The sequence below is a fragment of the Talpa occidentalis genome, unplaced genomic scaffold, assembly GCF_014898055.3.
Source record: "Talpa occidentalis isolate TD23 unplaced genomic scaffold, MPIMG_talOcc4v2.1 talOcc4.8, whole genome shotgun sequence".
Taxonomy (NCBI): domain Eukaryota; kingdom Metazoa; phylum Chordata; class Mammalia; order Eulipotyphla; family Talpidae; genus Talpa; species Talpa occidentalis.
In genome coordinates this window covers 83,789,554-83,861,642 of record NW_023605194.1, presented here as the reverse complement: position 1 = coordinate 83,861,642, position 72,089 = coordinate 83,789,554, and the positions used below count along the sequence as shown (strand labels likewise).

The 72,089-nt window shown below is 38.4% G+C and overlaps 1 protein-coding gene across 5 annotated transcripts; it reads left to right on the top strand.

Moving 5' to 3' along the window:
* Nucleotides 1–55,133: 55,133 nt before the first annotated feature.
* On the top strand, nt 55,134–67,269 carry RGS1 (regulator of G protein signaling 1). Of its 5 annotated transcripts, none has more exons than XM_037496254.2 (8): nt 55,134–55,177; nt 60,626–60,751; nt 61,805–61,842; nt 63,227–63,514; nt 63,880–63,960; nt 64,370–64,431; nt 65,678–65,841; nt 66,521–67,269. In XM_037496254.2, the coding sequence occupies exons 4-8, from the start codon at nt 63,417–63,419 to the stop codon at nt 66,704–66,706; spliced, it is 591 nt and encodes a 196-aa protein (XP_037352151.1). In that variant the 5' UTR covers nt 55,134–55,177; nt 60,626–60,751; nt 61,805–61,842; nt 63,227–63,416; the 3' UTR covers nt 66,707–67,269. The 5 variants fall into 5 exon arrangements, with proteins under 5 accessions (XP_037352151.1, XP_037352150.1, XP_037352152.1 ...); XM_037496253.2 differs by having other exon boundaries at nt 55,134–55,196; XM_037496255.2 differs by lacking the exon at nt 60,626–60,751.
* The last annotated feature ends 4,820 nt before the right edge of the window (nt 67,270–72,089 follow it).

Sequence of the window (72,089 nt, the reverse complement as noted above, 5' to 3'; positions counted from 1 at the left end):
TTAATTTGAGTCAGTTTCATTATGTTCTAGGGTTAGGGGCAGACCACCTGAATTCTCTTAATCCGGTCAGTAATTAGTTGTGTGAACTTCTCCCCATGCTTTAGCTCCTGATTTGTGAAATGGAGGTAAACTTAGAAGATTATTGTGAAGATCAAACTAATGAATTGACAGTAAAATTGCTGTATTCACTGAAAAGTATGATTGACATATAAATATAATATATATTTATAAATATGATATAAATATGATTGACACTCTATTTTAATAGAGTGTAAATAAATATGATTGACACTCTATTTTCATCATAATATTCCACTTATGTTTCCATGAAAAATTATACTTGCTTTTTCTCTTTTTTTTTTTTGCATAGAAGAACAGGGGTGTAGGCCAGAGGTGTGGGGGGTGAGAGGATTCACCAGAGACAGAATGGGGTGCAAAACAGGGAGATCTACTGAAATACATTGCTGAGGAAAGCAACAGATGAGACGGGAGAGGTCTGCTATGCCATGTGGGTCAGCTCCCTGGCCGAGGCTCGATCTCTGGCCATAGCAGTGACAGCGCTAAGACGTAACCCCAAATCCACCAGGGAGGTCCTGTACTTGCTTTTTCTGATTACAATTTGTCCTACTCTTGAGCCTAGCTGATACAGCTATCTAATAGGTGATGCAATTTTAAGACCATGGTTGAAAGTCTATGTAATTTTCAAATCATAGAAATATTTTCAAGTGTGGAATATAAATATAAATTTACTTATGTTTTAAAATAATAAAAAATAAAAAAATACTTTTAAATGGTTAGTTATAGGGAAAGAGAGAAATGGAATCTATCTATCTATAATATGTTGTTTATAGTCCCTATGAAACCCTGTATATGCCTTATGCAATCAAAAATATATTTCAAAACAAAAAGCTGGACAGTTAAAAAAAATAAAATAACTGAAACAAAACACAAGATATTTTTCAAAGATACATATTACTTATTGCTCAGTACTGAAAGTTTGTTCCCCTCCCCCACGCCCCATCCCCCCGCCCCCCCCACTCCAAATTCTTATTTTGAAGTTCTAACACACAGTGGAATGGTGTTTGCAGTGAAGTTTTGGGAGGTAATTAGATCATGAGTGTGGCACCCTCCTGAGAAGAGACATGTGAAGACACAAGAAGGTACCATCCACCAGCCAGGGAGGGGCTCTGTAGGGTAAAGAGAATGTCAGGCTTCTCTGCCCTTCCACCATCAGGATAGATGATGGATCCTTGTCCTGAATGCATGCCTGATGGCGGGCACCTGGAACAGGGTGTGGGCATAGGTTGATGGGATTCAGCTGAACTAGGACTGTGCTTTTAAGGGCGGCGTCACAGGGGGACGCCAGCAGCACCAGCAGCAGCAGTAGAAGCCGAAGAAGCCGAAGCAGAAGCCGAGAAGCAGCAGAACGAACGCTAGAGAGCCCAGATAGAGTGAAGACTTGCTGGGGGCTGGGAGGCTGGCAGGCCTCCCAGCCCCCCCAGCCAACACCCCTGCCTGCCATATGCCTGGTGAACCCCAAATAAAAAACCTGCAAAACTACTGAGGACTCTGACTCCTCCTTTACCCAGTCTGCATGGGATCAGAAAACCTGCATTGTGTCCAGTCCTGCCTCTACAGGCTCCCACGAGATGCTGAGTCTGCTCACCCCATCTTGAACTTACTGGGGGAAAGGATGCCCTGAATGAACTCCACAAATACGTGTTTTATGGACTCCACCCGTGCTCCAGACCAAAGAGATCCAAGACACCAAGGATTTCAAATCCCATAATGTCATCACCAAAGGGAGGATTTCTGGGAACTGAGGCTGGAGTTAAGCAGCCAGGCCTGGTAGATAACCGGACACGTGGGCCTTAGTGGGCTCTTGGCTTTTCGCCAGTTCTCGGAGTGCCATTGGGGTTTCAGCTCAGTGGAATTGGTAGGACACATTCACCGGTTTATCTCCCTCTCTTTCTCCCTAAGCTATTCATTTCTTCATTTCCCCTTTTGCAAATAAACCCTTTATTAACCTTTTTGTGTTTGCCTGCAGTTGAGTCCCTTTAAGCACACAGGTGAGGGCCCACAGTCAGGCAGCCCATTTCATATGAGGGTTGCCCTACTACAAACTTGCTACCCTCCAGGATGTGAGAAATGACATTGGTTAAGTCATCCAGACTATGGTATTTGTCATAGCAGCCTGAGCTAAGACATGTACATTTATTTCTTTTCTAAAATGCATGTTATATTAGAACAATTAACCCTTCTGGTTACCAGAAAAGAAGTGGAAAGAGGTGTGAGTAAACAGGGACATGGGAGACAATGACATGATGAAGGGTAGATTGGACTTTTAGTTGTGAATTTAATATTATATATATATATATATACACACACACATATATGTATATATATATGACTCTCACCACAAACACCTGAAACTTTCACAATTTCAAAATGCAATGTAACATCAATAATCAATAATTAAATAGAATATATATTATATAAATACCTGTCCACTATATAATTCCATAAGAGGTAACAAACTATCAACAGTAGCAATGACCACCTCTGGGACCTGCTCCTGGTCTCTGAACATCATTTCCCTCCTTGTGAAATGGGATGATTCTCAGTGGAAATCTTGTGCTGTAAAGCAAGAAAGTGATCAACAATATAGAGGTCATGGCAAAGAGACACAGGAAACAATTAGAGTGACTTTCATGTCTAATTTGAGGAACTGTGAACATCAATAGAAATGACTGGAAAATCCTGAAATAGATCTTATGCGTAGATAAAATTGTGCATTCGTAATACACAAAATAAAAATAGCACACATTCACTGGCCACCTTTTGTAGTTACTAGAAATTTTTTCAAGATTTTTTCATTTCAGAGAGTAGATAAAATAGAAATGATAATCAAAACATGAGCTACTATTATAAAACCAAAATAATCAAATAAAGCTGAAGAACTGAGAAATAAATAAAATATAGAAAAATAAAATGTTACTCATCCACTGTGGGACTCCAAAATTATCAACGTCACAACATAATTTTTGACCATTACTTCTATTCAACTAAACTAAAGCACTTTTGGCTAAACTGCTATTAACTGGTTTGTTTTCTGTTGATGATATAATCATTATTTTAAAGGTTATTGTTTTTTGAGTAGGTCAGTTTGAAGGTTATTAGTTTTTAAGTACATAAAAAAATGTCACTGATTACATCTTGTTGGGTTGAATTTAAGAAACAAAATGTTATTTCTTTTACTTTGTTTTACAAAATGTTATTTCTAATCAATAGGAAAACAGTGGTCCCTAAAATGTTTCTGTTTGCAATAACAAACTCTAGAAATGGATTGATTAGTTTATACACCTGCTATGAACTCTCTCTCTCTCTCTCCACCTTCATCCTCCTCTCTAAACTTCACACCCACCAGTAGAATAACTGAGATTCATCTGATTTCTATCCCATTAAAGAAGGGACTCATTAAGTATATTCCAAAGTAACTAAGGCTGGATAGGTGAAGCTAGAGATAGCACTTTACTGCAAGAATCTTGGAGTAATGTTGTCACATGTGGTGTATTGCTTTAAAACACCTCAATATTATGGTGTTATATATAATTCACTTTATAAATATATGTACATATCAATTGATAATGTTCAGATCCAAATAATTTATAGTATTAATTTGGTTAGTCGATGTATATAGTCTCTAGTCTTTAGGATCCATGAAGATCAAAATATTACAGAATTCTTTGTTTTTCTCTTAAACTTTCTTCTTTGAAATTGACTGTAAATATCCATGTTTGTAACATAGCTTCTGCAATATGAGACAGTTTTACTTCTCTTCTCCATAATAAATTGCCTTATAAGTCTACTATCTTCTCATGAACACATGAAAATTATTTGGGTGGGCAAAAACACCATGATTATTTTAAATAATTTATATTCAAATTCTATTATTAATTTTGTTTAACACACCATACTTAGGGGTGCTTTAGGAGAAAATAATTATTTAGAAAAATGTATAATGGAATATTATTTGCACATACATGTCAACCAACAATTTTCAGTGGGATTTCTACTTTGTTTTTGAGAACTCTAGATAGTTGTGTATATATAAAATGAAAAAATATATACCTAAATGTTTACAGTGATTATGTCTAAAGAGTGGGATTATAGAAATGCTTTCTATTTTACCAATTTCTATGCCTTTTGATTTTTTATAATAAACATGTGCTAGAATTAAATGAGATAAAGTATAAATATTCTTTTTAATGAACTTAAAGTATTTACATGTATATGTAGACTTAATCATATGTACTTTATATATACTTTAATATGTATAGTCTTATAATAATAAAGTATAAATATCCCTTTTAATAACAGAATGGCATTGTTGGTTTTATAAGTTTTGTCATCTGTATTAATCAACTTCTTTCATTCTATGGAAAAGAATTTTAATTCTGTGCTAGGCCATGTGTTTTTCAAAGATTTGTTCCCTGACGATAGAGAACTTTTGGAAAATTAACCATCAACTTCTATGGATTTGGATTTGGAAAAAAAAAATCCTTTTCTTAACTCTACTCAAGAGTTAAATTATTTTTTAATGGCCATAATACTGAATTGTGGTGTTAATGAAGCTTGTAGAAAGTCACAGGAGACCGGCCCCCACCCCACGCCCCAAAAAGAATATATTGCATACATTACCGTCATAGTTAAAAATAATCAGAGAGTTGTCAATGGTGAGAAACTTAAAAAAAAAAAAAATCCCCAAAAAATCAGTCAGCCTTTCTTGGAGCATAAGTGAACCAAACCTGCTTTCTACCCTGAGGGATTGGTGTAGAAAGAGGAAGAAGATTAGAGTAAGAAAATTAGATAGATTAGAGTAAGAAGAAATTACCTAATTACTTCTTACTGACTGTGTGAGGGCTGGTATGATGAAATAAAATCCCTAGGTGTTCTGGCCTCAGAGCAAATTGATTTCCATTCTGCAAATTTCCCATAGATCTACATTGTATAGCAACATAAAGGTTAAAAAACACAAGGGCTGGATGACACTTCTTGAGGCACACAGAGATTTCCTAAGAGAGGCCTCTCATTGGAGCCTGGGAGAAGGGCAAGAAAAATCTATCTGCTGCTTCTCAGGCTCTGAATGGCTGGAAGCAATTGGTGCCAAAATCTGGCAATGAGACAGAAGGGGGAGAGTTATGGGAAGGGTCACAAAAGTGAGAATGTGAAAAGATACCAAAAAGTTCTGTGAGCAACTTAAAAAGCAAACAGTCAAGCTTTGAAACAAAAGGATAACTCCCAGGGTGCAGAAAGTACTTGGCTATAAAGCATAAAAAGAATTTTAAGATCTCGACAGAACTCAGATCCAAGTTCTACTGGAGGGAAAGTTTTAACCCTACCTTCAAAACATTTGAAGCCAATATGATCTAAATCTTAATAAAGCTGTACCCAACAGAGACAGTCATAATTAATCAAACAGGACAGAAAGACTCAGTCATCCATATTAGAGCCTTGACAGAAAAAAAGAGGCTTGACCTTTTTTTTTTATATAATAAATGATATTTACTTCACCAACTGTACTATTATTTTACTCATAATCCCCATCATAAAATCAAGAACTATGAAACTTCCAAAGTGAGAAAAAGTGTTTTATGTTGAAGAGAATAGTCAATAGAAACAAACCCATAAATGATAGAGATGTTGGAATTATCACAGGGAATTTAAAATACGACAATAAACATTATAAGGCATTCAACACATGAAAACAAGTAATGAATTACAGCAAAAAGATGGAAATTATTTTTAAGAGAACCCAATGTATCTATTCAAAGAATGCAAAAACTAAATAAAAGGGATATATGTATTCCTATGTTCACTGCAGCACCATTTACAACAGACAAGTAAGGGAAATACCCAGCAACACACAAGTGGATAAAGAAGATATGGTACATATGCACAGTGGAATATTACTCAGCTGTAAAAAAATAACAAAATGTTGCCATTTGTGACAACATGGATGGAATTGAAGGGGATCCTGCTAAGCAAAATTTAAAAATTATTCAATTATGAACTAATAAGAAAAATGGACATAGAAGATAAGAAGTATTATGCTTTCATACAGGTCAATAAAAATTATCTAACTGAAGCACAAAAAAGGAAAAAAAGAGACAATATCTAAGATCTATGTGGCAACCTCACCTCAGATTTTCTTTTTTTTTTTTAACTGTTTTCTTTTTTTAAGATTTATTTATTTATTTATACAAGCATTGGGTATAGTCAGAAGTGCGGGAGGGCAAGAGAATTCACTAGAGCCGGAGCAGGGAGCAGAGCAGGCAGAAGGACCAAAGTACACTGCTGAGGGGACCAGCGGGTGGCAGGAGAGGTCTGCGTGCCATGTGGGACCCTCCTCTGGTGGCTGGGGAGCAGCTGGGGATCGAACCGGCGCTGCAGAGGCTGCGGGCAGCTTCGCAACCCAGCGCTCAACCGCTGCGCCACCGGGGAGGCCCTCAGGTTTTCTTAATATACAAATAATTGGAGTTTCAAAATGAGAGAGGAGAGAGAATTGAATAAAAGAAAAAGAAAAAGCTCAAGACAAGATAATGGCAAACTTTTTGAAAAAAAATTGACGAACTATATTGACCCCCAAACTAAAATCTTAGCTAATCCTAAACAGAACAAATTTAAAAAACTGACACCTAGTCATGTCTTTTTCAAATTGTTGAAAACCAATGATGAAGCACATTGTATCTTTAGAACACACAGAGAGAGTTCTACTTCATAGTGGAGAAACCTGCACTGGTCTTGTTCCCCACGAACAGCAATCATAAACTCAGAACAGACATTTTTACAAACAATCAGAAGGCAATTAAAAGTCGGCAAAAATCCAGAGAGGATTCTATACTTGAGAAAATGGAAACACACGGAGTGATACAGGCTCTTGAGCTTTCCTACAGAGGCAGAAAATAACACATTTTCCTAGGCAACACTGAAATTCCATCACACAGATGCTTGCTTCTCCTACCAGTTGAAAACATAACAGCTACTCATCCATATGGACCTAACTCCCTTGCAATATTTTAAGATGCTATGTTCAATTTAGAATAATAGTTGCCCATACCTGTAACTGAAGTCAACACTCAATACAGACATGGGTCGCTTAAGTATGGAGACACATTCTGAGAAATGTGTCATTAGGCAATTTCATCATTGTGTACATGCCATAGAGTGTCATTACACAGACCTAGAAGCACAGCCTACTAAACACCTAAGTTATCTGATATAACTATGGGGACCACCGTAGATGTGATTGGTCATGGAAATGTTAGCAACACAGAACTATAAACCTGTAGACAGAGTACCCAAAGAAGGAAGGAGACAGGATTTGTTACAAAACTATAAAAAAATCCTTTGTTCTAAGCTTATAAGGGGGGATGTGACCATTAAGGCAGGCATACAAGCAGAGGAGCTCCTACTTCTGTTAAGAAATGCCACTTGAATGTCAGACCATTGTCTAACCATTAGGGGGACCCATCAGTATGAGACTGTTCAGACATTCAAGTGCTGAAGTCAATACTTAGACCAAACAGGAAGCTTTCACTTGAGAGTGATGAATCAAGCTTGTCATTATTTTAATATCAATAGCAATTAAAGTTTAACACATGAATTATATCTGTATCCTCCCATGCATTGCTACCTAACTAGTTCACTTAAACCTCCATTTCCCCAATGGATTATAAATTCCTTACAAACTAAGGTCATGTTTCAATACTTTCCAAAGAAGTATGACATGGAAACATAAAACAGAGAATGATGCAAGATGGAATATAATCAGCTGCCATAAATAAAATGGGAGCAGGAGGTCTATTCAAAGTCTGGAGAGTAGAATGATTGAGAAAGTTCTGAGGCACAGTTCCATTCCTCTATCATTTAAAGAACACACCCAATAACCTCCTATGGATATTGCAAAGACAAAATGAAATAATATCAATAAATAAAAAAAGAATTAAACACTGGGACATAAAAATTCTCCAGGTGAGGCGAAATCTACAGAATTAAGAAAATTCAATCCCAATTCAGACATAAAGAGTCTCTGCTTCTGGTCCTATAATTAATAGTGTGAGACTTTTTAAAGTATTACATAGACAGCTATTAAATATTTATTGCCTTATCTGCTTTAGCAGGAAACATATGGAGACAGGCAACAAAACATAAAAATACATAGCAGTCTACGTGCTGACGAATACCAACGAGAAATACAGGGCAGGAAAAGTAGATAGCAAGCATGGGTATGGGACCTGTAATTTTATTTATTTTTATTTTATTTTATATGTTTATTACATCATTCTTCATTTTGTCCAAGGTATGCTTTTTCATCTCGGTTATAGCCCCCACAAAATCCCCACCTCCAATTCACCTGGATACCGTCCCCCTAAGTCCCTTGTGCTCTTCCCACCCCCGTTTTGATCATACTCCCTTCTCCCCCGTGCTGAAGAGTGCCTCTGGTTTACAGTTGCATGTTGATTTTGATTTTCACTTTATTATAATTCCTTTTTTTTTTTTTCCTGATCCCTTATTTGGATCCTCTACATTCCTCCTATAAGAGAAACCATGCAGTATTTTTCTTTTTCTTTCTGGCTTACTTCACTGAGCATGGGGACCTGTAATTTTAAATTAGGTAGCAAGGGACAGCCTCACTTAAAAAAGTATATATGAGCATAAATCTCAGAGGTAAAAGAAGAAGCTATGAAAATATTTGAAGAAGCAGCATTCCAGAAAGAAAGAACATGAGCAGCAGTTCTGAGGGGACAGATGCCCAGTGTGTTTGAGAAACACAAGATGAGAAGTGAAGTGGCGAGAGGAGAGGTGCAGCTGAAGCCACCAGAGTAAGGAGGGCACAGGTGGGTGGAGCCCTGCAGACTCCCCACTGGCTCAGGCAGGTGTGACACCCTCAGAGGATTGTGCAGGGAAGTGAAACTATGTATTTGCGATGGAAGATGATTCAGGTCAGTGTGGTGCTGGGTCAGTATTGAATATGTGACACCAATTTAGAAGCCAAAACTGCTACAAGTGACAGAGGATGGTGGTTGCAAATGTATAGAAGTGCTTGGATTCTTGACCCTACTGTCAAATTGCTTCCTGTCCAGTTAGGAGAAAGAGTCTGGCAGACAAAATCATTTCTAAAAAAGGAAAATAAATCAACAACTACTACATGGTTTTAATGAAATTATAAATTTTAGAGGGATGGGGAAGAAGTAAATTAAACAAGTGACATAAGTATGAAGATTACTAGTGTTTGAATAAAAATAATAATTGTTGATGCTCATGTGTTCACTGCACACCAGGTACTGAGCAGAGCCCTTTGCTTGCATTCTCTCATTACTCTCCACCACAAACCTAGGAGTAAGTTGCTGCAGATGTCCCATTTCCTACATAATGAATTAAGGAAGCTATCCAAGGGCCAGAATTAGGATTTCATTATGATCATTCATCAGAGCCAAAACTCTAAACCAACACACAGTTCCGATGCCCCACGTAATGGAGGAAAGGAAGGCCATTCTAAAGTGGAGAGTCATGTGATCTAAGGTAAAGAACTCACATGGTTTGATCTGGAGCTGACGGTTCATTTCCGGGAACAATGAAATAGTAAAAATGGAAAGCAGGACCAGATTTAGACATCCGTGAGAGTTGGGCAGAAAAGGTGCAGCTATATTCATGGAAAAATGAAGCATAAATTGGATTAGCTCTAAGTTTTCTTCCTTTCCACAATTTATTTATTTTTTTGCTTTATACTCTCATTAGAATATGAAAGCTTTTAGCATCGATTTCTTGCAAAACATTAAGATTAAGCCTTATCCACAGCACATGGTACTTTGTTTGGAACAGAGAAGATGCTCAAAAATATTTCCTGAATGGAATTAATAATCAACTAATTAATGCAATAGCCCCTCCAGATGGACAGGCCCTCTACCTCCCTCCAGACCTCTCCTCTGTAACCTGCTTAACCTGAAGTAAAACCTTATCTTTTACAAAGACCATTGATCTTGTGCATTCTACATTCCTCCTTTCTCAACTTGCATTTGTTTTAATGATAAAATGGAGGAGAGAGAGGGAACTTCTGTACTTCTTAATGGTTTGTCAACAAAGAACCACTGCCAATAGTGTTCAGTCTAAACAGAAATCTGCCCGTTTGTCTCTCTACTCAGATCATTTGTGAATGGCAGAGCTGATAACATCCAATGTGGCCACACAAGTTGCCGTGTGGGAGGATGAATCTAACAATTATCTATTGAAATTCTATTGTATTTTAACTCTTTGGCACTGTTTACATTAAATTTCTAATTTCAAAATTCTTCATGCTAGATCTGTATCAGGCTTGTAAATAGAGGAATTACAGGAGTAAAAAATTAGTTCAGAAACCTTCTGATCCCTGTACCATGTGAGAGCAAAACAGTCTTGTGTGAACAGTAAACACTTTAGCTCTCCAGTTAGTTAACACACATATTTTCCAAATAGGGAAAGAAATCTGTGTTTGTCAGGGAGGAAGAAGGTAGAAGGGATGTGGGCTTGGCATTTCAATGGATCAACAAAAAAAGAAATGACATTTACGTTTCAAGCTTAATGGAGATCAAAATAAAGCCATAGGCATTTCTCCCCAATTGTTAACAAACTCATAGATTAAGTATTGCCAGCTTAAATTGCCAGCTCTCTAATTTTAAATTACTCAAAGTTATTGGAAAAGGGCCTCCCTGGTGATACAAGGGGTTGAGCGCAGTGCTGTGAAGCTGTCTGCAGCCTCTGCAGCATGATTGCTATCCTCGGCCAGGGATAGAACCCACATGGTGGGGCAGACCTCTCCTGGCTTGCCCGCTGCACCCCTCAGCATTTCAACTTGCCTGTTCTGTTCCCCGCTCTGTCTCTGGTGAATCCTCTCACCTCCCACACCTCTGTTCTTGTAATCATAAATAAATGAATCTTAAAAAAAAGTTATAGGAAAAATATCCGTTTTCTTGATGTTTCTTTTTTAAATCTTAAGAAACTTCTTGCATCGTAGGGGAAAAAAAAATTGACAAGGACTATAAAAACATTCCCAGGTTGTACATAAGTTCAGGTGAACTGGTTCTTGGCTCCTCATCATTCCAGCACTCTCCTGATACCCACAGCAAGACAGGGAGCTCAGCTCTTGGACTGGTTCAGCCCTTCTCAGTATGAAAGTTAGATCATGCATTCAAACCAGAGTAACCTTGGGCCTTTCCTTCTTTCATCCCAGAACCTGTCATCAACACAAGTTTACTCATTATCATTAAGTAGAAAATGTGATTTTCTGTTTCTTGGTATTTTTCTTCATCACTAATAATTAATTCACTTTGGCTACATGCTTACCCACTACAAAGCAAAAATTATGTCTCATATTGCCCAAAAGGAGCTAAATGATAGAGTTGGGCCCAGTGTTATCAGTGTTATTTGAGTTCATTCTTTTTGGCAACAGTTTGGACTTAATCTGCTGAGTTTTTTTTTTGTTTGTTTTTGTTTTTCTTCTCCAGGATTCCCAAAGACATTCCTGGTTTCCAAGAACAGAAAGTTTATTATTTCAGTCTGTGTTAGCACCTTGGAGACCAAAGAGATTTATTATATAATCCTTTATAAATATGTTTAACAACCACTACACCAAGATTTACATTAGATTCTCTTTGTTATGGTGATTCCTGCTCATACACATAGTGAGGTAAGTAGAATCCTGTAAAAGACCGAAATAATAACTATATTACTTGATTTACATCAGCTATGCCCCCACCTCAATTCTTAATACTTAAAGGGGTCTAGGACCTCCCCTGTTGGTGCAGGCGGTTGAGCACCACACTGTGAAGCTGTTCGCAGCCTCTGCAGCGCCAGTTCAATCCCAGCCAGCCGGTGAGGGTCCCACATGGCGCAGCAGACCTCTCCTGTCTCGCCCCCTGCTCTCCTCAGCAGTGTATTTTGTCAGTCTGCCTTTTCTGTTTCCCCTCTGTCTCTGGTGAATCCTGTCACCCTCCCGCACATCTGGCCTGTACCCCGGTTCTTGTATAAGTAAATAAATAAATCTTAAAAAAAAAATTAAAGGGATCTATGTTGATAAATACTCATACACATACAGATATAAATATATAGGTGTTTGTTGATGTAAAGGAAAGAACTCACATTGTCGTTACTCAATATTAACTCAATCATTAAATGCAAATGCAATGGTTTTGAGGAATGGGATTTATATTTACTAGGCACCCACTATGTACTTGGTTCATGGAAGATATTTTATATTTGTTACATCATTTAAAAATTTACAGCTTTCTAACTCTAACCCTATAATGCAGAATTGATGTAAAACTTTTGTATTACCAATCCAGTTTTCTATGGAAGGAAAAGCATCTAAAGCATGCTAAGTTTAGGATGAAAAAAACTAGAACAAGTTGTTCTGCCTCTACTAAGTGTTCTTGAAATCCAAATCCTTATTTTCATTTATGAAGTGACAAGTGATGATAGCCTACTTTATCATATGATAGAAAAGATTAAAAGAGACAAAGCAAAAAGAGAAAGTAGGGACTCAATGTCAATTTGCTTCCTATAATTTATATGGCTTCCTCTTCTTCCTCTCCTTTTGTACACTTTGCTTTTGTTGACTAGTTAATTAAAAGATTAGAAAATAGTAAAACCAGAAGCAGCATTTAACAAGTGAAGAGAAAAAGATCCAAAGTGTTTACAGATATAAATACAGCTAAACCACAGCAAAATAAAGTAAAAACCAAAGAAAACAAATGTAATGCCTTTTTCATTGTCTTTAGTTAGGTACATAGCTAAATTAAAAATTGCATTATATGCTACCCACCATGCATGACCCATCCCATTCAAAGCTTAATCAGGAAATTCTTTATTTTTTTTAAGATTTATCATTTATGCATAAAAGAACTGGGGTACAGGCCAGATGTGTGTGTGGGGGGGTGAGAAGATTCACCAGAGGCAGAGTGGGGAACAGAACAGGCAGACTGATGAAATACACTGCTGAGGGGAGCAGCGGGCAAGAGAGGAGAGGTCTGCTGCACCATGTGGTTAGCTTCCTGGCTGGGGATTGAACTCAAGCTGCAGAAGCTGCGGATAGCTTCATAGATTGTGTCTTAACCCCTTGCACCACGAGGGAGGCCCTTAATCAGGAATTCTTAAGCGCCAAGCGAGTGGTACAAGCCTTGTGTGGACAGGAACATGGGACTCAAAAATGTGCAGCAACAACTTGGGAGCAACCCTTGAGCCCCTGTTTAATGGTTACAGCTACTGCTCAGATTCAGATCACTATCATGCAGAAATGCTGACCCACTGTTGGATATTTTTTCAAAAATAGAAAGGCAGCTGAATACTGCTGTAAAATTTTTCTACTTTTTAGAATATTAATAAGGCTAATAAAACCTCTTGTTAGTGCCTTCTGTAATAATGTATAGAGTAAGGTAACCCATTCAACAATCTAAGACTACCAAACAAGACTGCAGTTGGTAAAAGAATTAGGGAGACTAGACAGTTCTTTCCCTCCTACTTTTTCATTTCACTTACTTTTATTTTATTTTATTTTTTTGAAGGTTTATTTATTAATGCATACAAGAACTGGGGTACGGGCCAGACATGAGAGCATTCACCAGAGACAGAGTGGGGAACAAAACAGGCACACTGACTGAAATACACTGGTGAGGGGAGTAGCAGGTGAGACAGGAGAGGTCTGCTGCACCAGGTGGGTAGCTCCCTGGCTGGCCGGGGATTGAACTCATGCTGCAGAGGCTGCAGAGGCTACAGATACCTTGACAGTGCTGTTATTAGCCCCCTGTGCCACCAGGGATGTCCTCATTTCAATTACTTTCCTTTTATTATTTTTATTAGGCAAACTCATTTTGACTTATAACATTGTATTGGTTTCAGGTGCCAGCATCATAATTCAACATCTCTATGTCTACCTTATGTTCATCAACCAAGGTCTAGTTTCCATCCACTGTGAACTTTGATGAGACTGTTCTATTACAGCTACCTTTGCACTCTTTGAAGTATATGGTTCACAACATAAGAGCTTATCAAGCATTTATTGTGGATTCATTGGTTGTGTACTAGTATGAATTTGCTCCATCTTCCATACACACTTACTTGATTCCTTTATTCTTCCTGCAAACATTCATCCAATAACCATTCACTCATCACTGACAATCTTTTGGGTCCTATTCTGAGACGATGAAGTAATCAATAAAAAACTTTTCCTCGGGCCTCCTCAGTGGCACAGTGGATTGAGCGCAGCGCTGTGAAGCTGTCCACAGCTTCTGCAGCGCAGTTTGATTCCTAGCCAGCCAGGGAGATACCCACATGGCACAGCAGACCTCTCCTGTCTCACCTGCTGCTCCCCTCAGCAGTGCTTTTGGTCCGTCTGCCTGTTCTGTTCCCTGCTCTGTCTCTGGTGAATCCTCTCACCCTCTCGCACCTCTGACCTGTACCCCAGCTCTTGAATAAATAAATAAATCTTAAAAGAAAAAAGAAACAGTTCCTCCATTTGAATAGCTCCAAGTCTAAAATAGGACATGGACATACCACAAAATAAACTCTTTTTGATGGGATGTAAAAGTTATCTTGGGACCTATATAATTCCCTTTCAAGTGGCATTTACTTTGCTTAACACCCACCACATTTCACATTGCCACAAAAAAACCCTCAAAACTTAAAAAAAAAAAAAAAAACTGCAGCTGTCAGTGATGATTAACACAATGGCGAGACATGGTGTATGAGAACGGATATAGGTGGTTTTATGAGGACCATGTGGTTGTGTAGGACACGCATGTTGAACAGAGACTAGAGACACTTTGCCCCAAACTTCCTTTGGTAGGGTGCAAATGTAAATAAGTCTTGCATGGAAGTCTTTGTTTCCGGAATAAGAAGACTGACTAATGATTGAAGTTCTGTATTACTCATTTTAGTGATCATTTGCTTTTCTTGAAGCAACATAAAAAGAATTTGTGTAAGATACAGTTAAAGGTGCTGGCTAGGCCACCCCCATCAATCTAGGGCATTTTAGTTAACTAATTATTGTGAGTGTATTTGTTACGAAGTCAAAAGGTGCTGGACTTAGGCTGTCAGATCAAAACTTACAATCATGTGATAGTTTAGAGGAAAATGATTCAGTAATTTTAATTTAAATTAAACTCCAAGTGATACCAGATACTCTGAATATCCACAGTGCTCTTGTGGATGTATAGAGCTTAAAAAAATAATAAGTAAAATATACTTCTGATCCTCTAGGAACTTGCAACCCAATTGGAGGAGGAACATTTACACAAGAGAAAAGAAAGATCGAGCTAGCAAAAGAAGGTAGCATGCAATATGTTGCTAAATGACGGTGCTGATCATCAGATAGATGCAGAATTAGAGAAAAGTGTGTATTAACGCAGTCTAGAAAGAAATCGTATTTGATGTGAGCTTTGGAAACTAATAGCATCTGGATAAAACAGAAGCAGAGGTGTGTGAAGGGGAAAAAGGAGAGGAAAGGCAAGGGAACAGGAAACAATTAGGGAGGTTTGGACAGCTGGGATTGGATTCATTTGACTGTAGAAAAGAAATCTGGAAGAAGAGTAAGAAATAGGGTTGAGAATGCAGCTTGAAATCACATTATCAGGAATTTAAATGCAAAGACAACAGGTTCAGACCTCCTTCCATGGATAATGCTGAACAACTGAATATTTTTCACCAGCAGGGTGATGTTATAAACCTGGTGATCACATGCAGAGGAAAGACTAGAAGTCACACTAGGAACAGGTATGTTGGAAGAGATGTGAAAGCCTCATTAGGTGAATAATTCACCATTTCTTCATATAAATACATTCTTCTTGTTTGTTTGTTTTAGATTTATTTATTTATTTATACAAGCACTGTGTATAGTCAGAAGTGTGGGACCAGAGCCGAGCAGAGAGCAGAACAGGCAGACTGACCAAGTACACTGCTGAGGGGAGCAGCGGGAGGCAGGAGAGGTCTGCGCGCCATGTGGGACCCTTGCCCAGGGCTGGGGATCAAACCGGCGCTGCAGAGGCTGTGGGCAGCTTCGCAACCCAGCACTCAACCGCTGCGCCACCAGGGAGGCCCCTATAAATACATTCTTTAAGTAACTTGTTCAGTATTTATGTAGTAAAATGTGAAGAAATGTTCTATTAATATAGATTATATACCACTTCATAATAAAAATAAATTTATTATATTCCCTGATTATAAATAACATCGGGGAATTTTTTGAATTTTCTGGTTTTCAAGTTAAAGTTGTTTTCCACTATTCACAATTCATGTTTTCCTTCTGCTTCCCTCTGTGATTCTTTATAATCAAATTCTTGGCATGGTTTTGAAAATATAGATAATAAAGCACATCCTTTACCCCAATAAATATTAAGGTGGCTTATTTATTTTCAGAATTTCAGAGCATTGAGTTACTGATGAAGAGGGATTCTCAGCTGACTGTTTTCAGGCTTGGTGTGGAAGACTCTATTGTACTGTGTGACTTTCCACATACATGTCATCAAAACACTAAGACAAGATGGGTGGATATCAGCGAGGATGGGTTTGTTAGCTCAATAGTCATCCTTGGACATAACCTCTTTTGGTAGGAAAAGACCAAGATTCATCTTTCCAATTCGAAAAAGACATAACAGGACAACTGAGTGACCTTCAATTGACCTTCATTTGAATCATTATGTAGCTATTGTAACATCACATAGATAGAAAGCCCAGGCAGCTTCCTGACTTCTCATCCTTCCAACTTAGTCTGTCTAGGATCAATGAAGCTTTCTCTCTCACCCTTTCCATTGAACAAAGTAAATTTCACAGCTTTAGAACGGTTCCTGACTAGCAGCTAGTCAGGAACCGGGTGGGGCCTGGTGCTAGATTCACACTTGCATAATCACAAGCTGTAGGTCACCCAAAGGTGACGTGGAATTTGAGTATGTCGCCTTCTCTGATCTGGTTCTGAATAGAGGTTGATTCTGAGGTTACCGCTACAGTTCTCATTCTTTCTTGCCAGAAATGCAGGCAGACAGCTGAATAGTCTGTCTTGGATTCAATATTAAATCACATGAAATTCTCTATCCTGTGAACTTATTAAACTGTATATTCTTCTTTTTTTTTAAAGATTTATTTATTTATTTATACAAGCACTGTGTACAGTCAGAAGCGGGGGAGGGTGAGAGAATTCACCAGAGCCAGAGCTGGGAGCAGAGCAGGCAGAAGGACCGAAATACACTGCTGAGGGGAGCAGCGGGCGGCAGGAGAGTTCTGTGCGCCATGTGGGACCCTCCCCGGTGGCCGGGGATCGAACTGGCGCTGCAGAGGCTGCAGGCAGCTTCATAGCCCAGTGCTCAACCGCTGCGCCACAAGGGGAGGCCCTATTTTTTTTTTTAATTTTGGTCTGCATTTTTTTTTAAGATTTATATTTATTTATACAAGAAATGGGGTACAGGCCAGATGCACGGGAGGGTGAGAGGATTCACCAGAGACAGAGTGGGGAACAGAACAGGCAGACTGACGAAATACACTGCTGAGAGGAGCAGCAAGCAAGACATGAGAGATCTATGATGCCATGTGGGATTCTTGCTGGCCGGCCGGGATCAAACCCGCGCTGCAGAGGCTGCGGACGGCTTCACAGTGCGGCGCTCAATGACCTGTGCCAACAGGGAGGCCCAAAACTGTATATTTTTTAGCATTCAACCATCTTAAGAGAAGTGGAGTCCATAAGTGATGAGGCACCATACTTTGTTGTTTTGATTTATAATCTTTTCTTTTTATGCTGACTGCTTTCGTGAATCAAAGACTCTAAAATACGTCTACTCTAATATCTTATGCCTATGCCAAACATTAAAAATTCTCCAAAAACTAAAATTTACAACAAAACTATAAATAAAAAGGTTAAAACAGATATTGGCAATATTGTGTTTTATTAAATGCTTTCATTAAGAATTCTTATTTATGGCCATCAAGCTATCTAGAAATTATCACATAAAACTTCATGTTCAAAGAGACCTTCATGAATGACCTATGAAACTACTGTAAGTTCCAAATCTGATTGTATTATAAGCATAGACTATCGTGATAAGGTGACAGATGTTAACAGTTCTGTCTGAATGACATTCTGTCAATTGTAGAGAATGAACTGGTGGTTTTGTTCACACACACACACACACACACACACACACACACACATCAGAGATAAAGGTAAGAAAACCAACGCCACCACTGAAAGTGTAAACCTACTGACCTCACTAGCAAATTAGAGAATCAATGAAACATACTTCTTAGAATCTGCAAGCTGATACAAACATCAACTCTCGCTGGGCATGCGCTCTCATTCTGTTGTACTTTGCAATCCCGTGATTAAATTCTGGTCAAATAATCCCAAATACACTGGAGAAAGGAAGCTATTTCTCCCAAAAGAAAACTCCTCAACTGCTTCTGAATGTCGACAGAAGCACCCCACTCTGAAGCTTTTTGTCTACAGCACCAAAATACAGTTCTAAATAAACAAGAAAACAATCAATTTTCTGTGGAGATCATGAGATACTAATCATGAGATCCTTTCCATAATTCTAAACAAACACCTCGATATAGCTGGGCCAGTGACCTTGAAGGGAGAACACCATGTAGAAGGACACAGGCTAGACTTGGCCAGAAGGTGCACAGTCTCACAACTATGACGTCTTGATAGACTGTTTTCCACATCTCAGCATTTTCCTATGCACATTAAGGATAATGATAACTACTTCATCAATAGACAAACCAAACAGAACAGTGTACACAAAAACTAAAACAGCATGCACTTTGCACTTTCAAAACCTTTGTAATTTTTTCATAATCAATGTTAAAATACTATCCAAATCTTATTAGATGCTGGAAATGGTATCAGACACTGAATGTGTGTTGGTAATTAAATAAAATCAGACAATGAATAAGTAAATATATATGTGTAGTAATGCACACATACCTTTGTGCATGCATATTGTACAACTAAAATAGGTGCTACAACAGGAAAAAGTTTAAGTGAGGGGAGAGTCTACTAAAGGAGCGTAAAATAATTATGGAGAGTCTCTGAGGAAGTGACATTTAAGTCAAAATTTGAAGAACAGGAAAAAGTGAATTAAGCAAACAAGGATGAGAGTGGAGAGTGGATGGGTTACTTTCCAAACGAACATTTAGAACTTTCCCACCTAAGAAACAACATTCAATAGCACACACAACCTAGAGGGCCAGGATTTGACACAAAAAACAAAATTTTATCTTAATTTTCTTTGCTCTTTCCTCTCCTTATTCTCTGAGTATCAATACCACTTAATACGTGCTTTTTAAGCTCTTACTACCAATTTCAGTGTTTTCTAATGTATAATCATGATCCCTAAAGATAACTGATTAAAATGTGAGTATATTCTGGGGCTCCACTGTGGAATTCCTAAATCACACTATCTTGGGGGGGGCGGGGTGGAAATGGAATATGTATTTGTGACCACTCTCTGGTGAATCTTGTGGGCAAAAGAATACGAAAATGCCCGTCAGCAAGCTAGGTATTGCAGACAATACCTTTCTCCCAACCACAAGGACCTCACTCACCATACAGCTTAGATAATAAAATATAGAAATACTTGAAATCATAATTAACACAATATGGTGATAGGCTACAAGACAAAACAGATGTGACCATTGAATGGCTGAGGAGTTCAGGTGATGGAGATCAAGGGAAAAACAAGCTTCTCAACTTCAGTAACTACAATAGATGCCATACAACAGATGACATCCTCAGTATTTCCTGTACTGAAGAAGTGAAGCTAAAACCCTATGAATTAATTACATGAGACTCATATGGAAAATAGTCAGGACACTTCTGACATTTCAGAAATTCTAATCAGATCTAGGGGAATATCCGTAGAGCAGGGTCTTCCCCAGTGTCTTTAACAATAGACCACCCGGGAAATATAGATGAAAATGGAGCAAAACACTAAATGGACAGAGCACAAGATGCCAGGACTGCATCTCAAATCCCACTGGGGAAAAATTGATCTGGGAAAGATGATCTGAATCATTAATAGCCATAATCCAAGAATTCTGCCAATACCCTCCAGGCCTCATTCTCCCATCCTAGCCAACACACAAATACATCTTCACTTACAAAACCAGAGTTACCCGTGCTTGAGGCAGGTCTGGCCTTGCAAAGGAGATGCACCACATCCTGTATCAGAAATGTACCAGCTTAAACCACATACATATTTACTCTTATCTACCCATTTCCTAAAACAGATTATTTACCCGGGCACCTAATCATTCTTTCTTATCTTAATCTCCAAGGTCAGTCTAGATTTGGTCTAGACTGAATCTTCTGCTCTTTACTTTAATGCCCTTTACTCTTTCCTGTGTTAATTAATTCTGCTGGCCTTGACTTCAGGCCTTCAAATATTATTGCCTGTCAGATGTTATATTACAAAGGTGATCGATACTGGCAACAGAGATGTTTGCAAGCAAGTGTAGATTTGAGAGGGAATAACCTGCCCCATTACCTTCCCCTTCTTTCTCCATATTTCTGTTCATGGTCTTCTAAGTAACTCAATGCCGGGGTTTTTGGTATCTCCTAAGGCATGTCTCCAACTGCCCCTGTGCTGATGATTACCCAAGTAAACTTCTGGATATTACACCACTCCTTTCATTACCAACATATATCCAATTCCAAGAAGTATGAATGAGTAATTAAATATAAGGGAATTGACATTCCACTTGAACAAGTTTTCCAAAAGCTGGTTGCATATAATCGTGAAAGACATCACTTTTATGACTGCACCCTTTTGCTTTTACTCTCCAACAGTCAGGAATGGCACCATCTCTCACCCCAATCAGTCAAGGAGCAGCAGAAAACACAGCTGACCCTTGAACAACATGGATTGTTGCGTGAATCCACTTACTGTGGATTTTTTTCCTTCACATTCTCAAATTCAGCCGACAGTGGGTGTCAGTTGGTTGTACCTGCCATACCAGACCCCATCTCACTGTTGAGAAGGGTCAGTGCTTCTGTCCACCCGCCCCCACCTCCACATTGTTGAGGGCCACTTGTAACCCTCTGCGGTCTTTTGAAAGATCACTTCCTGTTCCGCCACTGGTTCATGAAAATGTGTCCAGACCATGTTTACCAGAGTATATGATGGTCAGCAAGTTATATATTTGTATCTGGCATTTAGGTTATTAGTGAATTACACAAGAGCTTTGATTCCAGAAAGTCTAATTGTCATCATTTACTTCCCAGATGAATTTAATAAAATGACTCAAGCCTGTATGGAATTTGAAGTTTTTTTTTTTTTAAATAAAGTCATTAGAATATTGATGTAGATATCATCTGTTTTATGGGCTTGTTGGAAAATTTGGGGAGAAAATTAGTAAAGAGGGTCTTGCAGTACTAAGTACAGATTAGGTACTCAAATTGGTAACTGACTTGATTAAATCAAGTGACTGCTGTGCTGTTGGCATTGGCTCCTGGCAGAATTCATGCCCATACCAGCGCAGTTTTTTCTTAACATGTAATGAAAGGGTTCTCATTACTCAAAACTTCCAGCCAAAAAAAAAAAAAAAAGTGCCCTGTAGGTTCTCAGACAGAAACAACAGTTCTACTGACTACAAACTAAAATACAGACTTTTTTTTTCCCAATTCCTCCTAATTCTCTGTTCCAGGCAGTTATTTGAAAAAGTGGTGGTAAAAATAGTATTCTCCCTTAACAAAAATGCACTGGCCTTCTGCACTTTCTAAATGAAGAACTCTAAGATTTTATTTTTCTGACTGAATACCCTATGACTACATAGGCAACCTACTAACTGAAAATGGGAAGGAAGAGTAGGGTAAAACAACTTTCCTTTGGAAATACCATTTGCATCACTAATTCACCTGGAATATTTTTAATACATTTAGAGACTCATCCATCCCTACTAGAGAAATCAGTACTTCTAAAATATTAAGATTCCAATTAATAAGCACATAAATGGACCAACAATGGCAAATGGTAATGATAAGAAATTTGAAATAGGACACTCTTTGAACGTCATTCAGAAAAGATCAATTGAATTTGGTTTTCTGAAGCCACCTTACAATTTCTAAGATTTAGACCATAGATAATGAGCAATAAAATATGTATAAAAGTGAAACCACGGATAAAAAGTCTAAAATCTGGATTTTGAGCAATGACATGAGAACAAGAAATATTTACATGTAGCTTTAAAAGAAAGCAAAAAGCTTTCTACAAAGAATCATTGCAATTTAGAACACTGTAGGATCTTAAGCACCAAGAGAGACAAGAAAGCACTGGCAGAAAATGAAGAATTGAAATGAAAGTAAAAAGGATCTTTTAGAAACCTACCACATCATGCCAATGATTTTCTAAGGACCTTCTTATTTCAAATTTCAGTGGCCAATCCCTTCCCTTACTTGCTCTATCAGCTGCATTTAACCCATATGGACTTTCTTAAGAAAATGTTCTTGTCCCTTGGTTCCAAGATATATCACTCTTCAGCCCTTCTCCCCAGTCCTGTCTTCTGCTTCTTCTGATCACTCCCTCATTCTCCACCTCTCCATATTGAGGTTCTTCTTATCCCCATTTACACTTACTTTGCAGGTGTTCTCACCAAGTCCATCTTTGTGCTGACATCCTCTGCCTCTCTCTTAAAATCCAGACTCCTATATCCAACTGTACTCAACGTGTCCTCTTGGATACCTAGTCTGCTTTGCAAATTTAACATTTTACAAACTGAACTCTTGATTCCCCCCACCTAGCCAAACCTGTTCTTCCTCTGGCAGTCCTCCCTGTGTCACTTAGTGCCACCATTATTCCTCTATTGTCTAAAAGTCTTGCCTCCTCTCATTGCCCCCACCCTACTATCAACTCCTTCAGCAAATCCTGACCACTGATGTTCAGATTTATTGTGAAGCTTTTTGTACCACTTCCACTTTGCCTAGTGTCCTACTCCCAGACCAAGCACCATGACTTGTCCCCTGATTCCTACAACTCTACCTGGTCACTCTGCTTCCATTTTCATACCCCTTTAATCCATAATCTATTCTCTAGAGCAAACAGGGGTTCTTTCAAAACTAGCAATAAAACCCTATCATTTCTTCCTTGGAAATATTAGTGGTTTCTCATCTCATTCAACATAGAACCCAAACTATATCTTAGGCTAAATAGTCATTCATTATCTGGCCCTAGTAACAACTAATGTTTTATCACTTTTTTTGATCACCAACCACATTTCGTCATCTCCTACCATAAAGCATTTGGACCTTCTGTTCTTTCCTGTCCAGAGGCACTTCCCTAGATCATCCCAGAAGTTCAAGTCTCTGTAGCCATTCTGTGCTCTTCAACATTGTCTTCTACTTTTCTCTCTCTCATGGCTCAAATATCACTACCAGGCATTATATCATTTAGTTATCTTTCTGTTTGTTGTCTCCCTACCACCACCATGTAATGTAAGCTCCATGAGGTCAGGTTCTAGTCTGTTTTGTTTTCTGTTGTACTTCCAGTGTTTAGAACCATTCCAGAAACATAATGGGAACTAAAAGAAATTAATTGAATATGGTCTCCCTGGAGGCATGGGGGTTAATTCTCAGCACTATCAAGCTCACCAGCCACTGCAAATGAGTTCGATCCCTAGCCCCAGAGCTAACCCACCATGTGCGGCAGACCTCTCCTGTCTCACCTGCTGTTCCCCACAGCAGTGTATTTCAGTAGATCTGCCTGTTCTGCTCCCCACTCTGTCTCTGGTGAATCTTCCCACCACCTGCACCTCTGGGCTACACCCTAACTCTTGTATGCATAAATAAATTAAAAAAAATTTAAAAAAGAAATTAATTGAATATGTTTAAGTTATTTATTTAGTAACTGAAAGTGACTTATAGTACTGGTGTTGTCAATTTCCACTGATTCTCTTGTTTTTATAAAGCCCCAGCTGAGTCCCTATGGACCTATAAGACAATAGAGACAATGGACAAAGTCCTCAGATCTTTTTCTATTCATATAAGCAAAACTGCCTATGCATAAATGCAAGTATAGCTTACATTTTACTTCAATAGTAACTGAATATTAACAAGATCATACAGAACTATATATTAAGAAATTATCAATAAATCTGAAGGCACATAGAACCAACAACTTAAAAGACCAAATACAAAGCAACCACACACAAAAAAAGCAAATGATTAGTGTTCACATGTGGTGAACCAGTCTAAAGTCATAGGGTAGGAAAATCAGAGTAGGAAAAGATCAAGGCCAAATCATTTGATCACTGTCATATGATCAACCTACACAATTTCCACAGAAAATCTGAGAACCCATGAGGGACATATATAGTTTTCCTTCTAGGGTTTTCAGATGATAGTATAACATCTGCTCATTTATTCTCTCAGAGAATAATTCCAAGAAACATTTTGGCAGCACTCACCCTATGACAACATAATGACCCCAGGCTTCTTCACCTCCCTTAAATGGGCCCACATGTCCTAAAGAAAGTTACCTGAGAATATAAAGGTAAGGCCCTTTTTATTTCAGGAACTAAATGACTCTCATCATGAGTCACCATAAAATTTCTGTCAATTAGTTCTGGCCACTTGCTTATCCCAAGATTCTGGAGAATCATGAGGGAAACCAGATGCTCAACTTCCATGAAAAAGTGATGGGGATTTCTCAAGGACAGTCCCTTCTCTTGAGCAGCTTCAAATACATTTAAAAACTAGGTACATGCACTGATACACACACACACATACACACACGCACAGACACACACACATGCAAGTATATAAATGCATGTTAATTCAGATATATCACAAGAGGCTATAGGAGATAAAGAAGGCAGGTATTTTAGTAACATCAAATGTTTTCAACCATTTTCTTAATCTTTCACTCATATTTCACATGCTGAGAGAGCAGTGTCAGAAGATCCTTCTTCCTCTTCAGCATAAGCCCTATGGCCCTCAGTAACAAAGAGCTGCTTTGGGCCCTTGTAGATATAAGATGAAAATAACTTCTAGAAAATAACGATTAAAGATTCTTCATACTGTTATAGAACATGCCTTCTAGTCTATGGAAGAATAAAGAAAAGACAAGAATGAAATTAGATAGGATAGTGATAGAAAAATGTTATGCAGAACTGAATAAGTGGTTGACATATATTCCAAAAGCAGTCTCTTATTAAAAATTTTTTAAAAATTCTATTCATTTAGTTCTGATCCAGCTTCTCCCAGTGACCCAAAGCAAAATCTATGACCTATCAAAGACTGCATTTTATATGTATATAATCAAATATATAGAAAATATATTAATTCATTTAATGAGTACATAGTTATTGAGCGTCTGTTATATGCCAAGCACTATTGGAAGTACCAGGGAAATAGAAGTGGGCAAAAAAATAAAAATATTCTTGAGGTAGTTACTTTATAGTGTGAAGAGACAGATTATTAAAAAAGTAACCAGTAAATTATGGAATATTAGATGATTGTAATTGCTATGAATGAGGATAAAGCAGAGGAGGATGAAGTGTTTTGAATGGGTGAATGTACATGTGGTCATATGGTAGTCAGGAAGACTTCAATGAGAGGCAGAGTCTTAAGCAAAATTCAAGAGAAAAGAATGAGTCATTCATATATTCAAGGAATATTACATCTAAGTGTGAGGAAAAATTGTGCAAAGGGAATGTAGCTGGTATAGCCAAGGAAGAGGGTGAGTGTGGACTTGAGGATTTCTGAGTACTCATACTCACTCAAGGAGGAGATCAAGCTAGAGAGATCACAGAAGAGCAAGAAGTTTGATCCTTGCAGGTCATTGGAGTGATTTAGTTCTGCTCTGAGTAAAATGGAAAGTCAAAGGAGGATTTCCAGCAAAGGAGTGAATGACAGATTTTTTTTTTTAAGAGGGTCATTCTGGCCACTATTTTTTTTTTGTTAAAAGATTTATTTATTTATGCATACAAGAGCTGGGGTACAGGCCAGAGATGCTGGGGGTGAGAGGATTCACCAGAGACAGAGCAGGGAACAGAACAGGCAGATTGACCAAAGTACACTGCTGAGAGGAGCAGTGGGCGAGAAAGGAGAGGTCTGCTGTGCCATGTGGGTAGCTCGCTGGCAGGCTGGGGAGGCTGTGGATTGCTTCATAGAGCAGTGCTTAACCCCTTGTGCCACCAGGGAGGCCCTGGCCACTATACTGACAACAAAGTAAAGATGATAAATGGAATGAAGGATAGAAAAAGAAAGATTAGATAAGTGCCTATTATCATAATCCAAGCAAAGAACAATGTCTTAGACCAGGTTTGCAGCAGTGGAAGTGATAAGGACAACTGAGGTTATTATTTTGTGTAAAAAACTAACAAAATTTACTACGAAATAGATGTGAGAAGAATCAGGATTGATTCTAAAGATTGTGGTGTGAGGACCTAGAAGAATGGAAAAAAAGGGGAGGGGTTATTATGTGACCATGACCATGGATATCAGAAAGTATTTGACAATAGTAAGCCAAGAGTGATGGGAATATGGATATCCTAATTTTGACAGATCAATTAAACATTCAGGTTAAAGGGAGAGATAAAGAGAGAGGAAAATTTAGGGTGTTTTCAGCACCTGGATGTTATTAAAACCATAAGAATGAAAGATAGCACTCAGGAATTAAGACGGAAAAGAAGAAAGTTTTGAGGGCTGAAATCCAGACCACTTCAAAATTAAGATGTCAGGAGAGGAGGAGGGTGTGGCAAGGTAAAATGAAAAGCAATGGCCAGTAAGTAAAAAGGAAACCAGGCTTGTGCTGGAAGGCCAGTGAAAACATATTTCAGGGAGGAAGCAATAATCAAGCGTGTCTGAATTAACTCATAGTTCCTGTAAGAGATACTGAGCAAAAGGTCTTGTTTTTAATGATACAAGATTTTGTGACTCCATAACAGCAGTTTCTCCAGAATACTAGGGGCAAAAGCTTAATTCAGGATAGATGGGAATAGAGAAATTGGAGCTAGTGAAAATACTTAACTCTTTTTTTTTTCTTTTTTCTTTCTTTTAAGATTTGTTTATACATGCACTGGGTACAGTTAGAAGCGCGGGAAGGTGAGAGAATTCACCAGAGCCAGAGCTGGGAGCAGAACAGGCAAACTGACGAAGTACACTGCTGAGGGGAGCAGGGGGCGGCAGGAGGGGTCTGCATGCCTTATGGGACCCTCGCCCGGCCGGGGATCGAACTGGCGCTTCAGAGGCTGCGGGCAGCTTCGCAACCCAGTGCTCAACTGCTGTGCCACTGGGGAGGCCCCATACTTAAACCTTTCATGGAGATTTTCCATCAAAGAGAGTGAAATGGGGCAGTAGTTGAAGGGGAGAGTGAGATAAAGCAATCTCTCTTTTTTTAAAACGGGAAAACAAACATGTATACATGCTGATGGGAGTGAGCTCAATAACAACGGGACGATTCCAGAGAGAGGAAAACTGCTAGAACAATATCCTTCCAGGAGGGAAAGAGATGGCCCTGGACTTTGGCATGGATGATCCTTCCACAGTAACGGAGACAAAGAAGAATATATAGACACAGCAGCCAAAGGCTGGGTAGATGCCATGATGAGAACTTGCAGAAATTCTCCTTTAATTATATCTATTTTCTCTGTACACTAAGAAGACAAAATCATCATCTGATAGTAAATGTTCAAAGAGTAAAGCTCACTACGTAATTCAAAGAAAAAATAAAACTAATTCAGAGAGAACATCCTGAGGCCTGTGGGTCATCTGCCTCCTCTTTACAGACCAACATCTGTACCAGGGCCCAGGAAAAGACTTGATGTGCTGATGGCCAGGATGTCCCAGCCTGTGGCACAACGGGCAGAGGTGGGGGAGGGCCACTCATTCAGAGTCTCCCTTAAAGGAAATGAAACTAAGTAAAGATAAGTCAGATCTTGCTGTGCACTTCTGCCTCCAGTTCTGTCCAGACTCGACAGTTACCACCAACAGGTTTCAGTTTCACAAGCCAAAATGTTCTCTGTGCAGTTAAACTTGGTTATGGGAGGCGGGATGTGGAAGGGAGGGCGTAAGGGAGTGAGGAAAATTGGGGCATGTCTTTTGTTTGTGTTTAATGACAAATCCCAATACACTAGATGTTTATATTTATGTTGTTGATGCCACAAGATATTTCATATTTCAAAATTGGTCTAAAGGTGATTATTTTTATATAAACTGGAATTACTGCATATTTTAGTAGAACTTAGAGAAGCTTAACATGTGACTTTTTCAATTAGAGTAAAACAAGCAGGATCTGGCCACACAGAAAAGATTCCCTATGAAAAAATGAGTCACATCCTATCATGAAAATCATGTGTAGCTTATTATTGCACATTACATAGAATTAACTATAGAGATTGTATCTTGAACCCTCACGTCAATCTCCAATGCCTATTCATTTATTTTATTTTTTTAATTCTTTTTATATTTATTTCCTCACTTTTGCTCAGTTAGCCTCCCTTAGGTTTTTTTTTTAAATAAATTTTATTTTTATATTCCTCATACAATTGCAACCCCCTTATTTTGACCCCAATCCCTCCCCTCCCCCTCCCCCCCCCCACCCACCATAGAGTGTCTCTGGTTCATAGTTTTTTGTTGATTTTGATTTTCACTTTCTTATAGTTATTCATTTTCCTGGTCCTTATTTAAGTTTTCTAGATTCCTGCTATGAGTGAGACCATCTGGTATTTTTCTTTTTCTTTCTGGCTTATTTCGCTGAGCATGATCCCTTCCAGCTCTATCCATGTTGCTGCAAATTGCATGTGTTTATCTTTTTTGAATGCTGAGTAATATTCCATGGTGTATATGTACCACATCTTCTTGATCCAGTCATCTATTTTTGGGCATTTGGGTTGTTTCCAAAGCTTAGCTATTGTAAACAGTGCTGCTATAAACATAGGGGTGCAGGTGCTCTTTGGAATTGATAAAAATATTTGTTAACTAACTACTATGTATCAGACACAGTATTTAACAGTGAAAAAGTTAAAGATCTTTGTCTTCATGAAGCTTATGGTCTAGAGGGAGAAATACAAATAATAGTCAACATCATACATTAGAAAAAAATTAATATGTAGAAGATCACGTGGACAATGAGAAAAATACAGCAGAGTAAGGAGAATGGGGATATAGTCTGCAATATAAATGCTGTGATCAGAGTAAGTCTCATTAAAAAGTTAACATGAGTGGGCCTTCCTGGTGGTACAAGGGATGAAGTCTCAGCACTATGAAGATACTACAGCACGAGTTCCATCCCCCACCAGGGAGCTACCCACATGGCGCAGCAGATCTTTCCTGTCTCCCCTGCTGCTCCCCTCAGCAGTGTATTTCAGTCAGTGGCTGTTGTGCTCCCCACTCTCTCTGGTGAATCCTTTCATGCCCCCACACCTCTGGCCTACATAAATAAGCCAGCTCTTGTATGCATAAATAAATAAATCTTAAAAAAAAGTGAACGTGAGAATAAAGACTTGAAGGACAGGAGGGCATTAGTCATAGAAGCTATCTGGGAAGGACAGGTCAAGGTAGAGGGAAAGTAAAATGCAAGGTTTCAGAGGGTGGGGGTGAGTGCCTGGAGTGTTTACAGCAGTGTGGGGGGTCAGCTTGAGGGTAGTGGGTGAGGAGAAGATTCATGAAGGAAAATTCTGGTTATATCATTCGTGGGGTCCAGGCAAGATCAAAGGTGAGGCACTTAGTAAGAATTTCAAGAGCTACAGAGAAGACTGAAGGTATGCGTGTAAACCTTGTGAGCACAGCCACATACCCACACTGCTGTCGTTAGCAGGAAATGAGGCCCAGCCAAACAGGAAAGCGAGTGAGGGCGCATCATTTGAAGGACTTTCTAGGCTCAGGTAAGAACTTTGATTTCTACGCTAGGACAAACCCTCGTTGGAGGGGTTAAGCATTCCAACTCACAGCAGCTGTGCTGATATTAGTGAAGGGGACCAGACTGGGAGCAGGAGAGCAGAGAGGAGACTCTGGCGATGATCCTGGTGAGTTGATGCTGGCCTGGCCTGAGGATAGTGTTGGCAATGCAGTGAGAATCTCCAGATCCTCATGCATCTTGAAGATGAAACTCACAAAATTGGTGATTTTTTTTTTTTTTTTTTAGGAGAAGGAGAAATTTCAAGTGTAATGAAGAATGACACCAGGTTCCTGGCGGGTAACAGAAAAAATGGGAGTTGCTATGAGTTAGGATAAGGAAGTAAGAAGACCCGGGCAGGGTAGCCATGAGGGAGAACAACTGGAGTTCAGTGCCCAACAGGGAAATCAGATTCCGCCACTTGCTTGAATTCTATGTTCATGGGATTGATGAGGCTGGAGACAGAAACGTGCAAGTAATCAGAAAAGCCTATTCTTCTGAGCAGCTAAAAGTAGAAGTCTCAACTGATCTAGATTCTCCAAAATTCTAGACTAATCGTCCTTGTAAACCATGCAGATCTTGGCTAATGACATTTCCTTCTTACTCCGTTTCCCTTGTGTTTAAAAGCCTTTTTATTTTCTCATTTAGCAGAAACTGAATACTCAGGAGTTTCAAATGTGGTGAAGTTGGCTTGTATTTGATTTTTGGAACAGAAATTTGTTTAATTTTTTTTTTTTTAAGATTTTTTTATTTTTATACAAGAACTGGGATACAGACCAGATGCATGGGAGGGTGAGAGGATTCACCAGAGACAGAGCGGGGAACAGAACAGGCAGATCAAAGAAATACACTGCTGAGGGGAGCAGCGTGCAACACAGGAGAGGTCTGCTTCTCCATGTGGGATTCTTGCCGGCCGGGCGGGATCGAATCCACGCTGCAAAGGCTACAGACAGCTTCATAGTGCAGCAGTCAACTGCCTGCACCACCAGGGAGGCCCTGTTTAATCTTTAGAATGATGTTTCTGCTACATCAATGTAAAGAAAATATTCATCTATTGCAGTAGTCTCCCCTTAACAGGATTTGAAAGTGAATCAAACATCACTTGATTACATTCTAAGATCCCCCAAGGATGTCTAAAACCACAGATTAAGTACCAAACTGTACATATACTATGTTTTATCTTATACATACATAGGTATGATAAAGTTTAATTTGTAAATTAGGTACAGCAAGAGATTAATATCAACTAGAATAAAATGGAACAAGTACAAAAATATACTGTAATAAGAGTTATGTGCATTTGGTCTCTTTCTTCCAGAATATTGCACTAAATTTTGCAACCTGAGATTGACTGACAGAAGGCAACCGAAACCAAGGAAAGCAAAACAGTGTGAGGGGCAGGGAGTCAACTAGTCAACTGTATTTTTGTCTGTTGGTAGGAAAGGGGAATTGCCCAAGGATGGAAAGGACAAGCAATTAACTATGTGTGGACTTTTGCTTGTGCCTGTTGAAAGAGGGTGGGAAATGGGAGAAGTGGGGGAAATGTGAGTTTGAGGAGTTGCTTGTACGAAATATGTATGGAACAAGTGACTGCCTTTGCAAAGACATTATGAATCTCTACATTCAAGGAATGCATGGTAGCATTTGGGTGTCGAAAGGAGGAGGCAAGGAGGCAAGAAATGGGAGAGAGGGACATTTTCCCTACTCTGTTCAGAATAAAATCTACAACTCCAGTATATCTGAGACTGGCAACTTCTAGAGCATCTGGAAACTGTTCCTTAGTGGGATCCCTGTCACCTCCTGAGAGGCACCTTCAATGAGGCTCCTTCCTAGTGGTGCTAAAGGCAGGAAACACCAGCTCAGAGGAGCAGCACAGGACAGAAGAGGAGACGACATGGAACACAATGATTGTACATGAGATACCATTTAAGGAACCAAAAATAATTTACCAGAGAGGACTGAAATGCATAAATTATAGCAAAAGAGAGTCAGAGTCACTGTAATTTAGCTCTCAATGCCTGATGCCCTTTTTGCCCCCAGCTTGGAAAAAAATACAATGTTTGAATGTATGTATGTATGTTTGTAAACTCATTTCCAATAGAGACTGAGGTATTGTATATTTATCAACTCATTTCTTTGTTTTTTTCCCCCCACCAACATCCCTTATATGCCCTTGTCCCTTTCTTTCTACCATCTTATTCTCAAAGCCTTCAAGGTGTTTACTGATGTCTATTGGTTCTTGAAAGTGTTTTTATCAAATTGTCTGCTATGTAAATATTCAGTTTTTGTTTTTGTCATTCTGACTTGTTTTCCTACACAATTCTCAAATTCCCTCCACTTAGTTGAAAAAATGGCTGTAGGCCTCCCCTGGTGGCACAGCGGTTGAGTGCTAGGTTGCGAGGCTGCCCACAGCCTCTGCAGCACCAGTTCGATCCCTGGCCACTGGCGAGGGTCCCACAAAAAAAAAAAAAAAAAGAAAAAAAGAAAAAAAGGCTACATCTCATGCTCTCTTATGGTTGTATAGTATTCCATAGTGTAGATATACCTCATTTTCTTGATCCATACTACAGTTCGTGTTCATTTAGGCTGCTTTCACATCCTAGCTATTATAAATAATGCTTTTGTAAACATTGTCGAACATATGGACTTTTATGTTGATAATTTCATTCTTTGGATATATGCCCAAGAGTGGAATATCTGGGTCATATGGTATTTCCATTTTTAGTTTGTTAAAGTAAATCCAGACTGCTTTCCATGATGATTACACTAGTTCACATTCCCACCAACAATTTAATAATGTTCCCTTTTCTCCACATCCTTTTCAACACTTGTTGTTGGAGGTCTTTTTAATATTTGCCATTCTCACAGGCATGAGATGGTATTTCATTTTGGTTTTAATCTGCATCTCTCATTGAAAGTGATAATGAACATTTTTTCATGTCTATTGGCCTCCTGGATATCCCCTTTGGTGAATTATCTGTTCATACCTGCTGCCCATTTATTAATTGGCTATTTGGGGTTTTTAACTGTTGAATTGTGCAATTTTTACATATCTATATCTTAGATATTGATCCCTTATCAGTAATATAGTGCGTATTATTAAATGATATAGTACATACTCTGAGGCGATGAAGCATGCAAAACATCCATAATCTCTGTGTCATAGTCTTGCTGCTCAGAGATGACACAGTTGACTAATCCACTTCCTTCTTCAGAAATTCACAAGCTTAGAAACAGCAACTATCAGGCAATTTTTGCTCACTTAGTAGGATCCATGTCTCACTAGGCTGGCCAGCAGGAAGGAAGACCACAGAGCTTGACAGCAGATTCCTGTTGCTTTTTCATATGTTTATTAGTAACCATATACTTTGAGTATAATTTATCACTGGTATCTTTCCATAGAATTATTTTATTATGTCAGACATTTTATAAGCTTTATGTTAATTGTTTAGTTGTCCATTTCATAGGGAGGAAAGCTATGGATTAGAAAGTTCTCACTGAATTATAAATTTCTTTCATGTTTGTCTATTACATTGTCTGCTACTGAATGAAAAACTGCAGTTGTACAGACTCAAATGCATAGACAGCATTTCTTATGAGGAATATAACAAGAATCTCTGTAGCAAAGCCTATCTTTTGAGATTGGATGAACAAGTCATGTATTTCAAACAATATTTGACACAAGATAATAAAAACAATGTCACAGAATTTGATAGCTCTTACTCTGGTTATGTCTTGATTATAGCTAAACTTTGAGTCATTTTTGCTGGTTTTCCTTAAACTGTGTATCAAAGGCCTGAAAAAGGAAAAAAAGGAAAATGGGGCAGTTTTGATGTTTGAAAATAATTCTGCGACAATAATGTTTCATTCAACTGATATTTTTAAATTTTCTCTATGTTGTACTTTTTTCTAGACCTCCCACACTTCTTAAAGAGTACTCCAGACAAAAAAAAATATTCAGGTGGTGGTATTTCTAAAATTAAATAAATAAAAAAACTGATATAAATAGAAAAAAAATGTTTTATATTTATTTCCATTCTTTTTTAATAAGCACCAAAGAAGAAAAATGGGAACACATTCTTCCTCTCCTCATGGGCAGGGGGAATTAGAAAACAGAAAAGTCACATGAAGTGGATACTTTCTACTGATATTGAAACTTATGGCAGATATTGAGACAAGTGGATTTCCCTGCCTTTTGCAAGTAAAACTTCTTTGTTCTTCTGGAAAGAAAAAAAAGTCTTCATTTTTTTTTTTCAATCTGGCTGTCTTGTGGCAGGGAAAAGGATTTGTGACAAACATCTGTACCTCTTTCATTTAAAGAGAGGGAAAAAAAATGTGTTCAATAGCATCTGTCTGAAGAGGGGAGAAAAAAGGACAGAAAATAAGAAAAGCCACAAAGTCCCAGCTGCACTTAGTTCCTGTTCGCTGGGCAGAGCTCATGACGTGGCGTGTTGTATTGTTGTATTTTGAATTCACATTTTAGAAGTGTTCATTCAGAAAGGAAACTGGCTTTGGCATAATCTGCAAAAGAACTAGTATTCAAAGAACTGTTATTCAAAAAGGTGCACAGAGAACTGTATTTCTTATATGAGTTAGCCTTCCTTTAACTGGGCGGGGGGTGGGGAGAAGAGGCGGATTTTCTGGGTTTAAAATTAAACTTCTGATTTAAAATGTGAGCAAAATTTCATAAACACTAATTGGAACTGAGAACTCAAACATAGCTAGAGTAGCTGAGTGTCAGGGTGGGGGCTGGGTGTTATCTCACTGCTCAAATAGGGGCGTCAGAAGAGGGAGATTTGCTTAGCTCTGAGTGACTTCCTTGACCCTGAAGTTGAGTTAAAACATTTGCCCTCAAACACACATCTGGGATGAGACATAAAGCGACTCTGTTCATCACATAAACATTACGATTGTGACTCCTGAGGCTACCAAGGGCGTCATGTAGCTGGTCCCTCACTAGGCCTTCTCTGGTCTGCGCCTGCATTTCCTTGTTAGGATCTACAAGATTCTCCCTGACTAGAGAGCCTTGGAAGTCTAAGACTTTTTATCTCCACCAGGGATCTAATTTACTGTAATAAAACATAGTTCCTTTATTGAGAACACTCATGTCATTCTTTTAAACTAGAAGCTTACATTTCAGAGGTATGAAAATGATTTCTACCTGCCTTAATTTGATGGCAATAGACCACTGTATGTCATACACTACTGCTCTGTTCATAATATTTAGACAGCTCCATAGCAACACATAATATCCACCTCTGAGAGGTCTGCATTCCTCCAGCCATATATCAGGGATTGGAGGGATTCCTGATAAAAGGGCCATATTACAGAGCACTGCATTTAAAATGTTCCCTTTATGGTAGTATTTGCAGGAACCTGAAGCTGAAATGTATTCACTGCTCATTAGGATCTCTAGAGTATCCCCTTGTACTTTTAGTTTTCTGATTTTATTTATAAGGCATCAAGAAATCCCTTGCTAAAATACTTTGAAATTTGACTGCTTTATAATTTTCAGAGTAGCAATATAGACAATTACCTTTTATCATCTAAAATGCTTTCTATAAAAATATTAGTGGTGCAATTAGAGGTGCATAGAGGTGCAATTTTCAAAAACCTTGTTCTCTTTCCATACACTACTCATAACTCAAAAGTAAATTTCTCATTTTGGCTTGCTTTTGAATCAGACTACAAAATCTTACTTGATTATACTACCCAAAAGCATTAAAAAAGATTTTCTACAGTGTTCAGCACAGATATTTTATTTGTCTATTAATTTTCAGTAAATTAATAATTATTAATATTTGTGTATTCTAGCAGCTTAAAATCACAAACATTTATTTCTGAGAATTTTTCCAGAAGTAACTCAGTTGTGTAGCTCTGTTTCCCGACCCTCAGGAGACTGCAGTCAAGCTTCTTCAACGTCCTTCATATTTGTGGACTTGTCAGATAGCGAGCAATGCCCACCCAACCTGGATCCATGTCCTTGCAGCCTTTCCACATGTTTATCAAACTCCACTGCTCCAGAGAGCCCTGACCTCATGAAACCTCTCCTCTCTAAGTTCTCTTAGTATGTGCAGCTTCTACTATACAATTAATACCCAAGATTCCTCGAGGCCAGTATCTGACCTTCTTAAATTTCTGTACACTCTCAGGGAGCTACCACAGCCTATCACCTTCCTTCTCCCTAGAACATCCATCCACCCCCATGTGTCAATTCATGGAGATAAAACCTATCAGTTAAAATAACTGATCAGTTAAAATCACACTCAGTTAAAGTACTACTTTCTCCATGAAGTCCCTACTGATTTCTCCAAGTGACTTAGGAGGGCATTTTTCTGGGTTTCTAGAGCTTTCTTCACATTTTATTATTCCTTTGGTTCTAATGCTAGTGTTTGCACATCTGTTTCCTCACTAAAGATGCCTTGTCACAGACATGATCATTTGTTTTTCTTCTGCACTGACACAGTACCAAGCACTTGGTAGTAAATATATATTAAAAGAATCAGAAAATTAAATGTATATTCCCATAATAAATAAGATATTCTGTGTTCTTTGAAGCTTAGGAAATGGACACAGACTTAGAAGGTTAGAGGAGAAACAGGCTTCAGGGAAATAGGTCTTGCATGACATGTACTACTTTATGTCTATAGCAACTACAAAGCAATGTTCAAGAAAGATGAAATGGCATTTGTTTAGTTATTATTTTGGGGGTGAGTCAATATTTAGAGGTGGGGTCTTGTCTCCAACTACACTTTTCTAGAGGTGGGGTACTCTCTTACACCTAGGACTGTATTGAAAAACTTGCACAACAGATTTTCCTAAACATGCACTTTTCAATGTCTTCTTCCTTCTACTCTCCAGTGGGCAACCTCATATCTTCTTTCCATCGACAGCATTAGGATCATTTTTTTGATCATTTCTCTGATTTCATCTAAAGTTAACCTCCTGCTCTGCATGCATAATTCTATTCCATCTCTTAACCTGCAGATGGATATTCCTCATCTATCCCCAGCTAGACTGAGAACTATATAAAAGCAAGGGATCCACCTGTTTCATGCATAATTTTCAAAGCTCAGCAATGTTTAGCATCTTTCATGGAACATCATACTCATGCATTGACAAGGTGTGGTGGGGGCGGAGGGAGTGGGGTAGAAAAGGAAAGACACAAAGACACCTTTGTAGTCAGTGGTCTGGATGCAAACTAGTTTCTGTTGATTAGAAAGTTTGGAAGCACAGTCCAAGCTGTGTTCTCATTTTCACTTGCAAGCAGGATTGTGGGAATAGGAGCATTTCTGCAGCCACTTCCAGCATCTGCTCTGTGCCTTCTACTTGTCATGAGCCAGTGCTAGCTGGATGCTATGGGAGTCCCTTTTTCTGGTGGCCTCAGAGTTGGGAGGCAGTCAGAGTGGCAGCAGTGATAGCTCATCCTTCCAGCATCACAGTTCTGGGAACTGTTCCTGACCTTAGAGCTTCAGTAGAGGACTCAGAGGTATTAGCTTCCCGGTGGGATAGATCTGAAGTCAGTTCAGCAGGTCCCACTGAGAATTCTCTTTTATCACTTCAATAAAAGTACAAGAACATGATTTCCTGTATTTAAACCTTCTTGCTTAGAATAGTTGTAGTGATAGTTCCTGTTTCCTATAGTTCACCTGGCCAGATACAGTTAAGAGAGTAAGAGGGAATAAAAGTAGGGGGAGGGAGGGAGAAGCTGAGAGACGGAGGGGCTTGCTGTCTGGTAAAGCTCAGGGCTGTCAAAAGAACTTACTGTTTGTTCCAGACAACACCTGATGGTAGGCCTCTGACCTCCTTTTCTTAGAGCATTTACTAAAAAGTGCTTATAATTCAGAATCCTTCCTCTCTTCCTTTGAGATGTATTTGTACCTCTGACAATACATAAGTGTCTTTCTCAAGGACCTGAAAGCTGCTCCTTGACATGTACTCATCAGGGCCGGTCTGTGGTGTCTGTGAGAAGACAGTCTCCTAATAGCCAAACTGCCAGCACGGACAAGTCGCCATTGACACTGAGCGCCCTTTCTAATTTTCACTTCTCTAACTCTGCTTGAGGTCCTGACTCATTCCCCTCATTACTCCTTCATTGTCCCTTGAAAAGGCTCAGACTTCTCTGCACAAATCTGACTGGAGTCCAGCTCTCCTCCTCCTGTCAGCAGTTACAGATAAAATCTGTCCTTGTTTCTTTAATTAATGTCTGACTTCATTTATCTTTGACAAAAGACTCACTCTTTTTTCTTTTTATTCTACTTTTGTTCAATCAACCTGATATCCAATTAAGTTATAAGAATATAATTTATTTTGCCTATAAAAACTTCATATGGGTTTAGTTTAAATTATAAAGATTATAAAATGCCTAGGGATTGGCTATGGGTAGCTTTGAAAGCACAATTTCTGTGTATTTTTTAATAGACAAAATATTTTCCAGAATTTCAGGTGAGTTGCTGAGATTCTCTCCAGAATACTTTTTTCATGATATTTTTTCTATAGCCTGATATACCAGGTAAATATCTCACATACAACTTGGTGTTATAAATTTATCCCATAAATATTAGTAATTTCTAGTTTACTTATAGTTTTTGGCTAAACACTAATGAACAGTATATCTTCAAATTTCATCTCACAAATATGATTTTGTGTAGGTACTATGAGATACAAAATAAATTAACACTATTGGAGTCAATTTTTTTTTCAATTGGTGGCAAAAAAGAATCTCTTCTTGGTTTAACAGGAAAATTTTCTGGAGTAGAGACAGACCCTAACAGATGCACGTTTCCTTTCACTTTTGAAATGTTTTAGAGGAGTCTGATTTCTTTGAAACACATTTATATACCTCCACACCGTTGTAACTGCCTTCACTTCATGGACATGTTGGGTTTTGCATTTTTAGGAAATGAGTTATTAGGTCAAACATGTGGAGCCCCATCATTTGGGTTCAATTCTATTGAGGGGATGAGACAGTCGTTTAAGAGGGCACTGTGGGCACCTCACACTTAGCTATGCTTGTAAATGTTTCTGGCCCGGAAGGCTGATGTTGGTGACAGGTACAGTTCTAGACTAAGCTTTAAGAAGATTTGAGGAATTCCCCCATTGACTGAGAAGCATTCACTGCAGACCCAGAGAGCTGCCCTTTGGGCATCCCCTTTGAAGTTTTCTGTCCTTCAAAGAAATTCATGCAAGGAACTGTGATTCATTGAATTGTCTTTCCTAAAATGAAAGCACTGCCATGGACAACTTGAAAATTCCCAGGAACCATTACCATTTTTCACTCTTCCTAATCATTTTTAATGGGGAACGCATAAAAACTGTGGACAACCTATGAGCTACAAACTGAGGATTAGTTTGTGGGTCTTGTTTAATCTCTACCTCATTTATTCTTGGTGAAGACTGGAAATTTTTTCCATTTCTAGAAGAAAATAACTTTTTCCATAACATAAAGATAAAAAAGGGAATCTGTATCCAATTACGTAAAGCCTTTAGAAGAGATGACATATTTCTGCCTGTAATATTGGGATTATAATGGCTATGATTTAGAATAATAATATTATAAAAACTGAATAATATACAATTTGATAACAGGGGAAGAAAGGAAGCTTCTGAAACTGTAAATATCACTTCCAATGCTACAAACTCTCTCCTGACATAAATATTTCTTTGAAAACCCAAGTTAGTGTCAAAGAAAAACCAGAACTAAGGTAAAGGGAGTGAGAAAAGATGATATTTGGGAGTCTCAAGAGAGGAGGAAAAGAGACCTCAAGTATAGAACTGGGATCAATTTCAAATACAGCATGTGCACTTGGGAATTTATAACATGGAGCGGGTAGGGGGTTATGAGATGGGAAAATACCAAAAGAAAACATCCAGGTAAGGAGATCTTCTGGCCAACACAACCAAACAGAATTGTTATGCTAAAGACAAGCCAAGGTGATCAGAAATCACCTTGTGGGATAGTGGATAGGGGGGTGAGGAGCCCCATCAAATATCAAGAGTAATCAGAAAAGGCAGATCAGCAAATCTTGTTCAACTGACTTAGCAGTTTTGCCAAAGCCTGCACATGGTCATGGTTTATTAAGTCACTGGTCATTGGCAATGGAGCTCACTGTCCAGCTCTACCACTTCCATCCCAGGTCAATGAGACTGAATTTTTCAAGAAAGTACACAGATAGAACTAGAAGAAGTTTCATTAAGCATACTAATTCTAATACACTCCTGTCACTTTCTCTTTTTAAGTAGAACATGCATGCACAAAAAATATGGCATAATATTAAAAAATAAGAGGGCACAGAAGATAGGGTAACCTGAAACCAATTCCTTTACTGGATACAATCTGAGGAGGGTTCCCAAAAAAAATCCCAACATGAATGTGTGGTGGTCCCCCCCACACCTACAAGTAATTCTCAGTGCCAGCAGTCTCTTTCAGAAGTCAGCTCAATTCAGCACTATCTACCTGGAGATACCATCATATTCCACAAAAGGGCCCAGTTCCCCCAAGAACACCTGCCTTGTCAGATGCTACCTGCAAACTCAGGCTGCCACCCGGGCTTCCGACCAACCAGCTACAAATTGGAGATTCCCAGAACCCACTCAGACTCAAGATGCCAATAGCAAGCCCAGATCATTAGCTGTGCTTCTGATCTGCTGCAAATCAGATGTAGCCACAAGCCACTCCTCACGTTTGATTCATTTTCTAGAGCAGCTCACAGAATTCAGAAAACCCATTTACACATTAGATCACCAATTAATGACAAAGAATGCTATTCAATAACAAGCAGTTGGAGGAGATGCATGAGGGAAGTATGGGGAGAGACCTGGACTTCCATGCCTTAAATCTCCATGTGTTCACCAATTTGGAAGCTCGACAAAGTCCCTCCTCTTAGGATTTTTTTATGGAGGTTTCATTACATAGGCATGACTGATTGAATCACTGGCCACTGGCAACCGAACTCAATTTCCAGCCCCTTACCTTGGAGGTCAGAGGCATGTGACTGGAATTTCCAATCCACTAATTATGTGGCTGATTCTTCAGGCAACCAGCCTCATCTTTAGGTGCTTCCCCCAAAACCACCCATCAAACAAAAGACACATTTATATTCTTAACACTTAGGAAATCCCAAGGTTTGGGGGAACTGTAAACCAGGAACTGTAGATGAAAACTAATCATGTGAGAATTATATTCTGGTCACCTGAATGGCCATATATACATCTTAAAAATCACAAAATTGTACAACTTCTTTTGAAAGTCATATTTTAGGTTTGTATCAAAGCCGTGACCTGAGATGGCAGCCAAAGCAAAAATGTGGACATGAAGAGGCAGATGGCAGACGGAGGAAGGCTCTGTGCCTGGGGGCTGCCTGAAGGAGTCAGTTACAGGGTTATTGTGCAAGTACAATAGAGGAACTTTGAACCACCCTCCAGTAAGAATGTAGTGATTTTAATATTTCACTTCTGATGGATATAGTAGTTTATAATTGGCAGGCTCCCTTTAAGATGGCACATTTTCATTAATGTCTGAAAGGCTGATATCCAGAATCTCAGTCTTCATAAAACTAATACTTATAAAGTAAATGTTGATGTTTCTTTAGCATATTTATGTCTTTCTTTTTTTCATGCAGTCAGTGATAACACTACAGCCCCATCATGGATGGCAAATGTTGACAAATGTATTGTGCAAGTTCATTTCTATCACCAATATTCTTGAGTATAGAGAAATAACTCAGTTTTTAATTAAGCATAATGTTTTAGCTTGTTGAAGCCTAGAAAGATTTTTTTTAATTTAAATTAAATTAAAAATTAAAAATATGAATAGTTGTATGTTATATATACATATATACACATAATATAATAAATGAAAAAAATAAAACACCTTTGCAAAAGCATTTCATACAAGCTTCTAAAACTTCTTTGCTGGGAGTGCCCAGTCTCTATTTTCTGACCAAGTTACACATACAGCTAAGCGTGCATTTCCCATGTGTCCCACTGGCTCTACCAACATGAGTTTTTACAACTCTTTATGTCTCAGGAATATGACAGAGGCCACAGCAGAGCACACAAATTGTTCTCAGCCGAGAGCAATTTCAAACTCTTTTCCTATCACTATCGGAAACCCGAGGAATTTAGTTGTTGCTGGCTACTAGGTATGTCTAGTAGGTATGTCTAGGTATGTCTCATTACTTCTGAAAAGATATAGGAAAATGAGATGAATATCACTCTCTGCTTTTCAGATTGAACCAGATGTTGAAGTATAAGTTCTCTTTATTGCCATGTGATTCATACACTATTAGATAAGATCAGGACAGATGCTGGAAATATAAATTGAAATTTTAACAACTCCATTCTGTTTTATTTTAATAATAAGAGGATTTTATGATAAAGGGGGGGGGAGGAATCTGGGGCAAATGCAAAACCAGATAGAATGATTGGACATAAACATAAATATGAATCATAAACCAGAACTATTTAAGCAAACCGGTAATGAAACTGGAAAAATATCAGAATTAATATTAGCATGAAATCACAAATTAAAAAGCATCACAAATATGAAAGTGAGAAATTAGATTCTAAGTTTACCTTTTTTTTTTCCTTTTTTAATAGTAGATATTATTTTTAGGACAGTGTTAGATTCAAGGAAAATTTGAAAGTTAAAGAAACATCCCTCATCCCCCTATACCCACACATGCATAGCCTCCCCACTATCAACATCCCCCACTAGAATAGAACATTTGTTAACCCAATGAACCTACACTGATACATCATCAGCACACTAAGTCCATCATTTACACTAGGGTTCACTGTGGGTGTTGTACTTTCTGTGGGTTTGGACCAATGTGTAGTGACATGTATGCCCCAATATAGTATCAGATAGTAGTTTCACTGCCCTAAAAATTCTCTGTGCTCCACCTATTCCTTCCTTCTCTTCAGTCATCTCTGGTACCCCCTAATATTTCTATTGTCTCCATATCTTTGCTTGGAAGTATCCATCACATACTTTTGGACAAAATAAGCTACATCGCTAAATCCAAAATCAAGAAGGAATACAGTCTACACATAATGTAATGTAAGTCGCAAGTCAAAGGTTCTATAGACTGCGAAGAATGAAGAACTGGATTAAGTTCAGTTAATCTCAACTCCCATTCATATGTTTATGCTTTAATATTTATTTTACTAACCATAAATTAGTGGTGCTTTGAACATTTTTAATTTTTTAAATTTATATTAAAATGATACAACATTTTACTTAGTCTTATGCAAGTTTTCTTTTTAAATTATTTTGTTTGCAAACATTATCTGTGTTGGTCAGTAAAAGTAGATTATTTATTTTGACTGCCAAATTTTTCCATTATATAAATATATTTTAACGTAAGTTTTCTCCTACTGATAAAATATAAGTTGTTTCTCATTTTATGTTATCACAAAAATTAATGTAATGAAAATCTTGCATTATCTCTTTATGCAAAAGCATGAAGATTTCTCCATAATATACCTAAAATAAAATATACCTGAGTCTTTCAGTAAGCAGTTTCTAATTCAAGATCAGTGAGTCCAATTCAAATATGCAATCTTAAATTTTCTATATCCCATATTAAAAAAGAAACAAGTTAACATGCTTTATTCAACACATACCTATTTTATTTAATACAGCATATCCAAAATATTATCATTTCAAAATAGACTTTAATCAGGTTTCACACATTTTCCAACTTAAGTCCTTTTCTGCTTAACCTTAAGATTGATAAAAGAATGGAAAAAATCTGCTAATAACAACTGTTGATAAGACTATACCATACTGGAACTCATATATTGATACCAACAGTGGGGCAAGTAATATTTCAAAATATAAAAATTATCAATACTCTATCTGATCTTCCTCATTTTTTGAAAAACAATGTGTATTATACACTTACAGCTTAGCTCACCCTGCTTACCACCACACAGTGGTCAATAGCCACATGTGGTTAGTGGCTCTGTAGGAAACAATGCACTTCTAGATATTATCTAATTACCCCACTGTTGGTATCAAGATATGAGAGTTTCAATATTGTATATCCTCATCAGATTTTTTCAATTTTGATCAATCTTAAGGTTAAGCAGAAAAAGTACATAAGTTGGAAAATTGGAAAAACCTGATTAAAATCTACAGTTTAATTAATAGCATAGTATCAATATTACTTTCCCAGTCTTGCTAATTGTAAAATAGCTACATATGATGCTAAAATTAAAGGAAGAAGGTGAAAATTACATGAACTCTATATTGTCTTTGCAAGTCTGAAATATCAAAAGTCTATAATTATAAAAAGTGTTTACAAATTATTCCCTTAAATGAACTTGAATTTTTCCCACAGATCACCACTTAATTAATCCTTCCAGTTTTTCATATATTAATTCAAAAATTTTCATTTACTATAATAACAGATGAAAGAATTTACTGATCTGGGCCTCCCTGGTGTCACAGGGGTTAAAGTCTCAGCGCTATCAAGCTATCACCAGCCACTGCAGCATGAGTTCAATCCCCCGGCCAGGGAGGTAATCCACATGGCCCAGCAGACCTCTCCTGTCTCACCTGCTGCTCCCTTCAGCAGTGTATTTCAGTAGATCTGCCTGCTCTGCTTCCCAGTCTGTCTCTGGTGAATCTTCGTACCTACCCCCCACCCCTCCTCTGGCTTACATCCCAGTTCTTGTATGCATAAATAAATAAAAATAAATCTTTAAAAAAAAAAGAATTTACTGATGCACTCTCAGTTAGCTCCATCTATGACTCAAGATTGACCAGACCCTCTCCCATCAGTGAACAGTGCAGGCAGGAAAAGAAGGAAGTCAGCCACCTCTGGGAATTGAACTTGATACCTCTTTTGTGAGTTTCCTCTTTTCAAAGTCACTTTAGTGCTCTTCCCTACCAACTTTGATTTTATTTGGCTGTGCATTAAACACAATTTTAACATGCAGCCCTTTCTCTACAGGGTAAATCAGCAAAAACTCTGTATTTCTCTCAATGGTGTGCACTATGTACTAATTAAATGTCTAAAATGGAACAGAATGACTAGAACATTCCACCCCAGAAAATGTTACTGAAAAAGTAAAATAACACTCCTCTATTCACTCAAGCTTAATTTTGACCATAAAATTTTGTGCTCCTCCCACCCTCACCAGTATTCCTCAGAAGTCTTCAAAAATGCTTCCAAATAACTAAAGGTCAAACCAATGGGAGGAAAATGTGAAGTTAAAAAAAAAAAAACTTCTAGCCAGTTCCTGTTGCTACTTTACTTGTAGTTACTTAGAAACTGTGTGCCTCTTTTGAGCAGCTGTGAGGACAGGAGGGTTGCCTGGAGGAAGCCACGTTTTATCTTGAACTCCCTGGCAGGGATCCCAGTGCTGTGCTGCTTTCAGACCTTAGAGTCACCTTCAGTGCATAAAAAAGCTGCTTTCCCCTGATGCTTTGCTCTCCCTCTAGCCAGCCTTGAAATGATATTCCTAATTCACATCATTTAGACAACTTAACAACTACTCAATTTGAACTCTCTTTGGTAATGAAAAGCTCAGCAAATTCCCTTCAAGATGAGCACTGAAGTTCCAAATACTGGGGACTGTTCATAGTAAGCATTACATGGGACTTAGACAACTCAGAAGTGATAACCCAGCCCTAAAGTATCTCCATTTTGACCATCACAGTAACTGACTCAAATATACAGGGAATGTGAAAATACCCAGGAGAGCCACTGAAGACAGCAGAGAAGAGATCTGGGACAGGGACACATAGGAGGAAGGGAGTGGAGGGTGGGAGTGGAAGAAAGTGTTTACAAATTGATTTCCATTTTATTCCTAACTTATGATTTATATGGATTTTATCTGAATTTTCAAGGTTAAGGTTTGCAGTAGCATTTCCTTCCAGCTAAAATGAGACAGCTCACAAGTCTAATTGTTAACCTAACTTATGCATTAGGATATGTCTGTAGCCGCGGTTTTCCTTTCAAGAGTTGCGTGTGTCTGCGTGCACACTCTAGCTGGAGGTTTTTGCTATCTGAGCATTCAGCCCAGGTTTCTACTAACCCCTAACCCTGAGTAAAGGATATTCAAATGGGGGTAAAAGAGCAAGGCTTTCCCTTGGTCAATGTAGCCGATGACTAACTGTGACCACAAGCTTTCACATAGGCATTTCTTGAAGTTTTAGAGCCAAGTACTTAGTCAGAAGTGTAACACTCTACATTGCCATCATCCTGGAAGAGAACCTGACAAACTGTTAGGTGGAAAACTTCCCTGTATCAGATGTCACAGGGGAAGTTCAAGAGTAAGACTGAGAAGAAGAATTGACCTCTGAAGACAGTGCCCTGGTAGGATTACATGCATTTTCTCACACGTGTGGCTTTGAAGTTGATTGCTGGGAAATCGTGTCTTCAGTTTACAGAAGGGGAAGGTGAGGCTAGAGCTCCACAGGAGCCCAGCACCTCCTCACTCACAGGGTTTTCTTGACTGACTCAAAGCCAAGGCTTTGCCAAGGACCAATGATGTGTATCTTGAATGGTTAAGGGAAGTCTTTGCAGAAATTAGAGGCTATTATGGATGTTCATGGCTGAGCTACTAACATCTTTTATCCCTCTGAGTCAAGGATATGTCTCAGGGGCATGTGCTTCTACAGTTCTACACTTAGGAGTAATAAATCATGTGAAAAACTCATTTCAGTTGTGGGGATTACCTCTACCTCTAACCATCAGCTTGTTATAACTTTGCACCAACTAAATTCTTGTGCCTATAAAAGCAACACATCTAGAGTAGATCATCCCAGGCCAGTGGAGCGAGAATCGGTGAGTCCTCTTTCTGTCCTGATGGAGCCAGTGGACCAGGGAGAGGAAATATGGTAGAGAGGGCAGTCTTTGGCTATCAAATCAGATACCCCAGGTTAAGAACTCTAACCCCAAATAGGCTGCCAGCTGTAAATTCAAGGCTCTTTACTTGGCCTCCCAAAGCTACAGTTGCCTCATCTGCCAAATGGAGATTAAGATCTCCCACCCCCTGGGGTCCTTGTGAGAACTAACTAAGACACATAAGAAAACAAAGGCACATGACTTCCTAGTGGTGCAAGGGGTTAAGTCTCAGCACATTCAAGCTATCAGCAGCCACTGCAGTTGGATCCCAGCCAGGGAGGTAATCCACATGGTGCAGCAGACCTCTCCTGTCTTACCCACTGCTGCTCCTCTCAGCAGTGTATTTCAGTAGATCTGCCTGTTCTGTTCCCCATTCTGTCTCTAGTGTATCCTCTCACCCCCCCCACCTCTGGCCTAAATCTTGTATGTATAAATACCCCCAAATCTTGTATGCATAAATAAATAAAATCTTTTAAAAAAGAAAACAAAAGCACACAGTGAGTCCTCAATATACTATTTCTTATGAGATTTTGATTTTAAGCAATTTTTAAAAATCTCTGAATCTAGGTTGTCCATTGTAAAATATAAGAATAATACTATTTCATAAAGATGAACTGATATATGTAAAAATGGTGTTTATGCTCAATTGTTATATTTTTAAAACAATGTGTCCTTTGAGTAAAGATCTTTGAAGATCCTTCAGGGAAAGCATAATCTATCTGAAATGAGATATAATTATCTTCAGAAGAATTATCTTTAGAAGTTTCTCAAATAATATATAGAAAGAGAAAATGCATCTATACACTCAGATACATGTGTCTACATGTCAGCATTCATAATAAGCAAGAATATGTGACTGCATCAGCAAAGATGCTTGAGAATCTGATTGAATGTGGATATTCTTCCATTATATTTTAAACATATTACATGAAAAACAATCAACCTCCAATTCCTGGAAATGGCTACATTTGTATGAACTGGTATGCAGGGCATTCTGCATAGCTATTGTATATCTTTCTCATCTGCTTTTGAACCTATTTCCTGCACTGCAAAGGAACTGACACAGGATGCTTATGAAAAGAGATTTAATTTTTCAGTCTAAATGTGTTGCAGTTGAATATCAGAAAGCCCCTAGGTTTCACAGAACTAAATTTTAGTATTTTTCTAATGGAAACCCCCCTGGTTTGAAGGGTTCTCATAAGCTACCTTGGAATCCATTAAAGTTGGCCTCATACTACTTTTCCAGCTCACTACCATCAAAATGTCTCTTCATATGTTTATTTTGGTACAAAATGTTGTCTTACTAAGTGATCTCAAAGCATTAACTTAAAAAACAATATACTCTGGAGAATGCCCCCCCTCACACTAAACTTTACTAAATGCACTCAATGTAATTATGTAATAGCTTTATTTAAAATCCAAAAGTAGGTGCTTTTTGGTTAAGGATGGCCAATAAAACATGCAACACACACACCAAATCCTGACAGTCTCATAAGGTGACACAATGTTATTCTCATGTTGACCTGAAAGGGCAAGTCTAAACATCCTATTAAAAACAATGGTCCTCATACACTGGTGAAAATCTCTGTGAGGAGTATCACCTTGGGTGCGGGGGTGCAGGGGAGCAATTGATAAAGCAGCTGCACTTCCTTAGGCACATTTAGGGTTTTGAAAGATGAAAGTATGGTCTAGAGGTTAGGACCAGTGGTTCAAAGTCCTGTTCTCAATGCTGTCCCTGGTTCTGACAGTGATGTTTTGGTTGACTTCAGACTAGTCATCTGACCAGCATGTGCTGATTCATTCATTTAATTACTCTCTTTAAAACTCAAATGCTATCAGTATAGGGACAAAGTCTAATAATATAAACAAAAACAACTGTAACACTTTCTGCCATGGAAGCTAAGTTTTCAGGGAAGAGTTCTGACAGAGCGCTGTGAACACCACACACAAGACATAAGTCTCAGATCAGATTCCACTTTGCAAAAGTTGCAGATGCAAAAAAGAGGCTAAAGGGAGCCCTTGGGACAGCCCACGTAGGAGGAAACTTGACCTCGCTTTGTGGTGTGGAGAGTCCTCAGCATGGAAGGTGCTCACGCACTTGTGGGGAGAGGTCCTCCAAGCACTGACAGCTCCTGTCACACAAGGCAGCAGTTTTGAGAAGCAACTTAAAACAAGGGGCCCAGCAGGAACTTCAAAGTCAAATTTCAGTTCTGTTACAAGTTTTGAGCGAGAAAAGTTAATCTCTTTGAAACTGGTGATTGTGATAGAAGACAAAATGACATTTGTCTTAAAAGATACTGCTAAGAAACCCCTCCTGCCACCCGCTGCTCCCCTCAGCAGTGTACTTCGGTCCTTCTGCCTGCTCTGCTCCCCGCTCTGGCTCTGGTGAATCCTCTCACCTCCCGCGCTTCTGACTGTACCCAGTGCTTGTATAAATAAATAAATAAATAAATAAATCTTAAAAAAAAAAAAGATACTGCTAAGAATTAGATCAAGTAATATACAATGTCTAAGTTAGTTTTATATCTGTAATCTCCCATTATTAGCTATAATTGTTACTTTCATGACTAGTGTAAACTTACTTCTATATCAAATGCGAAAGGAAAAACTGGTGTGAGTGTTGCCTAGGTTAATATCGAACCTCTGACATATAAAACAGATGAAAGATTGAGGGAAGGGAAGAGGCCAGTGAAAACCGTGGGGAGGGGGCCCAAAGGCCCATCATAGGATGGAGGGTTGTGGGTGCTTTGGTGTTGGGTATGGTCTGGTGATATGCATCTGAAGAGGTATGAACTTACACCCCTAAATCATATGCAGTGTTGTACACCAGTGTTCAATCAATAGAAAATAAGACAATTTTTTTAAAAAAGAAAAATGGACAGAGAATTGTACCATTGCAAGCATAGCATTTGCATTTCCCAAGTTTATCCATTTTCATATCACAATATTAAGGAATCATTATGTGAATCAGCCTCTTGAAGGTGATTTTCATTTTCAGAAACCTGTAAGGGCCTCCCTGGTGGTACAAGGGGTTAAGATGCAACCTATGAAGCTATCCGCAGCCACTGCAGCACAAGTTCAATCCCTGCCAGGGAGCTACCCACATGGCACAGCAGACCTCTACTGACTCACCCGCTGCTCCCCTCAGTAGTGTATTTCAGTTAATCTGCCTGTTCCGGTCCCCACTCTGTCTCTAGTGAATCCTCTCACCATCTCCCCACACCTTTGGACTGTACCCAGTTCTTGTATGCACAGATAAATAAATCTTCAAAAAAAAAAAAAAAGCCCATAAAATGGCAAGTTTTACTGGTTGAACTCTTGTTACTATCATCATTGTGTTATTTCCTACAGTGATAAAAATGGGGAACTAGTGTACATTAATTATATGAGAGAACTTCTAGTTCCAAGCTTGAGAGTTATCAGCTGACATAAGTACTCTAACAAAGCAACAGCACTTCCTTAGACACATTTAGGGTTTTGAATGATGAAAGTGTGGTCTAGAGGTTAGGACCAGTGGTTCAAAGTCCTGTTCTCAATGCTGTCCCTGGTTCTGACAGTGATGTTTTGATTGACTTCAGACTAGTCATCTGACCAGCATGTGCTGATCAATTCATATAATTACTCTCTTTAAACCTCAAATGTCCTCATATGGGGACAAAGTCTAACACTATCTTTAAAAACTGAACAGGGGCCTCCCCGATGGTGCAGCGGTTGAGCGCTGGGTTGCGAAGCTGCCCGCGGCCTCTGCGGCGCCGGTTCGATCCCCGGCTGCTCCCCGGCCACCGGAGGAGGGTCCCACATGGTGCGCAGACCTCTCCTGCCGCGTCCACTGCATCCCTCAGCAGTGTACTTCGGTCCTTCTGCCTGCTCTGCTCCCTACTCTGGCTCTGGTGAATTCTCTCACCCTCCTGCGCTTCGGACTGTACCCAGTGCATGTATAAACAAAACAAACAAACAAACAAACAAACAAACAAATAAATAATAACATGCTTCTATTAAAAATAATAATAATAATAAAAAAAAACTGAACAAATCCAGGTCGATTAATAATCAGCATAACCATTATATTATATTCATCAATAAATACAATAAGGTCAGCATAATTGTGCTCTAAAGATCAAAATCATAACTAAATGAATGTATGAGTGAAGAATATAATTTTGACACAGATGGGTTGTTGTCAACATGTAATATAATAGCAAGAAGGAGTTAGGGCCAGGTGATAATTATTTCAATTGAAAAAAAAGAAACAGACTTAAGGTCAGGGAATTTATGCATGTCATCAAGCTGGGAATTGCTTTATTCAAAGATTTATTATTCTAGTATGACCAAGACATCAAATAATAAAGAACAGTTATTCCTGAGAGACAAGAAATGATGAGAAGAATCTTATAATTGTCCAGTTTGCTAGCTGGGGAAAATGTCTGGGCTGTGGCTGGAGGCCCAGGAAGAACTCAGCAGCCTCCCTCTGTTGAGGAGACAAGAGCCGGAGTTCAGGAAGACCACACAGATAGTCAGCAGGAAAGTGCCAATAAAGAACAAGCCACACAGAGAATGGATGGCAGTGTGGTGCAGGGTCCTGCTTCAACGTAGGTGAAGACTGATTAGGGCTTGTCTGTGATGAAACCATAAAGGAAAGATGAATATAAAAGGATGACAGGGACAGTACCCTGGGATCACACAAGGATGGGGTGAGTCCCAAAAGCCAGAGGGGAAGAGCAAAAATTCAAAGATAAAGTTCTGGAATCCTACCTCACAAAGATCAAGCTGAAAAATCAAAATGTTTTCAAGTAACCAATCATGCCCAGGAACATAAAAACAAAAAAGTAACTACTACCCACCCCCCAAAAAAGTAAAATCATAACTTCTGGCATCCAATCAAAATTTCTATAATGAAGACAAAAATCAATTCATTGAAACTTTTTTAGAATGATATAGATAACACAATTAATAGACAAGAACATCCAGACAGTTATTATAACTGCATCCATATATCCAGGAAATTAGAAGATTGAATTTATTAAATAAGGATATAGAAGATGTAAAGAGACACAAATTAAACATTGAGAGATGGAAACAATAATATCAAAAATGAAAAGTGCCCTGGATAGGATTAATGTCATATTAGAAAATTATGACTCGGGGCCTCCCTCATGGCAGAAGGGGTTATTTCTCAGAACTGTGAAGCTATCTGTAGACACTCCAGCATGAGTTCGATCCCCAGCCAGGGAGAAACCCACATGGCAACAGCAGACCTCTCCTGGCTCACCATCTACTCCCCTCACCAGTGTATTTCAGTAGATCTGCCTGTTCTGCTCTCCACTCTCTGCTGAATCCTCTCACCCCTGCACCTCTGGCCTGCAACCCAGCTCTTGTATGCGTAAACAAATGCATCTTAAAAAAAAAAAAGGAAAATTACAACTAAAGCTCAAAGGAGAAAACAGCACATATGTGTCTGTGTGTTCCATTCACCACAGTTCCTGAAAAGAAAATTATAGGCAGAGACTCAAGATAGAAACACCTAAAATTTTATAGTATAACAGAGAAATCTTAACTGGGATGTGGTGAAATGTCCAGCATTGAGACTAACAAAGGGAAAAATGGAACGTCTTGATTTCTTTTTTTGGAAGTATTAGTGTGTGTATGTGTGTTCAAAAGTGGAAGGGACAGAAAGTGAAAGTGGAGTAAGGGAAACACAGAGGTTTTCCCCAATAAGACAAGACCTTGCTGGAGACAGGCCGGTCCCCGAAAGTTGGGGGGGAAGGTATTCTGGTTTCCTTTTCTTCTATCGCTGGCAGTCAATCGTACCTCTCAAGGATGACAAGTTACACTGGTGAAAGTATTTGAAAGTATTAAGGGACAATTAAGAAAAACTATAACAAAAATACATTGTAGAGGGGACGGAGATCAGTAAGGAAAGATTAATCACATTATAACTCACAGTCAGTAATATGACGTGTAATATGAAGTCATAGTTAAAAAGACAACCACTGGGACAAAATTTTAAACCTTCAAAGTAATAGGAGGAGTACAAACGTAAACTAAAACATCGATAGCCAAGAATCACAGATTTTAGATTTTAAATCAGTAAAAAACAGAAACCATAACATAATGTGGTGAGACAACTAAGCCTGATCACTATCCTTTTCTCATGTACAAGGACCAGGGATCTGCTGAGTAGGATGGAAACGATCCACCTGAGACTCAAATCCTCCCACATATCTGCTCAGTCACCCTTAGCCTCTGGCTTCCAGCCTTTTGGAAACTTTCAGCCTTTTGAGCAGCTGTCTGCTCAAATCATCTTGGCAAAAAATGGCATAAAGGGGCCCTCCCTAGTGGCCCAAGGGGTTAAGCACAGCACTGTGAAGCTATTTGCAGCCTCTGCAGCACGAATTCCATCTTCCCCACCCCTGCACCTCTGGCCTGTACCCCAGTTCTTCTATGCATAAATAGATAAATCTTTTTAAAAAATGGCAAAATGTCGAAGCGGCGAAGGAATAAAATCCAAGTGGAGTTTGCCCTATTTGAAAGTACCTGAAAGATTCACCAACACCCAATAAGTATTGTTAGTGACGTGAATAAAATGAATACATTATTTTGTGAATCTGCCCTCACTAGGTTAGGTGCCACCTTCTATCATTCCAGGATACTGTGTAAAAAGAGACAACAGGTCCAAGATGGAAGAGTTGGGCTCACAGTCCATGTCACCAAGCCAAGGGTTAAGACCTAACCTAATTTCAGTTTCAGAGTTCAGTAATGTGACCTTGAACCTGGAAGCTGGGTATTCCCTGATCAGCCAAGCAAGGTAATCAGCCTGGTAGATAGACCTCAGTAAACCCCATAGGGTGGTGAGGGAAGGCAGCCGAGCCTGAAGCATTTTCCTCTATTCTCAATCACTTCCTTTCTGCCCATGAGAACCTTCTATTGTGTATAGCTCCTGGAAGCTCCTTTCCACTTGCTGTGGGCAATGCTGCCAGGTTCAAACACCATTTTAGAAAGCAGTGACAGCCTCCAAGTTGCTTGGTTGGGTTTTGTCTTTTAACAATGCCTGTGCTTCATCCTATATTGTACACTTCACATGCTTTGAAATTTTATATTTGTCTTTCTCCAGAATAAGATTCACCTCTAGATTCTCCAATATGGACCAGAGTGACTATCATTCAATAATAACTTCATAAATATTTGTTGAATAGTTGGACAAATTAGTCTAAGTGTTACAGGGCAACCCCAATGTGAAATGGGTTGCCTGGCTGTGGGTCCTCACCCGCATGCTTAAAAGAGATTTATAATGAGACTCAACTGCAGGTACACATACAGAAAGGTTAATAATGGGTTTATTTACAAAGAAGGGGAAATGAAGAAAGAAATACTCAGGGAGAAAGAGAGAGAGATACATTGGTGAATGCATTCTTTCAGTTCTGCTGAGCTGGAACCCCAATGGCACACAATGAAAGCTGGGGAAAAATCAAGGGCCCCCAAGGCCCACATGTCTGGTTATCTACCAAGCCTGACTGCTTAACTCCACCCTCAGTTCCCAGCAATCCTCCTTTCCATGGTGACGACATTATGGGGTTTGTAGTATGGTGTCTTGGATCTCTTTGGTCTGGGGTGGGGGTGGGGTCCAAAAAAGCTGTGTTTGTGGAATTCATTCAGGACATCCTTTCCCCCCCAACATAAGCTTCAGCCCTTAACCTCATATTCAGTTGGCATTTTTAACAGCTCCTGTATGTCAGCCACTGTTCTGGACATTTGCACAAAGCAGCTTTATTCCTACCCATTAAAGTCAAGTCAGCTTGTTTAGGAGAAATATAGATGATAGATTCTATTGGAATTCAAGAAACAGAATTCTCAGAAGCCCTTATGCTTTCAACTAACTACCCACTAAATCACCCTGTTCTTTCTTCTAATTTTACAAAGAAAACAGTGAAGGCGAAGATTTCACAGTGAGATCAAGTAGCCCATCTGCATGTGCAGAAGCCAATAAAGTTAGGGAAGACATAAAAGAAAGGGAGACAAAATAGAAGAAGAGGAGCGGAGGGGAGCAGAGGAAATAATGGGCATAAAAATCTAAGGTTTTTCTGATATTACATATCAGAAATATTTTAATATCAAAAAAAGAGACTGAACAATATTTCAGGGAATGAATAAACAAATCTGGATCACAGTCTGTTTACTACATAATGTTGGGTACAGTCTTAATCATTGATTAGTATCAATTATTGCTATGAAGTTAGACTGTGGTTAACACAAACTTGAACTTGATGTGATCAAGGGTACTCTAAGCTTCCTATGAGATCACAAGGACCTGCATCAGTGACCTTATCTGGCAGCAGTTGGGCAATCAGAGGGCATTCTGGATTTAAAGACATCCACAGCTGCACAGACCTTCCTCTGGATGGGCTGGTATTTGATTTGATCATGGGTATGAGTTCTGCCAGGAAAAGGAAACAATCCCTCAACATTTCAAATCTCTCTCATAGCTAGATCTGAAGTAATATAATATATAAAACACTCTCCTCATGAAAGAGAAGTGAAATGATGACATTCTCACTGGTATTAGTCCACTGTCCTTAGGACTATCCCAACTCATGGGGAATTCTCCAGGCATGGGGAGGGGGGAGGGGTTGGGACTGGGAGGTAACCCTATTGTACTGATTCTTTTTTAAGTCTTCTCAGAAAATTTTAATTTTATATGCAGGGTGAATATTGTTTCATTTAAAGATGTATAGGATGAATTATAAAATGTAACCATCTCCAACCTACTTGTTTTAAAGAATGAAGTTTCCAGGATTGAATAGATCATGTAACTCATGGCATAACTAACATGCCCTAAAGAGCTTTCTGTTGTCTTGGAAACGGCTGCTCCGCAGTGGACAGACAGGAGAGGGGAGGTCAGCTGCAGGGACCCTCATGGACACCACCAGTCTCAATGTCACATTTCCAAACTTTATCCGCTCGTAGGTCCGTGCTTTCTTGCAGATGCCAAGCCTCCTGCTGTAATTCAGGGCACACATTACTGACCACCTCGCTCTGTCTGCATTGCCCACTCACTGTCACACATAGGAAGCAAATACACCTCAATCTTGCTTAAACAAAATGTGAGAAAAGAAACCCCAAGCTAGAAGAATGGAACAAACTCCCACACAAACCAAACTGTTTTTAATATTTTTATTCACTGTTTTTTTGGGTGTTTTAAGATCTTACTGTCTCAGCTATGAATCTGGTCAAAACAGAATCAACCAGGAGAAAAGCCAAAGAATCATAAACAAGACACCAGATAAAGTAAAACAGGACTTAACATCTCACAATGACAAAAAGAAGAGGGACAAAACTTGGTCAAAGTAAAAGTTACTTGATTTTCACAAAGAAAACAAATGTAGAGCAGTTTATAGTTAATATTTCCTAATCTTCTATATCATTAAAGCAAAAAAGAAAGCAAGGTGTTGTGCTTGTTCTAAATTTGAGTTCCCACCAAATACATTACCCTGGTTTTCTGCTTCCTCAAATCCAACTGGAAACAAGACAAAACACAGCAGAAGAAAACTGAGATAAGAAGAGACAGCACAGGGCCTATTTATACAGCTGATATTTGCTACATTTGGAAGTGAGGGTCATTGTCACAAGTTGGGGACAGGCATGTCTTCCCAATTTGTAGCTATCACGTTCAACAGAGAAGTCATAATTTTAAAGATTCTGAAGCCCCACTTAGGTTTAGTTGAAATTGAAAGTTTCAGTATTTCCTTCCATTACTTAAGTTATTCCAGGAAACTTCCAGTTATGTTCTGGTTTGCCTAATATATTTAATATTCAAAATTGGGCTGCTGACACTAGCATCCATGAAAAATCCCTTAACAGGCAATTCAACATTAGTTCCTAGCAGAAACTTTCTACCACTCCTGATTCAAATTGAAAGAAATCAGCTCCTTCCAATCTCATTAAGGATTGGCTTAGAAACTGAAGCTAGAGAAGGCCTGCATTTGGGAATGATCCACATTTCCAGCTATGAGTATCTGTAAGAAGCAGATGGCAAGACAATTAGATTGTAGTTTGGCAGAAAGTCTGTGATATTTCCACACCATTAACATCTGTATGGACTTCATACATTTGTGTAACATATTGGTTTACATAAATACAATAACTAGGTGAAAAGAAATTCTATAGGAAAAGGAAGATTCTAGAAGATTGAACCAGTGGATACTGAGGGGCAGTGCCAGGAACAGTGTTGGACTCAGAGTAGTTGGGTTGTCAAATTCACTGACTTTTAGGAAGGAGAAGTCTAGGCAAAGGGTTCTAAATGTAGAAAGAAAACAGAAGACGTAGTATTCTTTCTAAATTCTAATTTTTTAGGTCTACTTTTGATCACTATAGAATGTCAAAAGAAGCAAAACTCTCCCTACACCATGATCATAGCTGCAAATTACTTGATTTTCACCTTTGACTTTTACGTAGAGGAAACTGACAAGAAATGAACTGATTTGATCAAACTCACAAATGGGTCAAAGTTATGCCTTGACACTGAACCCACAGCCATATTCAATGCAGCAAGATAAGCATATCAATAGGAATTTGTGATCACAAAGTCATTCATTTAATTAAAAAATAAATGAAAAATAAGGTAATAAAATCCAAACTATTTGAAAAAACAGAGCAGGCACAGGAAAAGAGGGAGTACCACACACGACTTGCACCCACATAATAGTAGGATCACCAGCGAATGGACACGATTTATTGACTTAAAGGTGCTTACTCAAGTTGGAAGAGTGTGACTAGAAATAAATGTGAATCTGACATCAACATTTTGTTTTATATGTGTGTGTGTATATATATAAAACAAAGTGTTGATGTCAGATTCACATTTATTTCTAGTCACAGTCTTCCAACAAGTGTGTATACACACACACATGCAAATAAATATAATATATATTATATATATATACACACATATAAATAAATACAAAAGCAAAATATTAGAAAAAACATGAAAAATGTGCAGTTACTGTGGTGAATTTTGGAATAGTGGAGAATGTCAGTAAACTTTGATAAGATTTTTTTTTTGTCTTGGAAAATGACATAATTCATGGGGAAAAACAAAGCAACTAAATCACTGTTGTTTACAGAAGCAAAGGCAGATCACTGGAATGATTTCAAATAGACATTTCAAATCACTGGAATTATTGCAAATAGATATTTGAAAAATTAGCACAATGATTTATTCAAATCGTTCTCTGATAATTAAAATATTTTCTTCTTTATAAATAGTCTCTCAGTGCCGCCCTCTGAGTATCTTTGTACATTTATGGCCCACATTAGGTAATAAAACACTCTACTCCAACTCTAAATAATGTATTCATGTTCTTACAGCATCATTTTCCTTTTACTTGCACTTGGGACTAAGACCCTTGCTTTGGTACATGCTGGATTTTATTTGTAAAGTGCAGTCAAATAGAGAGCATGACTGCTCTCCCTTGTTGAAATGATTATAAATCATAAAGTAATAATAAATGAAAATGAATCCATCATGGAGGCCGTGTACCAGACATAAGATTAATCCAAAGGTTTCTTTAGTACTTTCAAGAATTAGAAGAGAGACTTACTTATGAGAACTTTGTTGGTAAGATAAGATCTAGTATGAATAAAATGTATAAAATCACATGAGCCCAGTTCACTGAAATTCCCATGTTCATTTTCTTATAATCTCTTAAATTATAGAAAGGAGGTGTGCAGTGTGACCATAAGTAGAATAGAGCAGGATGAGAAAAAGAAACTAGATTATTATCTTGCTCAGTTTGCATTTACTGAGTTCACTGAATTTCACCAAGCTGCAGACATCTCCTCATATTAAAACCTATTAGCTGACTTCCTATTAGAAAATAAAATGGTAAGCAAACCTGAAATCTTTAATCTTTTTATTCACAAATGATACAAAGTAAGCACCAATGTCGCCACCAATGTTCTACCTGGGCATACAGAAAAACCTTCAAAAGTCATCTTTGTTGACGTTTTTAAAAGAAACTCTATGAAGTATAGCTGACACACTGTTGGCAGCCCTATCTTTGAGCTTGGAAACTGCATGAGTAAAAAGCAAAAAAAAAAAAAAAAAAAAAACAGGACTTTGTCTTTATTTCCTAACCTTTGAGTATCTACACTATTTCAACAAAATCTTTCAGAGATCCTTTTAAACTCTGCAAAGCTTTGTAATTACATATGGGATGCATTTTTCCATGATTTTTATACATGGAAGAGGGTCCGCTGCTGGAGACCAGCTTCTCCACTGCAGTCTTTTGGACTTTTCATGGGGTGCTGATCTCCAGTATAAAAACAGGCAGAAAAGAGATGCATGTTGATTTTGTAGTAAGTGGCAACAGTGCTCTGTTTCCCATCTCATGCTTCCAGAGTTAATCACTTTCCTGTGTACATTACTCTCGGCACACTTCACTTAGCTTACTTGCTTAAATATCTCTCTGCCCTATTTACAGAGATTCATTCTTCTTTCTGTTTGTAGAAATATGTATGATACATTGTAAGATGCAAAGACAATTTGTTTAAATCAAGACATTTTGTTTCAATGAGTCAAAATTTCTGTTCATGTCACTCTGTGTATATGTGTGTGTATTATGGTATATATATATTTTTTTAATTAATGTAATATTGCTTTATAACATACCGTAAATCTCAGGTACACAACTTTATACTTCAACATCTATATATTCTGCACATTGTGATCATCGCCAAAAGTCTGGTTTCCATCTTCAATCATACCAGGGACTCCTTGTCCTTATTATAGTCCTTTTCCCATAATTCCTAATGTCCACAAGATTTTAGCAATATTATAATGGCTCAACATTAGTTTAATCAACATCAAGGTTTGAATAGTCATTCAGTAAAGTACTCCCTTTAGGGCTCAGGTGATTGAAGTGTGTGAAATGTAAAAATCAATTCAGCAAAGATTAAAATTTTCCCCATTGAAATTAATAACCATAACCTGAGATGTTTTATCAAACTTGTCTCCAAGATATTTTAAAGTATAACACTGGGATTTTTAGGGCAGGGAAACTTCTGTATGGTACTTAAGGTAAAATGTGTCATTTTACATTTGTCAAAACCCGTATGTTCAACACCCATAGAATGTATAATACCAAGTATGAACTGCAATGAAACTAAGGATTTTGGATGACAGTGATGAGTCAGCGATATTTATCATGGATTGCAACAAAAGTACCACACAGATTTGGAAATTGATGGGGGAAAGAAGGTGCAGCATGATTGAAACAGGGTGGAGAGAGTAATGTAAGCTCTCTGTACTTTCTGTTCAATTTTGCTGTAAACCTAAAACTATTCTAAAATAGTCTTAAATATTCCTTTTCTTAAATATTCCTTTTCTTAGGATTTCTACTTAGTTATTTAAACACAATTTTTCAAAGGAAAAATACAAACAAGATGATGTTGGTGAGAACCATTATTTCTTCCATTGGGTTTTTATCAAATCCTTTACAATTTCAACCAGAGCCATTGATTCACAAAGTTATTATTTTGTTTTTGTTTGTTTTTTTTAAAGATTTATTTATTTATGCATACAAGAGCTGGGGTTCAGGCCTTGAGATGTGGGGAGGGGGGTAAGAGGATTCACCAGAGACAGAGTGGGGAACAGAACAGGCAGACGGACTGAAATACACTGCTGAGGGGAGCAGCGGGCGAGACAAGAGAGGTCTGCTTCGCCATGGGGGTATCTCCCTGGCTGGCGAGGGATTGAACTCATGCTGCAGAGTCTGCGGATTGCTTCATAGTGTGGTGCTTAACCCCTTGTGCCACCAGGGAGGCCCACAAAGTTATTTTGATTCTTTATCTTGTCAGAATGTATTTCACAAAGAGGAATCATACAGTGACACCGAGTGCAATTGATAGGGAACTTTCAATATCCTGTCCTGGACTCAGCCCTTACTGATAACACCTCATCCAATTTGCCTACTTCCTGCACATGTAAGTTTTGCATGACCTTACAAGCAACTTCTACATTAGTAGACCATTGAAATAGCTTCAACAGCCAACTTTAATATAGCAAGATCAGTTGGAAACCACCCCCATCAGGAGTTTAAATCTCTATTTGGGTTTGAAAGCAATTGTAGTTGCTTCACATGTTTGAGCCTGAATGACTACTGTGGTAACAAAAGATCGGTGATTTAAAGGAATCATTATTACGTAAGAGAGATATGAGAGAAATACTTCTAACTCTATTACAATTTCCCAATGTGGTGTCAAGAGGATATTTTTTCTGCAAACTATTTTTCCTATCCAAAGAGGGTTTAAGGAAACTGCTGCATCCTTTTCCCTCCCGTGAAAGATTGATAAGTGTGCATGGACATACTGATGGCTCTCAGGTCTGCACTGATCGATTTAAGAACCTTATTCAACATTAACCCAACATCTCCCAAAAATTACATGGTCCCATAACCTTTGCTACTGCCACTGCTGTAGCTTTTAAAATGCTTATTAGTATTCAAAGGAACTACTGTCACAGAAACACATCTTGGAAATTGTCAGTATATTTGCATAATAATAACAGGAAGCCATTAAAAATAAATTTTGAAACATTTTTCTCTAACATAACTTACCTACAGTTATCTAAAGGAATGAGAGTACTAGATAAACAAACATGAGCAACACTGAAGATTTTAATAGAAAGTGTGGAGTGAACCACAAAAATACACAAACGCACGCCTTATGTTATATGGCTTTGAGCCTGTCAGTTTTGTTTGGGTCTCTTTCAAAGTGGCCAGCTCATCTCATTAGTTTTCATTCTTATTGCACCGAGTTATCTACTTAACATCAAATGATGATTGTCACATACAACATAGTAAATGTTCATGACCATGTAGTAAGTGAGATTTGTAATATTACAAATGTGAATCCTTCAAACATTTTCATCCTGAGCATATAACCAAGAAAGGAAAAGTAATAAATACTTTCTTCCTTTTTGTCAGCTTTAACCTAATCAGAAACTTCTCTAAGAAAAAAATTGTTTTGTCTTTTCAGGTACAAAATCCAGAGGTTTAAGTTAAACTGGACAGTCTGTAAGTAAACCACACACGATACATTACCTATATAAGCTTATATTGCACTAAATCCTCTACCCTGACCAATTAGTCTTCAAATTCCTTAGGTTGTTTTTTTTTTTTTTTAAAGATTGATTTATTTATTTATACAAGCACTGGGTATAGTCAGAAGCATGGGAGGGTGAGAGAATTCGCCAGAGCGGAGAGCAGAACAGGCAGACTGACAAGGTACACTGCTGAGGGGAGCAGCTGGTGGCAGGAGAGGTCTGCATGCCATGTGGGACCCTTACCCAGTGTCCGGGATTCAAACCTGTGCTGCAGAGGTTGCAGGCAGCTTTGCAACCCAGTGCTCAACTGCTGAGCTAGTGGGGAGGCCCAGGTTTTTTTATTTTTAATAGTTAATCTTAATTAAAGCCAGACTATATTTCTCCAGAGGCCCTGCAAAAATCTGAAAGATCATCATCTAGGAAGCACCCATTATTGGTCAATTCAAATATACTCTTTTTTTTTTTTTTAATAGAGGCATGTTTTATTTATTTATTTATTTGTTTGTTTATACAAGCACTGGGTACAGTCAGAAGCGCGGGAGGGTGAGAGAATTCACCAGAGCCAGAGCGGGGAGCAGAGCAGGCAGAAGGACCGAAGTACACTGCTGAGGGGAGCAGCGGGCGGCAGGAGAGGTCTGCGCACCATGCGGGACCCTCCTCCGGTGGCCGGGGAGCAGCCGGGGATCGAACCGGCACCGCAGAGGCTGCGGGCAGCTTCGCAACCCAGTGCTCAACCGCTGCGCCACCGGGGAGGCCCTATACTCTTTTTTTTTAACCTTAAGGAGATTTTCCTCTGATAGCATCAGTTTATTTACTTCTGATGTCACATTTTTTCATGAATGTAAATAAGCTCTACATTTATTTAATTAGAGTTTTGTTATAATTTTGCTTTATTTTTACCCTAAGCAATAATCGTCTTATATAACACTAGTAGAATATCTAGCACGCATCTGGGAAGGCACTAACAAGGAGACTTCTTACCACTGACATTGAAGTAGGGGGTGAGGGTTAGAGTAGGGAAAAGGGAAAAGACCCTTTCAAATCTCTCCTCCCTATCAGAAATATATAGATATACAAATAAACAAAAGCATTTGTTTATTTATACTATTTCCTGAAAGAAAGAAAAAAATAATATTTTGATCAGATGAATTTTATAGTCAAGGAATATGCAAGGCTGAAACATATCGGTGAAGCAGGCAATTTTTAAGGAGAGACAAGGATGCCCTAGAACTTTCACACTGTGGTGTGTGTGTCTGTATGTTTAACGTTCTTTCTTTTTTTCAAATCAAGTGACCTGTTCTCATTTGGTTAAGTTTCAACCACAAGACATCACTGCATGCTTTTTTTTTTTCAAGACACACGTCACAACACACTGAGAAAGGGGGAACTTCCAGTGTCTGTGGTAATATCACTTGATAAACAGACTTCTTTGAACAGCCAGAGCCCATTCCTCTCACTATATAAAGCAGCAGAGACAGCGCTTGGCAGACACTCGCTGTGTGAGAACTAAGCGAGCAGCAATCATCTCCACCCAGAAGAGGTAATATGCCAGGGATGTTCTTCTCTGCTCACCCAAAAGAACTGAAGGGAACTGGTCACTCACTTCTAGAAGACAAAGCACCAAAAAGGAGGCCTAAGGTTTTGTAAGTTCACTCAGTGTCTCACTTTGTGACTCTGACATAGATAATCTTTAAAGAAAGAAGGATTAGGAATGAATGGGAGAAATTATGAGCATTTAACTAAGTCAGATTTGAGCAACTACCTGTTGTGAGTTATAGTGTATCCAAGTGCAGTAAAAAATGAATCATGAGAGGGAATTAAGTTAGATGGGATTTTTTCCCAGATGTTTGCTCCTAAAATTGGCTTTATCTTTAATATTGCAAAATGCTGTATCATATTTTTATTATTGCCTTATTCCTTGAGAAATTTATTTCATGCTCTTTTTTTTCTAAAATTAAAATGTATTCTACTGAGAAAATATGAATGTTCAATTTTGTGTCTTTTGTAGTGGAATGGACATGAAAGCTTATCTGAAATCTATGCTCCCACATCTGGAATCTGGAATGAAGCGTTCCAAGTCCAAAGACATGTATGTACATTCATACATTGACCTGTCATTAAGTGTGGCCTATGCATTAGCACTGTGTTCTACCTAAAGATTCATAATACTGCTTATAATACTGCTCATAAGAAATGAATCCTATTAAAAAGTCTAATAAATTAGACTATATTAGCACCAATGAAAATTAAATACAAAGGAGTGTCTGCATATTTCACATCTATCAGTTGTTGGAGGATATATCAATAGAAGTCAATTTTCTCACATTTCATTAGCAGACATTTTCATAAAGATAGCAATTCTAAGGGATATTTTCTCTTAAACTTTACTAAAATTTATTAAAACTAGAATCTGAGTTTATAGAGTGATTGATATTCTAATTCCATTTGTGCCGATAGAAAAAATTTTTCACTAATTTATGTGAATTTCTCCCCTGCAGACTGTCTGCTGATGAAGTAATACAGTGGTCTCAATCTCTAGAAAAACTTCTTGCCAATCAAAGTAAGTATAGATTAATAATTGAATGCTTCTGGGTTCAGCTCAATATCCTAATGCACTGAATGACTTCACTAAAATATAGCATTCCAGATAGGAGACATGCAGAAAGTTATATTCTTGTTTTTCTATGATCATGGTAGTTTCAGATACTATGCTTCATTATAGTATAATATTTAAAAAAGTTCTGCCACTGTCCTTTGACAAATCTATCAAGATAATTAGGTGTTTCCATGGATCATTATAATAAGATTGAAAATTATGCTGGGATTCTGAAGTAAGGTTTTTAAAAGCAAAGCATCACTATATGAACTACCATTCTGAATGCAACCTACAGATTGCATTTTTGGCTGTTGAATATAAGGAGTTGGATTTATTAAGTCAATTCATTATTTCATCAGTCGTGCATTTATTAACTCACTCATTCACCCTGCTGGTATGTGGCAGGGATTGCAGACGCAACAAGGATTCACAAATGATAGTGTCTCGCTGCCTCGAAGGCAGTGGAGATATCATATATAATTGATTATGTAAAATGTGATGCCTGTTATAGCATAGATACAATGAAATGAATTTAAACAGATTTTTGGAGGGAGTTTTTGATGAGAATAAGTAAGGAATGAAAGCAGTCTGTCCCCTCCCATGATGGGCACTGTAGCTCTGCTGAGATTAGGCCCTTGTTCGAGTTGGTCTCTACCCAATGGGTGATCTTATCCTCTTCTCCCCACAAACAACCTAAGGAGTCTTGTCTGGGGATCAAGTAGTTCAAGATGGTTCACCCATCTTATTATCTGACTTAATTTTGGCTTCAGCTAAACAAAGGGGTAAAGATGTCCCATCAAAATGCCTCAGTAACATAGGTGACACGGAGGCCTCACTCATTGGTCATTCTGATCAATATGAATTGAGTAGGAAAATTATATTTGTTAATGATTAACAGGATGTCAATGGCCTTTGTCAACGTTTGCTTTGCTAAAATACTCTATATTCCAACTAAAAGTTGGTATATAGAAGTAAAAATATGGTTCTGTAATCAAGAAAGGATCCTCTCCGTATCCTTGTGACTATTTTTAATGCCTGTATCATTTAATGCCTGTATGTGGCCTTCCCATTTCTGCAAACTATGACAGCTATTCCAGCAGAAGCTTTCCCTTTTACATAGAGAATGCAATAGTATTTTTTCTTGCAAATTTCTTCTTCAACTTAATCATTCATTAATTTGATTTTCTCACCCCTCACCTTTTCTTTTTAGCTGGTCAAGATGTCTTTGGAAATTTCCTAAAGTCTGAGTTCAGTGAGGAGAATATTGAATTCTGGTTGGCTTGTGAAGACTATAAAAAAACAGAGTCTGATCTTTTGCATTGCAAAGCAGAGAAGATATATAAAGCATTTGTACATTCAGATGCTGCTAAACAAGTAAGCATTAAGATCATTGTCATCAGTTTACTTTTAAAGAACTTAGACCCCCCAAAAAAGTCATGATTTCACTGTTAGCTATCAAGGTATATTCATATAGTTCACTGCAGCAATCATCTTATGTTCTAGATTTGTGAATATTTCAACACAGTAGGGTGAAAAGATTGATCTTGAGAAACCACCTAACTTGATAGCAATGGAGGAAGGAGTATTTGCCCAGAATTTCATGTCAGTCACCCTTATGCGCTATCTCATCTGGGATTAGCATAAAATACAAATTAATTTAATGCCTACAATCGCAATGGAAAAAAAAATATTTTCAGTTAATAGTAGTGCCCACCTTCCAGTTTATTCTTGGTCCCAGAAGATGATAGTTGCACAAGTTCCTTCTCTATCTGTAAATTCTAAATGTCTTTGTCACTTTTTGATGCATGTATCACCTTGTGTGGTGATTTAAATTTTTAATGTCTGCTCTTTTGCACCACCCAAATACACCATCAGTTAACTTTCTCTACTCTAGAACAGAGCTGGTTGAGAACAGACATCCAAGAGATATATTTGAACTGATTTAACTGAGTACACAAAACCACTATTTGAGGTGCTTCAAAAAAATAGAGTAACATCATAATTTTTGTGATAAATTGGAAGTATTGGTTAACTAATGAGGATTTCTTTTTAGATCAATATTGACTTTCGCACTCGAGAAGCTACTGCAAAGAAGGTCAAGACACCAACTGTCACCTGTTTTGATGAAGCCCAAAAGATCATCTATACTCTCATGGAAAAGGACTCTTACCCCAGGTTCCTCAAATCAGACATGTACTCAAATCTTCTGAATGACCTTCAGGCTAACAGCCTAAAGTGACAGGTCCATGGATGGTGGGAATTAAAGACCGCATGAAGTACAAGAGGAATGTGCCAGTTGGCTCCCTGGATGAACAATGGCCTTTTTGGGTGACTGGATGGACCCCGGGGTAAAACAAATGATTCAAAAGGATTAACATGGATGTGATTCAGGCACAGAACTGAAGAAGCATAAGCAAGATGAAAATTAATTAAGAGACAGTAGATGCAAGGAGATACTGTGGGACTGTGGGGAACAAAACTGTGGGCCTAGAAAATCCCTCAGAAATGAGAAATCCAGTTTACACAGAAACTGTGAACAAGGACTGATTAAACATGCTGTGAGCTTTAAGATGAACTGGCACGCGGGTCATTACATATAGATCTACTGAGCTGCTAAAATCTATCTAAAAAGTATGTGTTTCAAAAACACCATTGTTATTTTTGTTACTAGTATTGTTTTGCTTTTTGATTGTTTTTCACTTGAAGGGGATAAACAAGAGAAGGTATTTAACTTAAGCTACTGCTCTTCAAACTGAGACTTAATATACTTGTAAGTTAAATTATTACAGGGTTAATAATAAATGTGAGTTTTATCTTATGTAGAAGCAATTTCTGTTTACAATTGCCATTTTTAAACATTGCATTTATTCCTCAGATTTAACAAACATTCCAGCAAGTCTTCTACTTTCTATCATCTCTTCAATATCTAAATTTGCCACCAATTATTAATACATTTTATGTATGTATTGGACATGACACATTCTTTTTCTCTTTGTCATCACAAGGCAAAAAAAAAAAAGAAAAGAAAAGAAAAGAAAAGAAAAGAAAAGCGAATACCCTCTCATAGAGTCAAACCTCAAACTGATGAGAAATTGAAGAAATCACTTTAAAAAATGGTAAAGTTATTTCATGAAGTAACATAATTAACAATTGATTTTACTGGGTCTTAAAGTTTATAAAAGTCCTCATGTGATATTCATAGAAATGCTATGAAAACTGAGACCCACAAAGATTAAAACACCATTTCTGATATTTAGCTATTAAAATTACCTAGAATGTTAAAAACAAAGCAAAATAAAACACTTATCTTAGGGGTCCTATCCCAGGCTGATTGAATCAGAATTCTCCATGGGAATTTATACTTTAAAAGAAAATTCCAGCTCATTCTGAAGATGCTTTAACAACCCAGTTTCGGGAATCCTGGGGTCCAGGGAAAGCCACAGAGCTAAGGATTGCATTGAGTTTGAGGACACTATGTGTGCACAGTCTATTGTGCAACACTGCCCCCTACTGACCAGAAGATATTGCCTAAATTACTCTGATCTGTAGTAGTCCTAGGCATTGCTTCAGTAGGAAAACAGGTATCTCTGTGGGGCACACCAGCAGATAGCTTAAATATAACCACGATGGTGCCGTGGCCAGCAGAGCGTATTCAACTCCAGCTTCTCATGAACCTGTGCTTCATTCGTATTGAATAGTTATCCACACCCCACAATGAAATACTATGGATATCCCCTATAGGAGCTCACCAAGTCATCAAGCATATGGGAATAGAATAGGGGCAACGAGCAGATCAGGTTTTTAAAAGTATTATTCTTGAGTTTCCATGGAACAAAGTTCAAATTATCTCTACCCAGTTTTAGCCAATCATATTATTATAAGAGTTTAGGAAGGGGGTCCAGTTTCTCCATTTTCATTAGTTATTTCTCTCCCTTACTCATTCCATCACCAAATTTTATCAATTCTCTTTCTACCATTGATATGTAATTGGCATATCACTTGCTCTTTTTCTACTACCCCTACTCTAGTATAGACTCCCGTGACTTGTGACGGGATTCATGTGACTTGTGTGCATTATTGTATTTTTCTTCTTTCACTCTTTTCAGTCTCTTCTCTTCAGTCCATCCTCTGAAAACCCACAAACATCACAGATTTGGACATGTCATTTCTCATCATATATAAAATATAGTTCAAATTTCTGATCTGGAAGTTAAAACAACCACAGTAAGACCTTCATTGTATAATTCCCTACCTGGGTATTTCCCTACCTTGATGTCACTCTCAGCTGAATTAACTATGTAAACATTGCATTCCTGTCTAGATTTTTTCCTTAAACTTGTCAATTGATTCAGTGTATAGAAATGACCTACTGTGGACAAGTAATAGGAAGAAGTTATTTCCATATTAAGAACTGATTAATATACTTACTTGATGTTTGACATTATTTTGATTGAAATTATTATAATCATACTATCAAAGGGAAGTACTTAAAATTTCCAAAAGTGAGGAAGAGAAGCATGAAATATTTTTACTCACACATTTCTTAATTCATCTTTAGAATTCTAGGTTCAACTATCATCTCCTAAAAACGAGTCCAGATTTCACTATGGTAGAGGATTGTGGGTGCTTGGGTGGTAGGCAAGGTGTGGTAACATTCATGAACCTATACCCCTGAATCATGTAAAGCATTGTGAACTGACCATTACTGCAATTTAAAAATGTTACAAGTCAAAAGAAAAAGAAACAAAAGTCTACATTGTTGCTTCCTTAATACAGTCATTGGTTAATTACATCTGCTCTGTATCATAAGCCATTCTGGGTGCTAGGAAAATAGAGGTGAATAAAATGTAACCCTCAATTATTAGGAGACACATAGTGCTCTTTGAAAGAAAGAATAATACAGAAGGCAAGAGGGCCTCCCTGGTGGCACAGGCAGTTGAGCTGCACTGTGAAGCTGTCTGCAGCCTCTGCAGCGCAGGTTCAATCCCGACCGGTGAGAATCCCACATGGCAAAGCAGACCTCTCCTGTCTCGCCCACTGCTCCCCTCAGCAGTATATTTCATCAGTTTGCCTGTTCTGTTCCCCACTCTGTCTCTGGTGAATCCTCTCACCCTCCTGTGCATCTGGCCTGTACCCTGGATCTTATATAAATAATAAATCCTTAAAAAAAAAAAGTAAAAAAAAAATAGAATACAATAAAAGAGACTAGGCATTATAAAAGAGATATAAAGAAAAATGAGATTGTCTATTGAATGATCTCCCTGGGGCTCTCTCCAGGTCCCTGGTGAAGAGCCAAATGGTCTTGGTGGCACTTCCTCCCCCCAAAGGGGTGCAGTGCCAAGCTTCCAAAAGTTCCCAGGTGCTGCTAGCTGCATAGGCAACTCCCCTTAGAATGTAGTCTCATCAGACTTGTCTCCTGTAGCCAGTTCACTCTGGCTGTTGTCACAAACTCAGTTGGATGCTAAATTCTCCTTCACAAAGTTACTATAAAAAAGGGAGCAGTGAGGGCAGCATAGACCTGGAAGGCCAAGGAACATGGACCTCCAGCTCCTGCTCCCTAGGAATTCTTGGGATTCCTTGGGATTATCCCAACTTCTGCTCAACAGACAGGAACAATGCACTGAGAGAGAGAATTCAGAGGAGGAAGCAGTAATTCTGTCCTGGAGGAAAGATAGGGCATCTGAGAAATGAGAACTGCATAACAAAATATGCATTAAATTTAAAGTAACCCGTTATTTTTTGAATTATTAGACTATTGTAAGCTTTGGAACTCACAAATAAATGAAAATTTTGCCATGAATGGTTTCCACAGGGCTTGACTAAGCCTGTCCTACTGGTTACTAACGATAGCTTACTCACATCAATATATTTTTACTTTAGTTATTGTTGTTATCCACAGTTCGTTTTTCTTTTTCATTTTTAGAGGTTATGACAGAGACTACTTACTAGTGGTGACCAACTTCCCTGGGCACCAGGAAGACTATTCTTCCCAGCACCCTTTTACAATGAATGCAAATAGAGAACCTTCTGTGGACATTTTTGTATAGTCAATATTTGACCAGGTATTTATTTCTCAGCAGCTCTTTTACTTGCAATTGGTATTTTACCTTGAATTGTAATGTGAATTTTTCTCCTCAAATTATTAGAGCCACTGAGTTCTGCTCAGTGATCTGATGGTTAGGGAGCAGATCCAGGGCTGGCAATAAGATTCTCTGTTCCCCTCTTCTCCACTTACTCTGCTAGAGGCGAATAACCCCAATATTGCAAAGCCACATGGAGGAACTACCATTTCCAGAAGTTCCTGTAACCCACACTGGCATTTGTATAAGTGAAAAATAAAACTTCTGAGATTTGGCGATTATGTGTTCAAATAACTGGGGAATTTTTTTTTTTTTTTTTTATAATTAATTCTGATCATTTTTTTTTAAGTTTTTTTTTTTTTTTAAATATTTATTTATTTATTTATGCAAGCACTGGGTACAGTCAGAAGTGCGGGAGGGTGAGAGAATTCACCAGAGTCAGAGCGGGGAGCAGAGCAGGCAGAAGGACCGAAGTACACTGCTGAGGGGAGCAGCGGGCGGCAGGAGAGGTCTGCGCGCCATGTGGGACCCTCCTCCGGTGGCTGGGGAGCAGCCAGGGATCGAACCGGTGCTGCAGAGGCTGCGGGCAGCTTTGCAACCCAGCGCTCAACCGCTGCGCCACCGGGGAGGCCCTAACTGGGGAATTTTATAGTATTGAATGCAAAGGCACTGCTACCTACTGAAGTTTAATTCAAAAAGAAACAATTCCTTATTTCTTCTTAAAAGATATATGGGAAGAACCAAGGCACTTCTCCATCACAACGAGGCACTGTTAGTTCCCACATCAGCCAAAGGTTATCTCTCTGGCCTTGTGATGCTCTTTTCAATAGAGCTTCCTGGAAAAAAGAATGTAACCTATGGACTAGAACAATACATGGGATGCTTATTACAGACACAAACTAGAATAGAAAATGTGGGAGAGGAAAAAAAGCCACAGAAAAGGAAGGTAAAGGCTAAATTCAGGAAGAGGGTAAGTAATGGAAAATGTTACAACAGAGGAAAGCATAAGTGAAAGCAAGCTGCATTTCCCACTTGTTCATGCTGACAGCATTCAGGGCTGCAGACCAGATGGTTATAAACACTTTGGGGTCTCCACTAACCAATCACCTAGTCAAAGTCAGGATTCCAATCAAGTGTAGTGTGGGGCTTGGAAAGTCTTCCTACAATTAACCTGGGATTCCGACAGGAAGTGTAAATTCAGTTTATACCAAGAAAACCAGAGAGCTGGATCTCTGGCTCAAGAAGTTCTGAGAGACCTAAGACCTTCTCATCATAAGAGAAGACAGTTTTGTGATGCACAAATTTGGCCTAAAAGCAGTGGGACAGAACTGGAGGAAATAGGCTCCTTTACGTAGAGGAGGTGCCTGCTACTCATACTGCCTTGAATGCAGGTCCAGAATCTGAGGGCGAGAAGAGAGAAATAAAAGGGTGGTCAACACCAAAGGACAAATTCCCTGGACATTTGAAAATCTTCCAGAACACACAGGAACAGTGTACACAGTCACAGTAAAGCACTCTCCCCACAGGGGCTGAGGATGAGAT

Excerpts from the sequence above, each read along its gene's own strand:
- RGS1 (XM_037496255.2), top strand. The coding sequence starts at position 63,417 with ATGCCAGGGATGTTCTTCTCTGCTCACCCAAAAGAACTGAAGGGAACT. Across the intron at positions 63,961-64,369 it reads CGTTCCAAGTCCAAAGACAT|ACTGTCTGCTGATGAAGTAA; the intron begins GTATGTACATTC and ends TCTCCCCTGCAG. Across the intron at positions 65,842-66,520 it reads ATTCAGATGCTGCTAAACAA|ATCAATATTGACTTTCGCAC; the intron begins GTAAGCATTAAG and ends ATTTCTTTTTAG.